The following is a 53,954-nucleotide window of genomic DNA, read 5'->3' on the forward strand; positions in this document are numbered from 1 at the left end:
CCTATTAGAATATATAAATCTGGACCAATATAATCAGAATAATTAACTGTTGACCAATAAAATCAGAATAATTAACTATATTGCTCATTACTACCAGATTGGTTTACACTACACAAGATCAATAGGCCCACTGCACGAGGGTTAATCTCAATGTATAACTATGAACCAAATGCTACATAATTTTCTGTGTGCTCTATGGATTTATTTGAAAGTAGCATCCTTGTTTGATGGCACTTGCGCAGTTGATTGTGGAGTAAATACACGACGCACGATAGACGTGCATATTAAACATTGGGTGTGGCTTCGATCTCAGGGCCTCTCCCATTTAGGAATATTAAACAGCGACTCATGTATTGCACCCGCCCCCTCTTCCCCTGAACTTGCTGTAAAGTCTGGGACAGTCATTCGGACACAGACGTCGCTTTCTTAGCTCGTGGGTATTGTTGTATCAGAGGCGATCAGAAACATATAAAGAAAAAGAACAATAGTCGAAAGGACAAAAGAGTGAGACAAGGGGGCAGGCCATTTTGCAGTGGAAATCTATGCTCTTTTGAAACGGTGTTGTTCTCCACTCGTGCATGTTCAAATCGGAGGAGTATATAGAGCCGTAGGTCGGCCGGACGTTTAGTTTCGCAGTGAACGGCACTATCAAACAGAAGGCATGATTTTGAGACTGAGTTCAATCTGTGTTGCCTTTTCTATTCATGTCTTCTTGCAATGCATGTGGATTAAGGTACGTGGATATTCAAGCAAACTTCTTACCTTTTGTCCATACAGTAATGCTCTAATTTTACAGTTTTCAACATGCACATTGTCAAGAACTGGTTGTGGCTTTAGGAGGATGCACTGGAAAACTTGAGCATGTTTTCATGTCGCCATCAATTTGATGTTCCAAAATAAAAATAAACAGTAACGCGTGCCTCTGTAAAATAACAGTATGGGAATTTCTTTGCAATAGTTTGTTGCAAGTTAGTGACTACAAATCACACAATTAGCTATTGTCGATATTAGCTTGTTAACTTAAACATTCGCTAACTGCAACACATCTTATCTAGCTTGTGTGTGTGTGTGTGTGTGTTGGAAACGTTCAAGCTTGCATAAATGTTGGTTGACAGTTTGAAATGAAGGTATCAAAAGGCAAGACACATTGAAATAAAAGTCATGTCGCTCTTTTTTTCCCCAAAAAAACAGGTGGCTGTGGCATCTGGACACTTCGAATTGCAAATTGTATCGATGCAGAACGTGAATGGCGAACTGCAGACTGGCGTGTGCTGCGATGGATCTCGGAATGCCGCGGATCGCAGATGCACGAGGGACGAGTGTGATACCTATTTTAAAGTGTGTCTAAAGGAGTACCAGTTGAAGGTCTCTTCGGCGGGACCATGCAGTTTCGGGACGGCTTCTACACCCGTGGTCGGAGGGAATACTTTTTCTTTGCGGAGCATGAGGAGTGACAAGTCGAGGATTGTGTTACCTTTCAGCTTCGCTTGGCCGGTGAGTTCATTGCGTAGTTATGTTTGTGTAACATGTTCTTCCTCTCGGGCGCGCGAGTTTGTTGAGAACTTGAACCACTAACAGTTTGGCTCAGCCAAGCCCGATTTAGATTAATGGACAAGAATACGCAACAAAAACGATGGGCAAATGAGTAACTTTTGGATATGCCAATGCCAGCATGTCATTTGAGGCTAGCAGGCTACAAGTGCATGAGCCTCGACAAGACAGGAACGCTTTTTGGGGGGTTACATTATTCTTACAAATACAGTATATTATAGTTCAATCGGATTGGCAGAGAATATGTCAAGGTGAGGTCGTCCATAAATTTGCGCTGTCTGAATACTCATCACTAGTGTTCATGCGTCAGTTCTTGGGAATAGGCCGAAATTCAAAATGGGCAGATCCAAAGAGGTTTAATCATTTATGAAGAACTGTAGGATCGCATCATTTTACCAATGATGCGCTGCCTAAACGAGATTCATTCCACACTGTCTTTTCCTAAAGAGCGCGGCCAGTCGCCGAGCGTCAAACAATGGCTTCTGCAAGAATAGGCAATAAAACAGCTGGGTTATCTAGCCACGGCGTTTACACACAATGCGCTCTCAGGAAGCAGAGAATTCACTCAATGAACTCTATGCATTCCTCTGGTTGACTGTGTGTGTGTGGGTGTGTGTGTGGTTTTTTTAGCATGCCACATTTTTCATGACTTGAGCCATCCATTTTGATCATGTTTTGAGCAAAAACAATTATGTGGCTGTGTGAGATTATACTTTCGTTTTGAGAATTGAGAGGAAAAAGCTTGAATGAGGTATGCTAGATGTACACAGCAATTGTTTTCAAGGATTAGGCGAGAGTTATCCTAAGAACATGACAATTAAAGTGGACTGGCAATATTTCAATGCAGATAAGTTTCCCTGGCAGCATCAAAATATGTTTTGGACACAATGATGTGGCCCCCAAATGGTTTTCTTGACATGCTCCAATACCACTATGAAAAGACCTAGCTAAGAAGCCATTGTTCTATTGCATACTTCCCTTTCCATCCAATTTCTACCTAGCAATTTGGAAACATGTTTAATTACTCAAAGCTTGTTTGCCCAGAATTACCACAAAGACAAGCTCAGAGGAAACATGTAATGAAAGATTGAATGGGGAATTGGCATTTTTTTCACACTTTAATTTGTTGTCATCCAATAACCCCTGTTTTGTATGAATTGTACACTTTTAACTCATCAGCATTCAATGAAGAGGTGCCAGGTCATCAATGGGATGAAGTGATTGGATGTTTGAGGGAGTTGCTAGGTAACGAGGCCTCCCACTGGGAGAAATGGAACTGGGAGCAAGGGAGAGGGAGGAGAGCACCTGCAAGGGGGGCATAGTTGATGGAGCCAGCTTTTTTTTCCCCTCCAGACCCTTTGCTTACAGTGTTCTCCATGGCTAGACCTAATGGATGAATAATGACGTGTGTTGTAGAAGGGCGTTGTTGGATTCGTATAGATTTTCACAGAATTAGGATCTGTTTTTTAAATTATTTTTTATTATTAAAAAAAAAAAAAATCTAGGTGGATTGCAAAGAGGATATTCCTAGAAATAGGGGGCTTTTGGAACTATGCCAACATCTTGTTCTGTTTAGTTGGTGGCACAGGGCACACGTGTGGACACTTGAGATTCTTGAATATTCCCAAATATTCCATAAACTGGACAGTCAGCCAGCATCTATGCCACTACTGTATAGGGGCAGTCGACATTGCTTAAGTCACAAAGGTCTGGCCGCGTATCCTCGCCCCTGACCTTAACACAGGCAGTATAAAGGCCTCTTGTTCCCCCACCGCCCTTTGTCAACCTGGGTCTGAGCGGTTGCGCTTGACCGGGTCCAAGACATTCCATCTTTTAACCCTGCCACCCTATAGTAACTGGCGTGTTGAATGGAGCAGTCACCGTCCCCTTACTTTGAAGAAGCAGGGGCGTATTTATTAGTGCACACTGTAGCAAAACATTTAACAACGGAAAATGCGTTGCAACAAAAATGTGTTTCTTATTGGATGACTTTTGATAGCTCCCGCCCCAATTTGGCCAGTTTGCTTCTGTTGGTTCCTATTGAAGAATACACCCCAGACTTGGCTAGACGTTTTGGGCTAGGCTAGAGTGGCCCTGGGTCTGTTTTATAGGTCCACAACCCCGACCCCAAATTGGCACGGACGAACCAAAACAACCTCACTATGTGCGTCAGTCTGTTTATTGGGCCCTCGAATGGCAGCCTCTTTCCGTGGCCAAAAGTATCGCCAACAACATCTCACTTGCAGTTGTTGAACTTTCATTCCCCCTATTTTTTGTTTTTTTTACTCTTGCATGTTACACAGGCCACTGTTCTCCTCTCTTTCTTTTTAGTGCTTGGAGAGAGGAGCTCTCTACTCTCTCTCGGCCCCTGGCTCGACGGCCCTAGCCAGACAGAAGCAGTGACAGCTTATGTTAACGGCGGGGGGGCTGAACAATAGCCTCGGCCCGGCCGGGCTGGCAGCGAGGATTATGGGAGATAATGGGAGGCCAGGATGGGAATAATGTGGCTGGGGGGGAAGCAACAGGATGCAGCAGTAGACTCAGCAGTGCCGTGGTTCGTTCGGGGCTCCCAGACTAAACCGTTGTGCTGAAGTTGCCATTATTTAGAAGTTTGGCCCCTATTGCCCATCGGTCACCTTACTCTCGTAATGCCGGTAGGCCTATTATTCCACCAGCCAGCAGCCCCCAGAGCCAACGCCTAGAGAAGGATAGAGGCCAGTGGGGATAGTTGACTCTGACGGGACATAGACATAGGCCCCCCCACCCACTGTCAAACAGGGGGCTTGAGTTCAGAGTGACAACGTTGATGCTTGGATTTTTATTTTTCCTGTTAATTTAGTTTTCACTCTCACTTCTCAGGGAGAGTGAAAGGATTATTCTTAGTCTCACTGCTCTCTCGTTCTGTCTTTTCTCTCTCCAATCCATCGGTCTGCCTCCTGTTTCCCCCATCTCTTTTTCTCTCCATCCCTTTCGATCTCCCTTACTGTCGTAAAAGCCTCATCTGCCGTGGGGGGGTGGATGAACAGAGAGCGGTCCGGCAGTACAGAACTGATAAGCACACAGTGACTTATGAGGTGAGGGTAATCAGAACAGCCTGCTTGTATCTTCTCTTCATTTCATCTGTGCACATTCAGCAAAACACGTTCCGATAGAAGTTTTATTTTGAGTGTTTATGTCAAACTGGACATTGTGAGCCAACATGTATACGGGATATTTTAGGTTTCAGAAGCATTGAAAGCTAGTAAATGTCACAACACCATGGGCCGGTTTCCTGAACACCGATTTTAAGACTAGTCCTGGACCAAAAAAAAACTATTTCAATGGAGAATTTCTGTTGAATGCTTTTTAGTCTAAGACTAGTCTTAACCTGTGTGTGTGAAACTGGCCCCATATCAGTTGACCTTTGATAAAGGGCGTCTGATGGTGAATAAAGCATGACTTTTTAAAATATTTTTTTTTATCCACCAATGTGGTTTCATTCAATGTGGGCAACTATGATTTGATCTTTTCTTCCCCCAAAAAGAATAGCCTTATATCAGTATCCCTTCATAGGTAGACCAATCAGGCCACCATAGCGTGAGCCCTACTCCTACTGCTCTGCAAACACAGGCACTTACTCAACCTGCCGACTCCCTTCCTGGACGTGCCCAGGCTTGTCTGCTTATTTCACTTGCTTTTGAACTATTTTCCCACACTTATCTCCGCCTCGTGAAAGCGCTGGGCCGTGCCTCTTGTCCTAAACCAAAACTGGGTACAGAACATCTAGTTAGGCACCGTTCCAAAAATACTCAATCAAATTGCAGCAAGAATGGAGTGACGTAGGGGAGGAAGTGGGACAATGTTTGGAGAGGCACCACTAGTCTGGGGACAGAAGGGATGGTGTGCTTTGGTTTCTTACCTGGCTGCCAAAGTAACATTTACCAAAACGGTAAATAGCACTGTCGAAAGGTGGCCTGTACTAACCGAATGGGTTTGGGAGGTTTGAAATTCTTTTTCTTTGATATTTGTGAGGAAAGGACCGTTTTGAGGGGAGCTGTTTTTTATTTATTTAAGGACTGTGCTTTTAAAATGTGAAGTTAGCCAAGTGAAATTCCTCAAGCTTTGGATGGTAAAAGAAACTTGAGTTGACTTGGCTACCGCTGTTTTAGCTCGTCTCCATTTCAATGGTTATGATCATGAATCATGATATGCATAATGGCTGCACACACAGTTGGAGCTGCTGTGTGGTTTTCCCCAAATCTTGACATCATCTGGATTTCCTGTGAGTAATAACCAGTGATTAGACTGACATCCATATAAGATAGCGATCAGTGATTCAATGGAACAATGTAGCTAGCTGCTGCCGCTGCTAGGCTGTGCAGTGCTATGTGTGCCAGCGAACCAGTATCGTGTTTGTTTAAATGGGACAAAGTGGCAAGGCCATAAGCCCCAGACAAGAGGCCGGGCATGCCTCCAAGGGAGAGGGAGGCGAAAGAATGAGCGAGCGAGTGCTGTCTACCCCGAACGCCCCAACCCCCTCCCATCACCCTGTTTCCACCACCATACACTTTCCTCCCCCCTCTCATATTTTTGGAGCTTCATTGACAAGTGCTACAAGGAGTGCTCGTGTGAATGTTGGCAAGTGAGTGTCGCGAGTGGAGAGAGGCCCTCTGACTGGAGCCAAGTATGGACACACACACACTTGCATTCAGGCACGCACACACACTTATTTGCGCACACACAAATCAATATATTTTGCACCCAGATGAAAACTCATGATACTGTACACAACAGTCTCAAATGAATGAAGGCCCGCATACACACTCTGGCACACACACTCCTTCCCTCAGCCCAGCCCTCCACGGCTCTCCGCTGTCCGTTATCCGATACCGGTGAGAGCGATGGGGGCCTTAAGAGAGACAAAGAGTTTCAAAGAGGTGCCGAAATAATGGACCCCCCGTTTCCATGGCGTGCATAACACACACTGAAATGGCCTTTTTACACACACACACACAGCAGAGATCTCTATTCTAACTATTACAGCGCCCTCAAGTCACTCCACACAACTACTGACGGTGCACTGGAAGGGAAAAATAAAGGAAAGGAACCCAGGATGTTTTTAAACAATGCCAGCGGTTTGCTCTCTTTATCGCCACCCCTTGAATTCTCTATCCGAGGAGGGGGTAGGAAAGCGGTGGGTTAGTTTTGGGGTGGGTTGCTGTAAGGGAGAGTGGCTTAGCCCAACCGGATCAGAGGGCTGCTGGTGCCTCGGGGGGGGGCGTGCTCTCTCTAATCTACAACATATGGAAAACGGCCAATGGACAGACTGAGTTAAACACCACCATACCCACTCACTTGCGGCTTGTGTGTGCGCTCACGAATGGGAAGGAGTTTGGCTGTATTTACACTATTCCCTGTGACATTTACATACTCCGTTTTTATACCAGATCTAAGAACAGTTATTACCTCAAATGGACTTTCTCTCCCCCAATTCTTTATATTTCTGCTAATATGGTCTGTGCATTCAAACAGTAGGTTAAATAAGAAGTAGCCTACAGCCAACACTGTTAGCAGGAACTATGCAGAAAGGAATCTAAAAGTAAACGTGTATCAGCCAGTGGTGAAGGAGTTAACACAGCTGTGACTTGTTTTACCTGACACCTCTCTCTATCTTATCAATCTTATCTCTCTCCAGAGGTCCTATACATTGATCGTGGAGGCCTTGGACTTCAACAATGACTCTTCTACGGGCAGTGAGTATTATCCCCCACCATTATGTTACATCTCTCACTCTCTCTGCTCCATTTGGTTTCACATTACAAAAGCAACATGACCCCGTGACCTGGAAGTGGTGGTCCCAGGACAAAAATAAGGAATCTGTAATGCTGTTAGTTGCGTGTGTGTGTAAAGGGGCAGAGATGCGCGTGTTGGGTGGGGGGGGATTCATATATTGGTAAGGGACATTTAGGGGTCAGGGAAATTATACTTGTGCTTATAAAAATGTTTTTAAAGGCTTTATGCCTGATGGCAGCTGCATCCCCCCTGCATTTGAAAGGCCATTGGTTGGCATTACTGACCAACAATGGGCAGAACTATCAGGCATAACTATCAAGCATGAGTCATTCCCTCTGTCTCTTGAACTCCCCTACTATCGATATGGCTCTCTATTGCGTAACATTACAATTGTCTCATTCAGAAAACAGTGACGGTAGTATAGACTGGTAAGGGAGTGAGTGAGGAGGAGATGGAGAGAGATCACACTACAGATTGTTTGTTTTCAGCCCGACCGTTAGGCACTCAGTGGGAGTTATGGCTGTGTGTTGCATTTGGCATCCCTCAGGGAACCATTATAGTTCCAGTGTTAATTCGGCCCCAGGGTACGCTGACCCCTGTCCAGGTGTGCTTTGGCCCAGAAGGAGGGGGGGGCAGTTGTTCCACCACAGCCAAGTCTACATCGAGCATAAAACTAAGCTTTGCATTCGGGCCAATAAAGGCCAAATGCGAAGAGGTTAGTGGGAGGTTGAAGACTTTATTTTTCGAAAGCCCTCCCACCGACAAGCACACACAACAAGACAGCTAGATCAATGAAAACGTCTGCCAAGGAAGAGGGCCAAATGAGGATAGGCCAAATATTGACCGTCTCACTCAGCGTCGACAAGCAAAGTGACCTGGGTACGTGGCCAGTTAGCCTCCAATAAGCAGACTCATTAAAAGCCTATCACAGTTGTGATGTTAATGCTAGCCAAATACACTGCTATGGCTAACCTTAGTCTAGAGTTGGCGTCTCTAAATTGTGCTTGCGTAAGCTTAAATTACAAGTTACCGAGGTAACTATCATGTCGGTGCCGACTTGACTCATTGCCCCGAGCAGTATTCATCACGAAACTGAGAGGTTTAAATGTTTGGTCAAATCTCCAGGATGGTCCAGTATGGTTTTCTTGAGGTTGGCTGTATTTAAAAAATTTGCTACGTTAGCTCTATTTCTCACACCGTCAACCGTCTAGGAATTTCCTGTTTGATATGGTGGGTCACAGTTTGCTTCCAGGTCGTTTATTACATTTTTATATATATATGTATATTTATTTCGCCTAACCACAACCCCCTCGCCGTCAAACTATTCCGGGCCTCAGGTAGTGAGAGGGTGTCACCTCACCCCGACCACACTTTGCACTCCACCGGCGAAATACCACATTGTAGCTCAGGATTCTAGAACGGCCTGGAATATTACTACTATGGCCCGCAACTACAACTAACACTGCCGTAACAAAGCAGCTTTCCCTCCAAGAAAAGAGGAGTAAACAAACTCGAAGCTTACGTCTTTGTTCGTTTTCGCGCCCCCTTGTCAAAGCTCGCAGAGGCTGAATGGAATTTAAGTGGGCAGACTATTTAAAAAAAATAATAATAATTCTATAAACAAAAATTACGTTGGGGTTTGCATTCCTGCCTTTCTATATTTCTAGAACGCCAGAGGGTTTCTTCATGGAAAATGGGATTAGGAGGCAGTGCCCTAACACCGCGTGACATAGCTGCGCTGGTATGGTAGGGATGGCGTCCTCTCTCCCTCGAGCGCTGACCCCGGTGAGGTCGAGTTTGTTTGGGTGCAAGGGTAGCAGAGGGTGGCGAAGGGGGCATCACTAATGTCTGTTGGCAGCAGTAGATTTGGATGGCAATTCATGTTTGGGCATTTACCCACTGATATTGGGAGACCCTGTACTAGTAAAGACCGAGAAATGTCCCAAAGCAAGACGCTTTGTCTTGTTGAATGGGCATTCTCATCCTCATGTGTTGACATCTGTGTATATATTGTGTCTGTTTGAATGACTGCATTTATGTCTTTGCCTCACCCTTATGCCCATGTGTTTCCTACCAGTCCATCTGACTCCTTTCTCACTCTCTCTCTCTCTAATCCATTTCCCTCCATCAGGTGGAGGAGGCGAGATGATCGAGAAGGCGGTTCAGTCGGGCATGATCAACCCCAGCCGCCAGTGGCAGAGCCTGAAGCACAACGGGCCGGTGGGCCAGTTCGAGTACCAGATCCGGGTCAGCTGTGACGAGCATTACTACGGTTTCGGCTGCAACAAGTTCTGCCGTCCGCGCGACGACTTTTTTGGCCACTACAACTGCGACCACAACGGCAACAAGACCTGCCTCGAAGGGTGGTCTGGACCAGAATGCAGCACTGGTAAGAGTGGGGTTTAACCAAAGTAGTTGTCTGTAATTTTACAGCAACGTGAAGCCAAATGCTAAGGCCATTTTTTTACCACGAGGTTAGACAGTTGAACAAAGCTCAAAAGGCATTGATAAGTGACATTCATCAAAAATCAATTGGAATATATATTTTAAATTATCAAAATGTTCTATAAATAACAGTGGGCCTTTTCAAGGGCAAGTTGTGCTTTAGTGCCTTTCTGTTAGCATGCCATCATTAAGGCAAGGAAGGGAAGTCCAAAACTAGCGAAAGTGACGATGGACTGCAATTGTGTAGAGGTGAATCTGTCCAGCGAGAGAATGAACACTAGACTAAATGATATCATTTAGGGGTGGGGTCAAGCTGGCTTCTTCACCCATTGACACCAGGGCATATTGTCTTAACACAGCAGATTTTGGCCACGGCCGGCCTGGCAGGCTTGTACAAATAGTTAGCGTTGCCGTTTGGAATTTGGGCTGTTTGCAACGCACCAGCGCACCCCCTAGGCCTTAGTATCCTAGCGGGGAGCGATGGCAGAGCTCTGGGATAAGTCTTGGATTTTGTAGGATTACTGCCCCGGTTGGAGCTTAGGACATTCCCACGAGTTTGGAGATGAGATAGGGGAGGGGGAACTGTCTGACATCATCATGCTGACTCTTTGTGTTCTCTCTCTCTCTCTCTCTCTCTCGTCACTCTTACTTTTTCTTTTTTCTGTGAATTTCTTGCTGACACTCACTGTCACCCCACTTGGACTTTCTCCTTTATTTCCTCCCTCATTTTCTTTCTCTCTCTCAGCTATTTGCAGGCAAGGCTGCAGCACTGAACATGGTTCCTGTAAATTGCCCGGAGATTGCAAGTAAGCACTTATTTTTTTTTAAACATTTTTTAAAACATTTTTTTTCCGCTAGCCTAAGTTAGTAAAACGCTCACTGGAAAGTGCCAGACTCAGAATCTTGCTGCAACTTGTTGTCACAGCAACATCCTTGTACCACATGGAAATAATGCCATTGGCAGGGGGAATTCCCAACACCATGGGTTCTGCCCACTTTGGATTGGCACCAGACTCAATGGAGACGTAGTCATTTTTGGCAGTGTCTTCGTTAGATAACACTACGTTCTACACAATACTATACATCGCAATCAAAGTCACAACCCTTGATCATGATGTGGTCATTAGGCACCAAACAGAAGAAAACAGACTGAAGCAGGAAGTGACTGTTCAAAAATAAAAAAATAAAAATGTACATTGCGTGTCCTAATAAACACAACCCGATGAATCCCCCCTCCCGTTATCCAGAGCTGTGAAGGGCCCGAACCTTTGCGTGTTTTGGGAAGGGAGTGTATGTGGTGTGGGTTGGAGATTATCGCGACCCCTCTCGACCCCCTTTGCACACGTCTGCCGGGGGCCCCCAGAGTGGTGAGAGCTTAATGGTGGCAGTGGAATCTGGTCTCGAAGACCTGTCAAATTCAAAAAGGATTTCATTTTTCTTTCACCTGTCTGTTTCCCCCACCCTCTTTCACCTGTCTGGTTCCCCCACCCTCTTTCACCTGTCTGTTTCCCCACACCTCTTTCACCTGTCTGGTTCCCCACCCTCTTTCACCTGTCTGGTTCCCCCACCCTCTTTCACCTGTCTGGTTCCCCCACCCTCTTTCACCTGTCTGGTTCCCCCACCCTCTTTCACCTGTCTGGTTCCCCCACCCTCTTTCACCTGTCTGGTTCCCCCACCCTCTTTCACCTGTCTGGTTCCCCCACCCTCTTTCACCTGTCTGGTTCCCCCACCCTCTTTCACCTGTCTGGTTCCCCCACCCCTTTCACCTGTCTGGTTTTCACCTGTCTGGTTCCCCCACCCTCTTTCACCTGTCTGGTTCCCCCACCCTCTTTCACCTGTCTGGTTTCCCCCACCCTCTTTCACCTGTCTGGTTCCCTCTTTCACCTGTCTGGTTCCCCCACCCTCTTTCACCTGTCTGGTTTCCCCACCCTCTTTCACCTGTCTGGTTCCCCCACCCTCTTTCACCTGTCTGGTTCCCCCACCCTCTTTCACCTGTCTGGTTTCCCCCACCCTCTTTCACCTGTCTGGTTTCCCCCACCCTCTTTCACCTGTCTGGTTTCCCCCACCCTCTTTCACCTCCCTTCAGCGCCACGCTTTGATGTCATGTTAGTTAGCCTTTTCACCTGTCTGGTCTTTCACCTGTCAGCCAAGAAACACCTGTCTGGTTTCCCCCACCCTCTTTCACCTGTCTGGTTTGCACCCTCTTTCACCTGTCTGAGACCCTCTTTCATCTGGCATGTTGTGGAGATTCTGGAGAAGCTTCTATGTCTTTTATCTGAACTTGAATACACATCTGATTCTTAAGGAAGGCCGGAGTGGAATGGGTACTTTTGAGGGTTTCACATTTCCTCCATATTTGCTAGATTTTGCAGCTCTTTTGAATTAGGTAGGATATATATATATATATTGGGTAGCTGGGTTAATTATCCATTGCCTCAAGCAAGGGTGGGGTGGGGTGGGCTGGGCATGGATACCAGGGATGAATTATAAGGGATGGGGGTGTGTGTATATTTGATTCGCTCTGTTATGACTCATTTGAGAAGCTTTCCCCTGCTAGTTCACTGCCCAGATCATACTTTTTACTTACTCAAGGAGCAGCCTTAGCCCTGCCGAACCCATTCCTGTGTGTGTTAAAAGATTGTGATACATTGTCTGTGTTTTTAAGCGGGATAGTGTTGAGCACTGAACAAGTTTTTTTTGTTAAGCTCGGTCATCCCGGGCATAGAGTACTTATCGAGTGTGTGTGTGTGTGTGTGTGTGTGTGTGTGTGTGTCCTGCAGGTGTCTGTACGGCTGGCAGGGCGAGTACTGTGATAAGTGCATTCCTCACCCGGGCTGTGTGCACGGAACCTGCGTGGAACCGTGGCAGTGCCTCTGTGACACAAACTTTGGCGGCCAGCTCTGCGACAAAGGTAAGCATACACATGCAAGAATAGCAAATGCACAGAGGTATACTACAAAGAGTGATCATTGAGTTGGCCGGCTAACTTTGTAAACGACCAGAAATAGGCCTACTGATTTTCTGGTTCATTAAGAAAGCTAAACTTTTACGGTTTTGGTTGTTTCAATCACAACATGTCAATTTCAAGCTTATCTTAAAGAAATGTATTTATTTGGGCAAGTTAGAAGGCTAACTCATTGATCCTGCTTTGTAGTATACCCCCCCTGGTCTGTAGATATACAGCTGATAACTGGTGCCCTCACCAACGCACACTCACACTTTTCCCTCCCTGTCTTCCAGACCTGAACACATGTGGTACGTTCCAGCCCTGTTTGAACATGGGGACCTGCAGCAACACTGGACCTGACAAGTACCACTGTGCCTGTCCTGACGGCTACTCTGGTGTCAACTGCGAAAAAGGTGAGTCGCCTGACACGCACACATACGTGTACTTGCGTGTGTGTAAGTCTCTTGTAGTGTCTAGGGTCTGGTTCCACTCAATGTTTCGTCCTTATGAGAGTGAAATTGGAGTAGATAAGAATAACTTTATTGTTCCCAGAGGGAAGTTGGTCTCGGGCACTCATAGCGCAGCTGATCTACTATGCTGGAGATTTTATTTTATTCTGTCTCTCTGCTGTCTCCCACTCAATCTTTTGTATTTTGTGGTGAAGACAGAGAAAAGGGTATTTGTTTTCCCAAGACCAGTCGGTGAGATCCGAGTCATGTGGTGAGACTGGGTTGGAAGTCGAGGGGTCATAGTTCAGGGGTTGGGGGGGGTCAGTCCCGTGCTTAACCCCATCCAGGGAGGTTCCGTTCGTAGGGCGGTCTCCCGCGTCACTCCGGCCAGGAGGTGACGACCTCATTAAGGCGTCGTCAAGGGAAAAGGGAACTGGAGGAGACCCAGTAACAGAGCTAACCTTTCTATGAGGTGGGATTGTATTCTACCTTCAACAAATCTAACAGTTACCTCACATCTTCAAGTTGTTTAAATGTGTCAGTTGTTTAAATCAAGGTTGGTTTATATAAAGTTTGAGTTTTGATCATAGGAATGAGTTGTATATGTATTTTTGAGTTGAGGACGTTTCAATGAAGTTGTGTCGAATTCGCTCATTAGGATACGTAGATGGCCCTTGTTTTGTGTGGGGGTCAATGGAGACATGACTCAGCTAATTGAGGAGGAAGCTCCCTGTAGGCGTTGTCAGTCAAACACGCCCGCTCTGTGTTTGTCTAGGACAGTTGCCACCTCTGTAGCGAGGGTTTGAAAAATATTGCCGGTCATCTTGAGCGCGAGGGAGGGAGTGGAGGAAGGAGGGAGAGAACGAGGGAAAGAAGAGGGGGATTCCAGCTTCCAACCAAGCCTGAATTCTCCTTTTTTTTTTCTCTCCCAGCCAGACCCAACAACATTAAACCCCCCTCCTTTGCTCCTCTCCCCCCCTCTCTTCCTCCCCCTGCCCCTAGCCTGCTGACACCAATCAACAGTCTTCTCCCTCTCGCCTCCCCCCTCGGGGGTAGTCTCAAATGGCACCCTATTCAGTGCACTGCTTTTGACCAGGGCTAATAGGGCTCTGGTCAAACGTAGTGCATTATATAGTGAATAGGGTGCCATTTGTGATGCGGGTCAGTCTGCCTGCCAAGGAATGCAGAGCACTAATTGATTTGAGCGGAGGAATCCGTCGTGACTTGTGAGTTTGCTATTCTCTTCCCTCCTGTCTTCTCTCGTCCTCCCGCGGAGGGATGGACAATGATTTGCGTTCGGGTGGAAGTCATGGCGCGAACACTCTGCGGGTCAGTGTGCCATAACAGACGTTTTCCTGCTCGCTGGCTAGAGTTAATGCTAAGACTATAGGGCTAGGGCCCTGGGGGGCTAGTGACATGGGAGAGGGGATGTTTTTTTTAACAACGTAGACCTATTGGGGGAATGGACCCTGTCTTTCTCTCGCTTTCTCTCTGTGTATTTTATTCTTTGTCTGGCTGTCTTTTTCCTCTGAGGAAATTTCTCTTCTGTTTATTTCTCTTGCACTCAGCACTCTCCTTTATCCTTCCCTATCTCTCCCTCCCTTGTCTGTCTCACTCTCTCGCTCCTCGTCTTGCGGTGTGGTCCAGAGCTGGTTAGTGAGAGGTCAAAGGGGCTTTCCACTCCACTGGCTGTAGCCTAGCTGGGCCAGAGAGAGCCGCTGGGAACCGACAGCAGCGAGGGGGAAAACCCACCCTCCTGCAGTGTGAGAACTGAGTTTAGGAGTTTAACTCTCTCTCTCTCTCCTCTCTCTCTCTCCTCTCCCTCTCTCTCCTCTACCTGCTCCATCTACCTTTCTCTGTTCTTTGCCTTTCCCCTCTCCCTTTTACCCACTCAATCTATCTCTCTGTTTCGCTCTGTCTCTCGTTCCATAGCAGAGCATGCTTGTCTGTCGGAGCCCTGTTTTAACGGAGGGAGATGTGTGGAGACCAGTCAGGGCTTCGAGTGCCAGTGTGCCCCCGGCTGGAGTGGCCCTTCCTGCAGCATCAGTAAGTAATACATTATAGTGTGTAAATTCAATATTATACTCAGTGGGTTGACCCTTGCACATTCACCGGGCCTCTAGCACTAGAGAAGCCTGTCCTCGTTGGATTCCCCCTTCATACCAATGACATCTATTGGACGTCAGCACAAAAGCAATAATGGCATTATAATGAATCTGTTGGTTTTATGACGGCAGTCAAAAATGGTCCATTGTCAGTTATTGAACACATTATTTGTGGCCTCGCTCGTGCTTACAGCATGGTGCTCATCTTCACGCCAGTTGGACCTTATTTAGTTGTTATCCCTCGTTCTAACAGTCATCACACATCCCCCCGCTTGCTTGCAACACTTCGCACAAGTGAGTCGCTTGCAGCTGAAACAGGTTTCGTGGGTTTTATTGCGAGCTCATCTGCCCACCTGGCAGTTTCTCATTGGCTTTGCGCAATTCCTCTCGTGGAATCTTCGCTGCTGCCTCGACCCCCCCCACGTCTCTCACGTAGCCCGTGTGCTCGACTCACGATGAAGTCTCTCCTGCTCATGGGGTTCATGCACTGCTTAAACAGCACGTGTGTGTTGATGGCAGCCAAGACAAGCATGTTGTAGAACACCGTGAAAGGCCAGCGGCAAGTTCCTCCTTTCACTGTGTACAGCTGTGCCATTTTGATCCCAAAAATCCACAACCTATGGAATAGAATAAAGTAGAAAGCAGTAGGATCTTTTTCTCATAGGGAAAAACAACACGTGTGATACAGTAGAGCACAATGCGTTGTAAGTTGATTTTATATATGGCGACGCGCACAGTGGTAGAAAAAATACCCAATTCTTATACTTAAAGTCACCCAGTAAAATACTACTAGAGTAAAAGTATCAAAGTATATTTAAATATACTTAAGTATCAAAAGTACATGTTGATGCTATACATTTTTTTAAAAATGTTTATTCCTTATATTAAGCAAACCAGACGGCATGATATTAAGCTCCCGCCTCGCTTTGTTCAGGGTGCCAACCAGGCTTGTTTTCTTTGCGAGCAACTTGTTCGCCAATGACTGTGATGTGAAGAAATTGTCAGTGTTGACATTTCTCTCCTCTACCGTTTTTGAGATTATCATTTGAATAGATGAATAGAAAAGAATGGCCAGCTCTGTTCTTCATTCACAACTGGTGATTGCATAGTTCGCTTCCTCGCTCATCAACCCATTCTCCCCCATCATAATTCACTTAATAAAAAAATAATAATAATTCAGCTCTTATGTGTGAAATGAGTTTCCGTATAGTTTAGGTTCAGTTTCGAGGCAATTATCAGGGGGATTATCAACAAGGCACGGCACCTCCCAACTGTCGAGAGGAGGAGGGGATCAGGCACTACTATCGGGAGAAAGTAGCGCAACCGGGGGGGGGTGCATACAAAACATGACATACCCTCCTAAATCTGCTTATAACTCAAGTTCTTTTTGTGATTATTAATAGGGGTTAAGATTCTAACAACCACATTTTGTTATATAGACTTTATTTTGAAAAAGTCCATGACGGTGGGGACTTAAAACATTTTTTTTTTTTTAAGTTGATTATTTTGGGTCATCAAGACACCATCAGCCTTTCAACAAGCGCTAAAGACCTAATATATATATATAAAATATAAAGACCTAGCCATAGTCATGGACGTCTGATTTGTCATTCCACGTGTAGCCGTAACACACTTGTTTCCTCCCTCCAGATGTGGACGAGTGTTTCCCCAACCCCTGTGGCCACGGGGGCACCTGCCAGGACCAGGTCAACGGCTTCAAGTGCACCTGTCCCTCCCAGTGGAGCGGCAAGACCTGCCTCATTGGTCAGTCAGTCCTCTATCCCGTAACACCCTGCACCACCTCTATCATACAGCCACCTAGTTCGCTGTCATCCTCTATAATAAAAAATAAAAAACATTTACCTCCTATATCCCACAACCGAACTCCTATTGTATCCCTTTTGACACAGACACCACTGAGTACTTTTAAATCCTACAAACCTCTGCCTTCTACCTCACAACAGCCTAGTCCTCTATCCCACTACCACCTATATATCTATGCACACTACGGAGTTGATAGATTATATACTGGTACAGGGTCAAATATCTCCTCTCTCTAATGGTTAAAGTTAGTTTCCTAGATCTGTGGTTGAGGCCAACTTCTAACCACCTTGCTACAATTAGAGGATGTCCTTAGAGCACAGATCTAGAACCAGCTTACACTCTCCAAATCTGAACCTTATCCATTAGGGGGTGAAATCTCAAAACTGACCTTTAGAAAAGCTTCTAAGTGCAAATTCCTCTTCATCATACCACCCTTGACTTTTGATGGCGCTCTAGTGTGAAGATTTGGAAGCGGGCATACCAGGATGGGGGGGGGGGAAGTTCCTTCGGCATTCCATTCCATGGCTGCTTTTGGGAATCCTCAGGGCAGGGATAAAGTGGGGTTTCCTAAGCCGGGGGATCATCCTTTGAGGAATGGCAGTGTGTTTTAAAGGGCTTAGAATGAGGAGCGAGAGGATGGGTGCCACTAACTCTATTCACTACTGCCTTAATTCTCTAACTACCCCCCACTCCTTCTCACCCTTGTCTTCCCTTACACCTCCTCTCCCTCTTCCTCACCCCTTCTTAATGTGAGGAGCAAGAAGATGGGTGCCACTAACTATTCACTGCTGCCTTGATCCACTACCCTTCACTTCCCGACATATTTGTTTGTCCCCAATTGCCTTTTGCCATGGGGACAGGCTCCGAGGCGGTTTGAATGCAAACCACAGCAGACCACCAGAAAAGACCATAGAAATATAATTTCTAGAATGGGCATCCCCAAGTCAATGGGTGGGTGACGGGGGAAACCATTAAAATATCTATTCCTATGGCTGCCGACCCCTCGCAATCTCATCACAATCCCCTTTAACAGGAATGAAGGAATTACATTTGTCTTTTTCTGTCTTTCTGACCTGTTTGTTTTTATGGATTTCAGACGCCAATGAGTGCGAAGGCGACCCCTGCCTGAATGCCAACTCCTGCCGCAACCTGATTGGAGGGTACTTCTGCGAGTGCCTCCCGGGTTGGATGGGCCAGAACTGCGAAACCAGTGAGTGTTTTCAATGAAAAGGCTTGTCACTTGTTCTAATGCAGGGGTGGGCAAGTCTGGTTCCAGGAAGCAGCGGGGGATACAGGCTTTTGTTCCAGCACAGCGCTAATATGGGTAATTCAGCTAATCAACTAATCACGGTTGGCAATTGAAAGCATGATTAGTCAAAGTGTGTTCGTGCTTGTGGTAGAACAAAAGCCTGCTCACCCTGCCATTCAATCTCAAGAGTCCAAAGTTGCACACCCCTGTTCTAAAATGAAGAAATGGCACTGTCAAGTGCCAGTAGCTACTTTAAGCAACTGTTGTAGGGACAGTTTTGGATGTGAGTTCATGAGAATGACGGCTAGGACTGAGGCTGGCACAGGGTTTCTTTGAACCTGGACTAGTAGTTCTGGAGTGGTCAGTCTGAAAATAGATGACAGAAAAAATAAAATAATAATACTTATTTTTTTTTATTTTTATCTTGAGTCATTGTCTGCTTGCACAGCCGTGCAGACAATAATGTGCAGATAACATGGGCACTCAAACAATTGTGTGAAGCCCCAGTGCACGGGGCCCGCATGAATTGCACCTCCCCCCACCCGTTCTCGAACAAGTGTTATCTTGAGGAAGCTTGTCGGAAATCTTGACAAGAAAGCCTTATCAAGGCCTCGCCTCGGCGGAGCTCAAATTGTATACGTCTTATTTTAATTTATTTTATTGTTACAAATTGTTTCCGCAGATATCAATGACTGCCTGGACCAGTGTCAAAATGGGGGAAAATGCAAGGTATGTTTATTGCGTTTCTCCCAAATGGCATCTTATTCCCTATATAGTGCACTACTTTTGACCAGAACCCTATCATGGGGAATAGGGTTCCATTAGGGACACAGATGTTTTCTTATTTTTCCGTAATGTATCGGTCCTGGTCGATATACATATTCCGGACACTTCCTGGCATATTGGAGTTGTTTTTGGCTTCTTTCTCTCGCCTTCCCCTCTTTCTCCCCCTTTTTCCTTTATGGCAGGTTTAAAAATGGCAAACTGCTGAGACATGCTTTCAGAACACAGGCATGACAGAGTTGCTCAGGCAATGCTAACAAAGAGAGGGGCAGAAAGACATGAATGCTTGTGTAGGAGGGGAGAATGGGAGGGAGGGAATAGGCGGAAGGTCTTCATGACTACAATAGATCAGATTACCATAAACATTCTCGTCCCCTGCCAGGAAAAATAAATCTTTCTTAATTCTTTTCCAACCCTTTCACAATGGCTTGTTTTCCTCACCGCCCTGTTCCGTACCTCCCACACTCACCCCCAACACCCTGTTCTCTCTTTATTTTTTTCCTTTCTCTGTTTTCCTCCCCTCCCTAGGACATGGTGAATGGGTACCGTTGCGTTTGTCCGTCGGGCTTCGGCGGCGAGCACTGCGAGAAGGACGTAGACGAGTGCGCCAGTGGCCCGTGCTTGAACGGCGGCCGTTGCAAGGACGACGTCAATGGCTTCCAGTGCCTGTGCCTGCCCGGTTTCTCTGGCAACTTCTGTCAGGTGAGCAGAGATTGGCACCACACCCCCCTCACTGTGCCCAGAGCCCACCCAGAGTTGGTCCAAGTCACCTGAAACCACAACACTGATCCAGGAGCAGATATTGCTCCATCCTTGTAATGGTTTATGGTTAGAATTGGAGGTCGTATAAGCTGATCCTAGATATGTGGTTAGGGCCAACTTATCTTGAGTAAATCGTGAGTAACCACTGATCCACGGTCCGATACCGTATTTCCCCATACCTTTTTAATGGTTAAGGTTGGAGATGGGGTAATCTGATCCGAGATCGGTGGTTAGAGCCAACTTTCCTTGACTACCTCCCTCTTTCCTGGTAGCCTAGTGGTTAGAGCGTTGGACTAGTAACCGGAAGGTTGCAAGTTCAAACCCCCGAGCTGAAAAGGTACAAATCTGTCGTTCTGCCCCTGAACAGGCAGTTAACCCACTGTTCCCAGGCCGTCATTGAAAATAAGAATTTGTTCTTAACTGACTTGCCTGGTTAAATAAAGGTAAAAAATAAAAATTTAAAAGTTGCAGTCACCTCAAACCACTGATCCACGGTCCGATACCGTACTTCCCCATACCTTTTTAAAGGTTAAGGTTGGGGATGGGGTAATCTGATCCGAGATTGGTGAATCTCCTGAGTGAATCTCCTCACCATAATGTTTTCATTGATATCCTCCTCTTCAGTTGTTTCCCTCCCATTTTTTTCCCCCATTAGATTTTTTTTTTTTTTGCCACCTTTCCTTCCCCCCACTATAATCGCACCTGCGTTTCTCTCTGCGATCGTTTCTCTTTGCAACTCTAAACTGGAGCTTTGTCGCGCTTGTTAACACTTGTGAACCTTCCGTCTGGGCTAAGTCTGTCTTCTCTTTACCCGCCTCCTCCAACTCTCCACCGCTAAGCGTTTGTTTATGGTTCTTTAGCAGGTTTCCGTGGTGAAGTCCACAATGGGTTATTATGGAAAAGGTAAAATGGCAGGTATTACTTTACATGGCTTGTGTCTAAACCATTCTTTGTTTTTGTTCTTGCCTTCTCAGTTGGATATCGACTACTGCATGCCGAGCCCATGTCAAAACAGGGCCCAGTGTTTCAACCTGGCTACCGATTACTTCTGCAAATGTCCAGAAGACTACGAGGGCAAGAACTGTTCCCATTTGAGGGACCACTGTCGGACAACACCATGCAAAGGTTAATATTTGCGTTTTGGTTTAGCCTTGTGCAGTCTTTACAGTACTGTAGAAGTCTGTTTTCAGTGTTAGCCTAGGCAGTTTTGGCTAGCTTGGCTAATGCTAATGAAAGCTAATCCCAAAAATTTTAGGTCACTTGTCTCGCTTTGCTTTTTTTATAGCCAATTGTAAATCTGAGAGGGGGGCTTTTTAGCCCGCAGAGTCTGTAATCTAATCTGCTAACTCAAGGCCATTGTGCTGGGTGTGTGTCACACCATTGTGTGTGTGTGTGTGTGAAGACCTAGGGTTAGCAAGCCCGCACGGCACTAACCCGTTCTCCGCCGGGTCCCCCAGGGCCTCGTTACCATGGGAAGGGTTAAGGTTTGGTTTCATGTTTTCGAGTCGCTACTGCTGCCAGACTACTTTTTTGACAAGACACTCCCTTCAAGAACACCCCCCACGCCGCCCTCCTGCTTCTGACAAATTGCCTCTGCTTCTTAAAATGTTCCTCTCCTCCCTACTAGACTTTGTTCGTCTCTCCAAAACGCCCCAGAAGAATCTGGCAAAACTGAAGTGCTCTGTGTGTGATCTTCCTGCTGAATATACTCAATAGACCCCCTTAATTTTCTCACTCTGTGCCGTGTGTATGCACGCATTTTTGAGAGCGTAATTATGACAGTCTACGGGTTTATACCCTTGTACTTAGTTTAACTACTTTTATCTATACACACCACAGATTGAAGAAATTAGAGGGCCTTGGCATATGTTGTATCTATTGAATATTTATTTTATTGGAAGCTGTGGCACCCAAAGCGTTTGAAGGTTTATACGATGTGTGGTAATGTCAGTTCTGTGCAATGGATATCAACATTTATGTGATTGCCATATATGCACACTGTCCTGACCTCGCCCTTTCTTTCTCCCTCAGTGATTGACAGCTGCACGGTTTCCGTGGCATCCAACAGCACCCCTGGGGGCGTGCGTCTGATTTCGTCCAACGTGTGTGGGCCCCACGGGCGCTGCCGGAGCCAGGCTGGGGGCCAGTTCAGCTGCGAGTGCGAGGAGGGCTTCACCGGGACATACTGCCATGAGAGTAAGTGACTCCCCCAGTTCCACCAAGGAGTGAAGAACGGTAGATGAATGGCTGGAGGATGGCTAGGGAGGTGGATGGATGGAGCCTTTGATGGATGGTGGATGGCTAATGTGTGTATTAAGGGGTCAATGTGGGGGTGTGAGGGAGGCATAGATAGAGGGGGAAATGTGGCAGAATTGTGAGGTTGAAGTGGAGAGGGCAGATATGAGAGAGAGAGAATGTTATTGCAGGGGTGGTAGAGGATGGGATGGGCCCTTTCCGACCATAAGTACACCACAAGAATCTCCCTCCCAGTTATAAGGATCGTTCCTGTTTCTTGGCGTGGTCTGTCACGACACATGCATCCTTGGGTTCAAAGCGTGCTCTCGCTCCTTCCAAACCCGGTGACTTTGTTCTCACCAACAGTTCTTTCAGGGGAGAGTGGTGACCCCTTGACGATAATTATTAGCTCCCTGTTTGATGGATGGCTGTTTTTAGCCGCGGGCTCCCTAGCCCAGAGAGGTCAGGCAGGCTAGCCCTGGCCCTACAGTCACTGGGTTATCTAATGGAGGCCCCAGGCGAGGCCTATGCTGTCTCTCAGACACAGGCCTTGATTAATGACCCTGCTCAGCCTTCGCTAGCCTGTCAGGGGGTGGGGAAGTTGTTAAATGAAAGGGGCTCCATGCCTCCCCACCGTTAACTCTCATTCTCTTAAGCCAGGAAGTCTGCCTATTCTTGCCCGGCCTTGTCTCTCCCACGCACACACCCAACACCAAGCTCTCTGTTGTGGTTTTGGGTGACAGAAGGAGTTTTGGGAAGGGCTTTTGGTAGAAGATTACTTGACCGGAGACGACAGTCAAAATAAATGGGACACTAGGGAAGCCGCAAGGTTTGTCATGTGGAAACAATGCGAGTTGTTCACATAATTGGAAATGGTAAATGAGTCCTTGAAGGGATTTCATGGTGCACACCTTGATTGCAATGGTTTGATATTGTTTATTTTCTCAGACTTTTTTTCTTTTTTTTTTCTCTTTCACTCACTCTCAGATATAAATGACTGTGAAAGTGGCCCGTGTCAGAACGGGGGAACGTGTATTGACAAAGTCAGCCTGTACCAGTGCATCTGTGCCGAGGGCTGGGAGGGACCCAACTGTGACGACAGTAAGTACATTTTTCTTCTCAATACTGTCATGTTTGTTTTATATGAATAATGGCTTTCACTTTCTTTGAACCACCGGTGGATAATACATTGTTGTTGAAGTTAGGCAACTAAATAACTTGTATATATCACCCCACAACGTAGTACAAGTATTCAAAAAGTGAATGGTTCTTTTGTTTGTATCATTTCAAAAGTATTCATACAGTGGTACACAAGTCTATATATGTGCTTATGCATTACATGCAGGTGGAACAGTGCATTGACTATTTCATTTTATCTGACTTGCTTCTTGTTATTGAGGGGGGGTAGGGTTAGGATTTAAATGGCCTTGGAGATGCCAAACAGACAGTTAAACATGAAATTACTTTTTCTTTTTTTTGTCTCCTCAGACATTGACGACTGCAACACCAACCCATGTCGTAACCGCGGCACGTGCCGAGACCTGGTGAACGACTTCTACTGCGAGTGTAAGAACGGATGGAAGGGCAAGACATGTCACTCAAGTAAGCCCCCCTTACTACAGTATCGCACACTATTTAATTAATTTTTTCCGCCCTGGGGCGGCCATGTGAAGTGTGTTGTGGTGTGAAATATGCGTGTGGGTGGGATGTAAGCGTGTGCATGCTTGTATGTGTTCGAAAGGGTGTGTTTATGTGCATAAATAACACATACCTGAAATAATAGGTTTTAAGGCCTAATGGTTTCCTGACATTGACTATGAATAGTTGCTGACATGTAATATTTTTTGCTTCCAGGAGAGAGCCAGTGTGACGAGGCTACGTGCAACAATGGCGGAACGTGCTACGATGAAGGGGACACCTTCAAATGCATGTGTGCCGCCGGATGGGAGGGTGCCACCTGTAATATAGGTATGTAGTGTAGCCGCCAGTGCTAAATTATTGCAGCTAATGCTATTCCAACTGAGCATTCACCACAACCACTATGATTTGGTTTTCACTCAACATTTGACAGTAATGCAAGGCCCTCATTTTAAATTCCTAAAAATAGACATTTTGAGTCTGACAAAACACTTGGTTTAGATTTTCCATTGCTAAACTGTAATTGCTGAGGTAGTTGCCTCTGTTAACTAGTAGTATAGCTGAAGGCTTGGTTCAAAACTAGGCCAAAGGTTTATTTTGCCCATGTAGCATTTGCTAGTTAGCAGATAGGCTAAAGGTTGTGTTTGCCCATGTAGCATTGGGAGGCTAACAGGGTGGCTAAATGTTATGTTTGCCTGTGTAGCATTTTCCAGCTAGCTAGCATGTTGGCTAAAGGTTGTGTTTGCTTCTCCAGCTAAGAACAGCAGCTGTCTGCCTAGTCCTTGTGAGAACGGAGGCACCTGTGTAGTCAGTGGAGACTCTTTCACCTGTGTCTGCAAAGAGGGCTGGGAGGGCCTGACCTGCAACCAAAGTGAGTGACCCCAGAGTGTGTGTGTCCCCGTATGTCCTCACTAATACTAATAAATCCTTAGTAGATAATTGTAGTCTTGTGCACTATTAGTTGTTCATAACTTGATAGTGTAAAATTCACTAGAACTACCTTTTATCCTGCCGTAGTAGATAAATACAGTTTGGCCTTCGTCCTTTATGGTCCTTCTGTGGCTCAGTTGGTAGAGCATGGCGCTTGTAACGCCAGGGTAGTGGGTTCGATTCCCGGGACCACCCATACGTAGAATGTATGCACACATGACTGTAAGTCGCTTTGGATAAAAGCGTCAGCTAAATGGCATATATTATTATTATTATTATTATTATGTAATGAATGTATCGAGCTAAATCTTAACTATAGGGAAAAACATATACTTTTTATGTTTTATTTCTTAGATTAATGTTATGTGGCCTCTCAGCTAGCCACAAATTCATATTGAGTTAGTATTCTGACATGCACTCTGTGTCTAACCCAACTTTCTTTTATTTCAAATTTTACAGATTCCAACGACTGCAATCCCCACCCTTGGTAAGTCAATCCCAAACCAAATTAAGCCCAGTAAACATATCTGCCCACAGGAATGTCCTGCTGCTGATAATACACACAGACTTGCATATACACTCCGCGTCGACAAAGAGCCACAAACAACTCGCGTAACTTTGTTTGCTCAAGACTTCACAATCAGACATTTTACTTGTTCCACTTCCTCCTCTACCCAACGCCATTTTTTTTAAAGAATAATATAAATGTATCCGTTGAAGGAACTATTTTTGTGGTGAAATCATTTAATAGAGAGAATTGAGTGATGCTTATTTAGATACTTTCTAAGACATGGAATTATATTTCCCACCCATTTAGTCAATTCTTATTGGTTAAGAGCTATGACCCCTGACTCTCTCTATCCTTTTCTCTGCAGCTATAACAGTGGAACCTGTGTGGATGGAGATAACTGGTACCGGTGTGAGTGTGCCGCGGGATTTGCCGGACCAGACTGCCGGATTAGTGAGTATTAACCCTTTGCACCCCCCCATCCCCCTCACTATTCTTAAGCTGTGACAAAAGTCAGAGTTAAGTCGGGGCTAAATCAGGTTTAAGTCTTTTGGCTTTGGTGATGCTTGTAGGACAACACAATGGAGGATGAGACTTATAAGTTGGCTAGATAAGTTCACGTTGCTGTTAGCCCTTTGATCCAGTTAAAGAGAGCTCAGATGAAGTTGATCACCTGCACTAATTCCCTTGACTATTCAGAGTTAGTCCAACTGTTAACTAGCACCAAGGACTAGGAATGAAACTAGGGTATAGTTTTGAATGCATTTGTTTTTTTTATAATGAAGTTACAAAGTAGTATAATTAGCATAGTTTGATAGCATAGTTGATTAGCATAGTTTGGGGTGGCAGGTAGCCTACTGGTTAGTGTTGGACTAGTAACCGGAAGGTTGCAAGAGCAAATCCCCAAGCTGATAAGGTAAAAAAATATATATAAAAAAATCTGTCGTTCTGCCCCTGAACAAGGCCATCATTGACAATAAGAATTTGTTCTTAACTGACTTACCTAGGTAAATAAAATAAAAAATATATGTTTGTTTTTTTTAGTCTGGGGCCCTGGGAAATATCGGTCTAAGCAAAATGATTCCAAGACATCACTCAGTCTGTTAATCAGTAGGATAGATGGACCGATGCATATAGATTGATGAAGTGACAGAAATAGAGTAGTACCCTAACAGTTGCCAATCTTGTCCCATCAGACATCAACGAGTGCCAGTCGTCGCCCTGCGCGTTCGGCTCCACCTGCGTAGACGAGATCAACGGCTACCGCTGCCTGTGTCCACCAGGGAGGGCCGGCCCCAGGTGCCAAGAAGGTAAGACCTCTACCCTTCATGTGTTCCTTTGGAGCCTAGGCTCATACTGTCTTCAATAAATACATTTTCCATCATAATCATCCCTGTTGGATTCTGCCATGACAATGGACTGTATCTTAGTCAGTAACTTGGTCTGACTTTTTGTTCCTTGTGCTATAGCTCTTTAGGTGCTGTTTACCTAACTATAAACAGGACATCAGATAAACAATGTATAAGTGCATGGTACAATAGCTTTATTACCATAAACATCACAAGAACCTAAGTATTAACAAGAGTCAATGTAGGTGTAAACAGTCAACCTGAATAAAACACAATACATCTATGATTTTGGCCATCGATAGCAAATGTTTCAGGTTCAATCTTGAGAGACTAAAATGGCCACCTCTTGCTTTGCAGTTACTGTGAGACCCTGTGTTGTCAACAGTCTAGTGGCTGTGGATGGGACCAAATGGGACGACGATTGCAACACCTGCCAGTGCCACAATGGGAAGGTCACCTGTACAAAGGTACAAAACCACAGGTTTTATGACAAGCTTTTTTTCTTTGTACCATATTAAATACCCATTGTGATGTGAGCTAACTATGCAATTAATGACCACAAATTATCACCATCACTGACCACAGTTAACCACATTCCTGTCTCCCTCCAGATCTGGTGCGGTCCCAAATCCTGCCGGATCCACAGTAAAAGTCACAGCGATGGCGAGTGCCCAGTTGGTCAGACGTGTGTGCCCGTCAGGGACGAGCGCTGTTTCGTCAAGCCATGTCCCAGCCAGGGCGAGTGTTGGTCGGCCTCCCACAGTCTCCCGCCCCATGCAAAGTGCCACCCCGAGAGCAACTGTGCCAACGTCACCTTCACCTTCAACAAGGACACCATGCCACAGGTGAGTTGGTGCAAGCCACATCATAGAAACATTTTATCCAAACTTAAACTAGGAAGTAAATTTAACCAATGGCAAAACATTGTCACATCCAGTTTGGCAGTATTTCTTATACCTTGGTAAGTCTTGGAGCAGTATACAGTTTTGGATAAACTGTGATTTTGATACTTGTGAACTTATACATGGAACCTTTTGACATCTCTGTGTGTGGCAGGGCTTGACTGTTGAGCACATCTGCGGTGAGCTAAGGAGTCTGTATGTGGTGAGGAACCTCTCGTCAGAGTACTCTGTGTCCATGACATGCGAGCCATCGGCCACCACCAACAACGAGATCAATGTAGCCATTGTAAGTACCTTTTTGGCTCAAATTTTGCCCTCAATTCCGTGATTATCAAGAACAAGCAAATGGCCGTTTTGAAACACTAGTCATTTAGCAGACACTCATCCTAAGAATAACTACATTCGCACAAGGATTAATTTGTCCTGTTTCTCACAGTATACTCAATATTATTTTAATGCGATATGGAAGTTAGTTTACATTGTTATTTTACTTGTATGAAGAACAACTCTATTATTATTTATTTTTTAGTCAACGGAGGACCCCAGACGAGGCAAGGCCCCTATCAAGGAGATCACGGACAAATTCATAGACCTGGTCAGCAAGCGAAACGGAAACAGCACTATCATCACAGCCATTGTTGAAGTCCGTGTCCAGAGGAGGCAGACCCACAACCCCAATGGTGAGAGCACAGGACACAGGCAGCCATTTATTGTTTTTGCAAAGACATTGACCTTCACTGGTGGTGGGATGGTTGTATGTACCTAGGTTTGAAAAATTCCTGAATGTTTTCCAGAAATCCTGGTTGAAGGATTTGGGGAATTTTGCAGTTGAAAAGTGTTAATGGGAAGAGGGAGAATATCACATTGCTGCTGCTGTCAACTTCTGCTTAGAGTATAGTTTTTGGTATTCGAGTCTCCCTCGTTTGTTCTAGTCTTCGATAACTGACGCCTTCCCTCCCTCCATTTCTCCTTCCAGCAGACTACTTGGTCCCCCTGCTGGTGTCCGTAGTCATCGTCATCTGGCTCCTGGCTGTGGCCTCTGCGTTTATCTGGTGCCTCAAGCGGCGCCGGAAGCCCAGCACCCACACGGGTGTCAGCACCCAGTCGACGTCCCCTGCGACGACCGCCGAAGACACCAACAACGCAGTCAACAACGTGCGTGAGCAGCTCAACCAGATCAAGAACCCCATCGATAAACACGGTCCGGCCAACGGCCTACCCCCAGTTAAAGAACACCCCAACCACTATCACTACGAGGACAAGAACTCTCTTACCAATGGCAAAATTAGAACAAACAACTCAGACGTGGGTAGCCACCATTCGGATGACGAGGAGTCTGAGAAGAGGCTTCAGAAGGCTAGGTTCCCCAGGCAGACGCCGTATACTCTAGTGGACCGGGAAGAGCGGAGCCCACAGCCACTCGGCACGGCCGGCAAACACCCCAACTGGACTAACAAACAGGATAACAGAGACTTGGAGTCGACGCAGAGCTTAAACCGAATGGAATTCATTGTATAGCGCACAGCTTGGCGACCTTGGCCCGACCACTTCAACCAGTTTATCATTGTTGGAAGGTCAGCTGAGGGGCGCTCCAAAGTTGTTGATACTGTTGTCATATTTTTGAATCAAAAAGTTGTGATTTACCCTTCACAAAGAAGACAAATTTCCATGTGTTTAATTTATGTTTCGACAAGCTGGCTCACACTGGCAATAACGGTTGGCTGTGGTTTGGCTGGATTTCCGGGTGCTGCGTTTGCTTGCAGTCTTTTGCAAAACCAGTTAACTTCGAGGCAGCACTTCTGTAAATAGAGATATCGATGTACGTGTAAGAACATCTCTACGTTGTTCGGTCAGCTGCTGTCGAAGGCTTTTTGCAAGCTTTTTCCCGGTAGTCTTGTGTACGATGAATATTAATGTGGGTTTAGCCTCGTAACTGGTTTTGTAGTTGTACGCGCTTCCGCATCACCATACCACAGCAACTAACAAAAAATATAATTTATTTTTGTTTGGGGCAGGTTGAGTCTGTCAGCAGTTGCTGCCGCTATGAAGAATTTGTGTCGATGTAGAATGTTGTATAGATCTGTAAATATTTTTTTTTTTTTATTAATCATTGTTTATATTTGATTTATTAACTTAATAATCAAGAGCCTTAAAATATCATTCCTTTTATTTATATGCATTGTTTAGATTTGAAGGTTTGACAGCTTTGTAAGCTTACAACTTCCTTATTTTTGAAAATATTGTTTCAATAAATAGTCAGGTCCAAAAGTATTTGGACATTGAATATTTTTGTTTTGTACTGTGGATTTGAAGGTTAAAGTGCAGATGGTCGGTCAGCTTTAATTTGAGGATATTTTCATCGATACATTTTTTTTTTTACATGGTCTCCCCATTTCAAGGAACCAAAAGCATTTGGACAAATCCACTTATGTGTATTAAAGTAGTTAAAAGTGTAGTATTTGATCCCTTATTCCTAGCATGCAATGACTACATCAAGGCTGTGACTCTACAAACTTGTTGGATGCGGTTACAGTTTGTTTTGTTTCAGATTATTTTGTGCCCAATAGAATTGAGTGATAAGTAATGTCCCATGTGGCTCAGAGTCTGGTGCTTGTAACGCCAGAGTTGTGGTTTCGATTCCCATGGATGGACCAGCACAAAATAGTACGAAAATGTATGCACTCACTACTGTAAGTCGCTCTGGTTAAGAAAGTCTGCTAAATGAATTAAATGTTAATGTAATGTCATTTTGGAGTCACTTTTATTGTAAATAAGAATAGAATATGTTTCTGAACACTACATTAATGTGGATGCTACTATGATTACAGATAATCCTGAATGAATCGTGAATAATGATGAGTGAGAAAGTCTGAGGAACAAAGATCATACCCCAAGACATGCTGACCTTTCACCACTACCAATAATGGGAGAATAGCATCTTTCGGAAGGGTATGATTATGCCTCAAACTTTCTCACTCAATTTTGTTCATGATTCATTCACGATTTTCTGTAATCATGGTAGCATCCACATTAATGGATGGAAACACCCTCAAATTAAAGCTGACAGTCTGTAATTTAACCTCAGTCATTGTATAATTTCAAATCTAAAGTGCTGGAGTACAGAACCAAAACATCAACAAAATGTTTCACTGTCCAAATACCTTTGGACCTCCACTTTGTTTCATAAATGCCAAAAGTGTTCTTGAAAGAATAGTTTATTTTTTAACAATTTGGATGGGCATTTTTGTCCCCCCAAAAAACAACCTGTTTTTGTACGATGTCTGTTTGAAACCATTTCTATGGTAGTTTTGCCAGGACTCTTTTTTTGTAAGTACTTAAATGTAAGTGGGATGGCAGGGGAAAGGACTAAATCACATGGAGGATGATTCTGCTGCTGCAGGGTCATTTGAATCAACTAAATGTGGCAGACTCATTGCTTGCCAATGAAATACTTTTAAGGGAACAAAACTTTTTTGTTTTGTTAGCTTGACATTTGCATGTACAGCATAAAATGTGTCAATGACAGGAAAAAATTATATTCCTAGATACTTTGGGAAAGATGTACCTGTTTTTGATGTATCTGTGATTACTTTGCATATTATTTGCATATATGGTAATTAACTCTAATAAATGGTGGAATTGGTTTTGTGTGCCCTGGGTGGGTGGCGATTTCAATGGAATGGTCTGCAATGAGCAAACTCTGGTCACCGGGCCATGCAAAACGAACTCGACCAATGAGATACTTGAAGAGAGGAGGTCCAATAAGAACACTGTAGAACTGTCATGTGACACACAGCCTTTCTAGATCAGAGACCACAAGGCTGTAAACTTTTAATATAATTTTTTGTTTGCCCTTAAGATCATGACATAAGAGAAAGTATTTGTGTACATTTCACTTTAGTGTGTTAAGAACTTGAGAATTAAAAGTATTTTGGGGGGGAGCAGTTGTTCCTGGCAAGTCTTTGTTTTGTTTTGGAAAGTAATATTTATTAAAATATTTTGTACAAAAACAGATGAGTCTGTGTTTTCCATTGCTTTCTGAGGCAAAGGGTCTGTCTGGTGGCATAAGTCGGCGGGTATAGACTAGACGACATGCCGGGTGAGCCGCATTTGCTGTTGAGTGTCAAACAATGACGACTTTGTCTGAGGCTCGACCATCCCTGTCCTCTCTCACACATGTACGAACAGTCTCAGCAGACCCGTGAGAGAGTTTAAAAGGCCTGTACACAGCCCTAACCTGCGTGGGAACAAGCCTGTCTTTCACCTAAATAAACAGCATGAGACACTTGCAAATGCATTTATAGAGGAATCACTCCAAATGGAAACAAACAAGCAAGCTTTTTCCTGCCACTTAACTTTGAGATTTGTCTCTACCTATTACGCTGTGGTTGAAAAATGGGAAAGTAGCAATTGTGTGTTTTTATTTAAGCAATAAGGCACAAGGGGTTGTGGTAAATGGCCAATATACCACGGCTAAGGGCTGTTTTTTGGCGCAATGCGACGTGCCTGGACACAGCCATTAGCCGTGGTATATTGGCCATATACCGCAAACCCCCGAGGTGCCTTATTGCTATTATAAACTGGTTTCCAACGTAATTAGAGCGGAAACAAGAAATGTTTTGTCATATCCGTGGTATAAAGTCTGATATACCACAACTGTCAGCCAATCAACATTTAGGGCTCGAACCACCGAGTTTATAATTACAATTATACAAATTACACAAACTTTGTCATTGGGAGGAGAGTGATAGCCTACTTCTCATACAAAATGGAGTCTGACATGAGTGAGTTAAGGATTTTGAGATTATTTGGGGTATAAGCAGAGAATGTGGATATTTCGTCTTTTCGGGATTGCGACCTCCCCTGTTTTTATTTTGGGATGCCAAACTTGAGTTCATCATTCCCAACTCTCAAACTATGTCCTAAATGGCACGCTATTCCATATATAGTGCACTTATGTTTGTATTGACTCTGTCTACTTAGTAGTGCACTTTATAGGGAACAGGGTGCCGTTTGGGATGCACACTCTCTCCACCACTGTGGTCTCTCAGCTGACACCCAGCCAACGAATGCCAATTCCTCTCTTCCTGGTTTCTCAGCCAGTGGGAGACTCAGCAAAATGTGCTTTTATTGTCTCACTTTAAAGGGGGTGAGGTTTGTGGGTGGGTGGTTGGGTGTGTATCTGTGTCTTTGTTTATGTATATGCGTGTTTGTGTGTCTATTTATGCTGCTGGTGTATGTATGAACGGAAGCTCTATCAAAACATTCATGACACACCCTACCCTGTCTTGTCCTCGGTCCCTATAGTCCTGTATAAAACCCGAGACAACCCAATTGATCCCATGTCTGATATCGACATTGGGAAACCCATTTCATGGTTACTAGGTTATGAAATCAAAACCACTCTGTGTACTTCCCACAAGGTTGGTAGAAAGCGGATGTTTCTGGTTTTCAGACAGATTTTCAGCCCACGTGGGGACTCTGCTCAGGTGACTTTTTATGCTTGCTACATTAGGTTACACCAGGGTTTTTTTTATTTTTTAAATGTTAAACTGTGTAGAAATGAAAATGGACCTACAGTTTCTTGACTATGTCCAGCTTGCTAATAATCACCCAAATGAAAGCTAGACAGTCAGGTAGCATTGAAAAAAAATAATAATAATATGGATAGATTTTGACGAGGAAATATAACCAATTCTCAATGCGGCCCTTCGGATCTCATTGAAGACTGAATGCGTCCCCCAGGGCAAAATGAGACATCCCTGCATTTACAGAGGTAAAGTAGGTTTTATATCAGACATTCAACAGACATTCGCCGCTAGCCTATTTAAACCGAATACCTTACTGTGACATGCTTACTTACAAGCCCTTAACCAACAATGCAGTTTTAAGAAAAATAAGAGTTAAGAAAATGTTTTTACTAAATCATTTTCAGTAAAAAATAAGAGCAACAATAAAATAACGCGGCTATATACAGGGGGTACCACTACCAAGTCAACGTGCAGGGGTACAGGTTCATCGAGGGAATTGAGGTAATGTGTACATGTAGGTAGGGGTAAAGGGACTATGCGTAGATAATAAACTGCGAGTAGCAGCAGCTTCAAAAAAGTGGAGGGGGTGTCAATGCAAATAGTCCGGGTAGCCATTTTATTAGCTGTTCAGCAGTCTTATGGCTTGGGGGTAGAAGCTGTTAAAAAGCCTTTTGGACCTAGACTTGGCACTCCAGTACCGCTTGCCGTGCGGTACCAGAGAGAACAGTATATGACTAGAGTGGCTGGAGTGTTTGATCATTTTTAGAGCCTTCCTCTGACACTGCCTGGTATAGAGGTCCTGAATGGCAGGAAGCTTGGCCCCAGTGATGTGCTTGGCCCCAGTGATGTACTGGGCCGCACGCACTACCCTCTGTAGCGCCTTGCGTCGGAGGCCGAGCAGTTGCCATACCATGCGGTAATGCAGCTAGTCAGGATGCTCTCGATAGTTCAGCTTTATAACATTTTGAGTATCTGAGGTCCCATGCCAAATCTTTTCAGTCTCCTGATGGGGAATAAGCATTGTCGTGCCCTCTTCACTCTTCATGTTTTGGTGTGTTTGGACCATGATAATTTGTTGGTGATGTGGGAGGAATTTGAGGAATTTGAAGCTCTCAAGCTGCTCTACCACAGCCCCGTCGATGAGAATGGGGGCGTGCTTGGCCCTCCTTTTCCTGTAGTCCACGATCATCTCCTTTGTCTTGATCACATTGAGGGAGAGGTTGTTTTCCTGGCTTATAGGCGGTCTCATCGTTGTTGGTGAACAGGCCTACCACCGTTGTATCGTCAGCAAACTTAATGATGGTGTTGGCCATGCAGTCATGGGTGAACAGAGAGTATAGGAGGGAACTAAGCACACACCCCTGAAGGGCCCCCATGTTTGTTTGTTTTTTAATGTTTTTTGTGAATTTTACCCCCTTTTTCTCCCCAATTTCGTGGTATCCAATTGTTAGTAGATACTATCTTGTCTCATCGCTACAACTCCCGTACGGGCTCGGGAGAGACGAAGGTTGAAAGTCATGCGTCATGAATATTGACCTGTTTAAAGGCTACGGCAAGCGTGATCACACAGTTGTCCTGAACAGCTGGTGCGCTCATGCATGCTTCAGTGTTGCTTGCCTCGAAGTGTGCATAGAAGTCATTTAGCTCGTCTGGTAGGCTTGTGTCACTTGGCAGCTCGCGGATGGGCTTCCCTTTGTAGTCCGTAGTAGTTTGCAAACCCTGCCACATCCGACGGGCATCAGAGCTGGTGTAGTAAGATTGAATCTTAGTCCTGTATTTACATTTTGCCTGTTTGATGGTTCGTCAGAGGGCAGAGCGGGCTTTCTTATAAGCATCCGGTTTAGAGTCCCGCTCCTTGAAAGCGGCAGCTCTAACCTTTAGCTCAGTGTGGATGTTGCCTGTAATCCATGGCTTCTGGTTGGGGTATGTACTTCTGGTTGGGGTATGTGCGTATGGTCACTGTGGGGACCACGTCATCGATGCACTTATTGATGAAGCCGGCAACTGATGTGGTATACTCCTCAATGCCATCGGATGAGTCTCGGAACATATTCCAGTCTGTGCTAGCAAAACAGTCCTTTAGCTTAGCATCTGCATCTTCTGACCACTTCCGTATTGAGCAAGTCACTGGTACTTCCTGCTTAAATTTTTGCTTGTAAGCAGGAATCAGGAGGATAGAATTATGGTCAGATTTGCCAAATGGAGGGCGAGGGAGAGCTTTGTACCCATCTCTGTGTGTGGAGTAAAGGTGGTCTAGAGTTTTTTCCCCCTCTTGTTGCACATGTAACATGCTGGTAGAAATGAGGTTAAATGTATTTGTTTTTCTGCATTAAATTCCCCGGCCACTAGGTGCCCCGCCTCCGGATGAGCATTTTCTTGTTTGCTTATGGCTTTATTCTGCTCATTGAGTGCGGTCTAAGTGCCAGCATCAGTTTGTGGTGGTAAATAGACAGCTAAGAAAAATATAGATGAAAACTCTCTTGGTAAATAGTGTGGTCTCCAGTTTATCATGAGATTAATGTCTCAGTAGGTTGGTTTCCATTCAACTGGCAACACATTTTCATTCAAACATTCTAAAATCTGCATAAAGAAAATGTGCAAATGTTGTGTTTCCACCAAACGGACTAGTTGTATATAAAAATCAGTGCGTGATAATGTAGTGCACACAAAATGTACTTTATCGCTTAAGTTTTCATGTACCAAATACAAATCTAAAGTTCAATGTGTTTCCATCGCATTTTAAACTCTATGGATAGTTTTGTAACGAAAACTGTTAAATAGCGTTAAATAGCAAATGTGCCTATTCTGGGCTTGGTACGTGCGCTCTAGGCAACAGTTTACAGATACAGGTAGTCTACATGATGAGATTATTATGGATTAGAGTGATACTTTTTGGGGGGGTCAAAAGTCGGTCAAGCATTGATCATCAAGTCAAGAGACATGAGCATCAAGATCACCATGCACTTTCGCTTTCACCAATCTGTAGCCTAATAAACTGCATGGTTTCCCGAGTCATAGTGGGAGGCCCACACAACATTTCATTGTGTGACTCCAACTTTACTTCTATATAATGGTTATTATATCAATATTTGTGCATAAAGGAGTTTCCAGACACAAAAAGATTCTACCATGTCGAGCGAAGGAATTATCTGTCGGCATTTATGAAATTGCACTGAAACTTTTTGCTTCCATTACAGCTGTCTGATTTTTTTTTTTAAATGTTATGTATGACTTTACTCACATAAAAACTGTGGATGGAAATGTGGTTAGTGATGTGGTTAATTTAATTTAACATTTTTATTAATCTTTTAACTGCAATAACTTTCTTATTGATTGTTAAAAAAAAACTCAAATAAAATTTAAATGATGAGCAAACGCCTGGCCTACTTTTACAACCTTTGGTTTGCATAAACAGTGTTGTGTTTAATCAAATCATATCAAATACATCTAATTCTCTTATCCTCAATCCATTTTTCATGGCTTGTCAAAGAAACATCAAAACAAGTGCAAATTATTGTAAAAATGTCCAGCCTACTTTTACAACCTTTGATTTACATAAGTTTCGTTTTTATTTGAGAAATGCATTTAAATCTCTTGTTTGCAAAAAAAAAGCATAAATTGTCATAGAAACATCCAAACAAGTGGTTTGATAGAAATAATCAAATCATATAAAATTGCCTCTAAATCTCTTATCTGCAAAAAACATTTCATGGATTGTCATAGAAACATCAAAAATAAATCCAAATTATTCAAACCCTCAATGGAACTGAAGCACGTAATCATCCGCCTCAAAGGCCCTTATAGCAATTGCACTTTCACGCCAGCGAACTAAAACATTGGCTTGTGAATGATCCTTTGTAGTAATCAGAGGAATGGAAATTGTTGTCAACGTTTAAATAGGCTAATGGTGAAAGTCAGCTGAATGTCTGGTCTGTTTTACCTCGGTGGGTTACCGTTTGTGAGGAGCAAATGCTGTTGTGGCTGTATTACCAACCTGGTCTCAGAGCATTTCGTATTATTCTGTATGTAAATCCGAGACCCTCATGTAGTATGATAGTTTACATTTTGTATTGTATGTAATCATTTGTGGATGTCCATCACCCATTTCATATGATATGTAACTTATTACAATTGTGATTATATATTACGAAATTGCGAAACGTACAATGCCACGAATTGTCAAACATACTATATGTAATGTAAATAAAGGTGAAATTAAAAATATTTTTTCTTATGAATTTGCTAAATGTATAATGTATTACGAATTCTAGCTGGGTGGCTAGATGAATAACGTTAGCTAAATGGCAAAGGTTAGCTAGGTGAAGGGTTAAGGTTAGGGTTAAGTTTAGGAGTTAGGTTAAAGGGTTAAGGTTAGGGGAAGGGTTAGCTAAAAGGGTTAAGGTTAGGGGAAGGGTTAGCTAAAAGGGTTAAGGTTAGGGGAAGGGTTAGCTGAAAGGGTTCAGGTTAGGGATGGTTAGCTAACATGTAAATTGGGAAAAAGTTGTAAGTAGTTGAAAAGTTGCTAATTAGCTGAAATGCTAAAGTTGTCCTTGATGAGATTTGAACTCACAACCTTTGAGTTATATGCTTAACCCTGACCAATCACACTACTTTAGTTTTTTGTCTTATGTAACCATACCTCACCTAACATATCATACTAATTTAAGAGTTCCGGATTTGTTTTTACTATGTTACGTCTAGTCTATGAGACCAGGCTGATATTACAATACTTTAATTGTCACAGAAACCTGATTCTGGTATACTCAATTACAAGAACAAAGCTGTTAAGATGCTCGACATGGCTGGCTTGATGATAAAGTAGCTCCTTACATTTTGATAAGGACATCAAACTAAGTCACTTCTTCTTAGCAATGCTTTGGCTGAGAAAAGAGTGGGTTTGAAGTTGTTGAAGGAAAATGCCTACTCAGAAAGATACACACACAAACCGCGCCCCTCATAGAGCAGTCTGTGTTATGAAAACACAGTTGTGTGCGTGTGCATGGATTCATGTGCGCAAGTATGTGTGCACTCTTGTGCGTGTGTGGCAGTACATACTGTATGACTCAATCTGGGACAGAGTGTGTGGGAACTGCAGGAGTCGGAGAGAGGAAAGACTCATGATGTCAACTCTCCCTCAGGCTGGAACTCACCCAGAAAGAGAGGGAAGGAGAACGAGAGGGAGGAGAGAGAAAGAGAGGGAGGGAGTCATAAACAGCAGACAATGACCATCCTCGCTGCCAACAACTGCTTTCAAAGCTTCTGTCTTCCACTTAGCATTTTAAACGTGATTTCACATGGTTTCACAAACACGCCCCATATATTTTTGTAAGCGAGCATCTCTTTTCTTTGTTGGATGAATGAAGCTTGGATGTTGTGGTGTTATATTATGGTTTTGTTATGGTAAAATGTAATGTTATGATGACTTGACTGACCTACATTTCGAAGTGTGGTATTACTGGACTGTATCTCACAGTGAGGTATAAATATTTCTGAAATTGATTACTGGAATGTAATTAAAGCTCACTAAACAAATCAGTAGTAACAATTTCAAACCTGCAAAGGTATCCAAAACAGTATCAAAACAAAGGGTATGTCTGCAAAACACCACTTGAACATTGCCCCACAGTGTTGTTTGAATGATAAGTATTGTAATTAAGATAAATACTTAATTATAAACTGAGTGGTTTGAGCCCTGAATAGTGATTGGCTGACAGCTGTGGAATATCAGACCATGTATCACAGGTAGGAAAAAAATGTTTATTTTAAATGATCTAATTACATTGGTAACCTGTTTATAATAGCAATAAGTCACATCGGGGGTTTGTGATATATAGCCAATATACCACGGATAAGGGCTGTGTCCAGGCACTCCGTGTCATGTCGTGTCGTGCATAAGAAAAGCCATTAGACGTGGTATATTGGCCATATATCACACCACCTAGGGCCTTATTGCTTAAATATACTTCATGTAGTGAATTAGACCATTTTAATATGATTCAGTTGTATGATTCAGATTATAAAACCTGTTCTAAAAGTTGAATTTTCTACTGGATGTGAAATCAAAGGACATTTCGAAAAAAAGTATAAAAGAATATATGTCATCACCGTAGCACGTATTACAGCTAAATCAACAGAAAGAAAGTGAAAATACATCAGGCAGTCATGGCTCATAAGGTCTCTTTCAAGTGAAAATGAGAGCTTTGGTTAAGGAGATGAGAACCTACACGCAACATCAAAGCTATAGACTTCTGAGAATATCTTAAATGTTTGTTTATAACGTATTATACATCAAGGGGGGCCAGTGAATCTACAGTATACAGACTCAGATTAAGTTTAGTCCTGGACATTCAGAGGAGAATCTCCACTGCTTTTTCAGACCAGTATTTGTGTTAATCTGGTTTCCAGGAAACCAGCAGATATTGCAATGAGCAAGATGCAAGACTTCGCTCCCACACAGTCACACACAGTATCTGCGCATGGTTCTCTTTTCGCTTTTAGAACATGGTAGCCACACAGTTGTGGGGGGAAAAATATCCTGAAATTAAAGATAACTTAATAGAAAATGACTGAAGTAAAATATAAATTAAAATAGTGAAGTACATATACCCCCCAAAAAACGACTTAAAGATGCACTCCACAACTTTTGTATAATTTCAGCCAGTAGTTTTGAAAGTGGTGTTCACGGGTCACCATTTTTTGTGAACCATGTCATCCAATTGTGTACTACATCATCCATTTCATGTGATGTTACGAATTTAGCCATTTGTATGATATAACATGAATTTTGCAATTAGTGTGATATGTTACAAATCCAAATTGTGTGAATTTGTTGTGCTTAAGATTCCGGATTGCATCTTTAAGTAGTACTTTAAAGTATTTTTTACTGAAGTACTTTACACCACGGGACCAAAACAGCAGAGAAGTTGAGCCTCGAGCTTTTAACGCTCCTTGTTGTTGCGGAAATTGACCCACTATGCTGTTACCTTCTGCATCTACGTCATATCGCTGACTCTACCTTTAAATGTGCTTGACATTTAAATAGTCAGAAACTAACTAAATTACTATCTAAATGAGTTAAATGTCTTATTTGTGATTCCTATAGCTTTCTATAGCTGTGTGATGCCTGTTGTTGTTTGTCATTAACGTGTTTGTGGGGGGCAATATCAGCAACATACCTGCCATAGGTGGATAAGTCAAGTCTTGTCTTGGGTCATTGATTGAGTGTTTTTTTTCTAATTTGGGAGACTGAGAGGTTCTGGACCGCTTCCGACTGACTGATTTTGTCGCTCTGTGAATGTTGTAAGGTGCCGTGCCTTTTAGTGCCAAAAAAGCCCAATCTGTCTGCTCTCTACTCTCACTCTCTCAGTGGAAATGACTTTATGTGTCAGGTTTCAGGCATCACATTTGCATAGGGTGTGATGTGTCATTTTCAGGCCTTTCCACACAAGCAACTATTTCCTGTGCCTGTGAAACTCAGCTGTCTTTGGAATAGTGCGTATTAAACGGGAGAGTCTAGCAGATGCATGAAACAAATAGTAGTTTTATCTCCTTGTGATGTTCTCAGCCGGATTTAGAGCTCTCAACATGGGAAAAAAGGAAACAATTGAATAGAATTGAAACAAGACCACTTTCTCTTGGTCCCAGACAGACGGGTCTGGACAAATTTGAATAGTGTCTCTGCACCATTCAACTAGCCTGTACCCCCGCACACTGACTCGGTACCGGCGCCCCCTGTATATAGCCTTGTTATTGTTATTCTTATTGTGTTACTTTTTATTTTAGTCTACTTGGTACATTTTTTATTCTTCTTGAACTGCACTGTTGGTTAAGGGCTTGTAAGTAAACATTTCACAGTAAAGTCTACACTTGTTGTATTCTTCTCATGTGACAAATAAAGTTTGATTTGATTTGTTTAGGAGAAAATTCTCTGTCGTCAGTTATATGGAATAGTGATATTGTATTGTAATTTAGTATGATCATGTTTATTTTACAGTTATAAGGTGACATCTTATAGTAAATTGTTTATAATTGTATTGTTGCTGTATTTAGAAAGCATTTCAGTAATTTCAAGCCCTATTGCTCACTTTTTGTTAAATATATATTTTTTTAAATATTTTAAATATTGTATGATTATTCATATATATTTTTTTTTAAATATTTGTACCATGTCCTCAAAAATGAGTACACCTCAGCAATGTATAACTATGTTTAGCAGAAAGGTGAGTTCCTGACCTTTCTAAAACTATGTAACATTACCAGTTATTGTTTATGGCCATCTTATGAAAAAGTATTACGTTTGAGTAAGTCTATTTAAGTGGAAATCTACATTTTGCCCTATCATTCAAGAGGTAACCTCTGACCTGCATGATGTCAATCCACTCCTTCTTTCACAGTCTCAATTAATCTTTTAGCAAGTCGTCTCTCCTCACCACCTCCTCAACCATATTGGAGGAGAAGGTCCAAGGACCCTCCCCTTGAAACTTCTCCTCCAATATGTTTTGAGAAGGAGTTGAGGAGAGAGAATGTGACGCATTGAGGAAAGATTCATTGAGAGGAGACAGTTTCACCTTAGAGTTACCTTACATTCAGTGCATTCAGAAAGTGTTCATACCCCTTGACTTATTCCGCATTGTGTTGTGTTACAGCCTGAATTCAAAATTGATGTAATTTTTCTTCTTACCCATCTACACACAAATACCCCTTAATGACAAAGTGAAAACATGTTTTTAGAAATGTTTGCAAATTTATCAAAAATTAAATAAAGAAATATACATAAGTATTCACACTCCTGAGTCAATACATTGTGAAAGCATCTTTGGCAGCAATAACAGTTGTGAGTCTTTCTGGGTAAGTCTCTAAGAGCTTTCCACACCTGGATTATGCAACATTTGCCCATTATTCTTTTCAAAATTCTTCAAGCTCTCTCAAAATGGTTGTTGATCATTGCTAGACAACCATGTTCACCATAGATTTTCAAGTAGATTTAAGTCAAAACTGTAACTCAGCCACAAGATTTGGTATTTTAGGTTATTGTCCTGCTGAAAGGTGAATCTCCCAGTGTCTTGTGGAAAGCAGACTGAACCAGGTTTTCCTCTAGGATTTTGCCTGTGCTTAGCTTGTTAAAGCTATGAGTATTTATAACGTCTTAAAACAGTGTTTATAAAACCGTTAACATTCCTGTAACACTTAACTTAAAAGGATCATTGAACTAAAACACATCATCACAGTTTTTGCTCTGCAGTAAACGTGACTGATGACATGCACCCTTTGGAATAATGAACAAAAAACAAAAATATTGTTTTTGAGTGAACTATCCTTTTAAAGCCTGCAGGTGAAATGTATTATGATGCGTTATAATGTAGAGTTATAATTGCCATGAAGATGTATGACCCCCTTATAAGGTCTGATAACCATCCCATAATTAAACTTCTTATTATGTAAACATCCTGACACGGAACTTGGTGATGGAACACTTTTTCTCAAAACCCCTATCCAATGAAGGCTAACCACACAGGTTGCTAAGACACAGGAAATCCTGGTACATACATAGATTTTGAGACCGCACCCTGTTCAAGGTGATAATTGACCGTACCCTGCAGGAGGAAGACTCTAAGGAACGTTAGAGGAGTGTATATTAGCAACGTTAGCAATGTGTTGAATGAAAACGTAACCTTGGAATGGGTGGAGGTATTTCAAATTAATCTAGGCGTAAGAAGACTACAACAGAAATAAGTCTTTGTGTTTTATCCTCAATAATTTTGATGCATTTTTGCTTCCTGCTGGAGCAGTTTTATATACACTCAGTGGCCAGTTTATTAGGTACACCCATCTAGTACCGGGTCGGACCCCGTTTGCCTCCAGAAAAGCAGGAATTATTCTGGGAATGGATTCTACAAGGTTTGGCGTTTAAACGTTACTCAATTGGTATCAAGGGACCTAATGTGTGCCAGGAAAACATTCCCCACACCATTACACCACCGCCACCAGCCTATACCTTTGACACCAGGCAGTATGGGCCCAAGTCCTGACTCTGCCATCATCATGACGCAATAGGAACCGTGATTTGGACCAGGCAATGTTTTTCCACTCCTCAATTGTCTAGTGTTGGTGATCACGTGCCCAAAGGAGCCGCTTCTTCTTGTTTTTAGCTGATAGGAGTGGAACCCGGTGTGGTCGTCTGCTGTAATAGCCCATCCGTGACAAGGACTGATGAGTGGTGCATTCCAGGATGCCGTTCTGCACACCACTGTTGCACTGCGCCGTTGTTTGCCTGTTATCTTGCACGATTCTTGCCATTCTCCTTCAACCTCTCATCAAAGCGCTGTTCTCGCCCACAGGACTGCCTCTGACTGGATATTTTTTTGTCTCAACATTCTCTGTAAACTCTAGACACTGTTGTGCATGAAAAGCCAAGGAGGCGGGCCGTTTCTGAGATACTGGAACCGGCACGCCTGGCACCGACGATCATACCACGCTCAAAATCGGTTAGGTCACTCATTTTGCCCGTTCTAACGTTCAATCGAACAGTAACTGAATGCCTCGATGCCTGTCTGCCTGTTTTACAGTATATAACAAGCCATGGCCACGTGACTCAGAGTCTGTAGGAGCGAACCATTTTCGTGAACGGGGTGGTGTACCTAATAACTGGCCACTGAGTCTATATTTTTAATTGTCAAATATATCGAGTCAAAAGTCTCTGAGAATCCTAAATAATGAATCATTCCCAAGTCATTCCGAGTCCTGTTTTTTCCCGAGAACACCGCCCGCCAGGTGTGGCAGGATTCGTAATGTCATCATCTGCATCTATTACTTCCATTTAAGGAGCTCCTGGGGCATTTACTGGAAGAAGATCACACACACACTGACACACACTGACACACCCAACCACGTCTGCAGTCTCAGACACCCACCTACACACGCCTTAGTTGGACACATACACACAGACACAGACAATTAGACAAACATGCAAGTGCACGCACACATTTCAAGACATACACACACACACACACACACCATTTCCCATGTATCCGTCATGGCACAGCTGTTAGTATAATGCTTTACCTGCCATTACAAGTATATGGGTGTAACCTGTGTGAGCAGACAAAAGGCTGGGAACCTATCTGAGATACGTTTCTCTGTTTGGTTGCTAGAAATATAATATGCACAGAATAATTGAATAATGTAAGATTAATTTATCTAACCCCAACAGGTATAATGCACAATGATACAATCATAATGCATTGTAAGACTTGTCATAAGCATGTATGAACAACTTTACCGTGTCGATAAGGAGTAGCAGATAGTGTAGCATATAACACTATGGACTGGTTTCCCAGACACAGATTAAGCCTGCCAGAGAACCTGAGGGGGGCCGAAACTGTGGACATTTGAAAAGAGATCTTAAAACACACCTTTGTAGCGTTGCATTTCCTTAGCGTGCTTTTTAGTCATTCAGTTTTTATTGTTATTCTTTTCTTTTTTCTCTCTTTTGTTTGTTGTGTAGTAAATATTTCAGTGTTTATTTTCATTGTTTCTATTTGGGTTTTTTTCCGTTTTATTCGTTTTTCTGTGACGCCCATTGTGTTGCATTCCATGTCTGAAATGTACTGTATAAACAAAGCTTGATTTGATTTAGCCCCTGACTATAAAAGGGTGCTCAATGGCTAATCTCCAGTGAAAGTTGGGTTTGAACTGCAAATGTAAAGTCCCGACATGAACTGGAATCATGCATTGATGCCAGCAGGATATTTGCACGTAAATTCAAGTAACAGTCCTTGTCTTCATCCCAACTTCCCAAGTCAAAGATTCCACTCCTAACAACTACCATATGTCGCTCGCTGTACTCTGGACCTGTCCAGTTGTGTGGTCCGTCACTCTAAAATGAAAGGACCAACCTGCTCGTTGAGTCACCCAAACCAGGTTCATACAAGTTTGTGTGTGTGTGTGTGTGTGTGTGTGTGTGTGTGTGTGTGTGTGTGTGTGTGTGTGTGTGTGTGTGTGTGTGTGTGTGTGTGTGTGTGTGTGTGTGTGTGTGTGTGTGTGTGTGTGTGTGTGTGTGTGTGTGTGTGTGTGTGTTGTGTGTGTGTGTTTGTGTGTGTGTATGTGTATCTGCCTGACTAGGTGCTACTGCTGAGTGAAAACGGCTCAAAACTATTGCTTTCTACTGCACTTTCTCTACTCTGGTAGAGTCTGGTTGTATGTAAACAGTATGGTGTGACACCACCAGGCACTTCTGTGGTCATCTGCCCAGGGCCTCGGGCCGCTAAACCTAGAGCTAAGTCTCGCAGAATTCTGGGAAATGTAGTTGGCGTGGCCACCAAGCCACTGCATGCATAATATAGCCCAGTCATCATACTATACTCATAAGCAGTGTTGACATTTAACTGCAATAAAAACGTTGAAGCATGCTAAGAATTTGTGGTACTGAGTTTAGTCGTGGGAGGGATATGTTCAGTTTACATACTATAAGCAGCTTTTATGAAGTCTTGGATGCATATGCTTTTCATTTTCTTTCGCAAAACAGCTGAAGGGGGGGTTCTCCCAGGGAGCCATACAAGCTAGAACCACCACTGCATGGCATGGTATGACATGACATGGTTTGGTTTGGTCTGAGGTATTGTGTGGTAAAGTATGGTTCAACTTTGCTGTCTCTGAACACGAGGTAAAAATAACTTGAATAGGAGGTATCCATTTCCCTTCTCTGACCACCCCAACAGCTATGCTAGATCCCCCTGCTACAGGGAATGATTACTTCTGGAAGTGGGGGTGGTTTGTGTGTGTCTGAGTGTGTGTGTGTGTGTGTGTGTGTGTGTGTGTGTGTGTGTGTGTGTGTGTGTGTGTGTGTGTGTGTGTGTGTGTGTGTGTGTGTGTGTGTGTGTGTGTGTGTGTGTGTGTGTGTGTGTATGGGTGTGCAAAGTAAACACTTGTGTGAGTGTGTGTCTGGTGGCATTTTGTAAACAAGACTCTATCCAAACAGCTCCAGGTCGTGGGGCTGGGGCGAGCCCCAATGCTGGGCAGTGTGGAAATGAGTTAAATGACCTTGGGGAACCACGGTAGAGGAGGGGGAGGAGGCTAAAGTGATTCAAAGCCAATACTTTTGACCATTAGCAGCAAAAGCAGTATTGTCACGGTGGAGTTGCTCTTTCCTCGATTTCCACGCTCTGCTCTCTCCCTCCCCGCATTTTGAAATCTAATCCTCTGGCAAGACCTGAAGAGCCTGTCGATATCGAATTATCCAAATTGGAAAATGTGCTCCGATTGTAACGGAACGTTAGTGTTCCAACTGCGTGAGACTAATATCTTCATCTGATTTGAATTGAGAGAAGAATTTGTTCGGGGGGGGTGCATACTTGAATGTCATTAGCTTGTTTTGTGTGTTTTTCTTTCTTTTCGACCAAATAAAATGAACTCGCTCATGTTGTTGCTGTTGCACTGGGGATCAAGAGCTGTGTTTGCAATTGACATGGAGGGCTTTCAATATGAGCCTTAGATTAAAAAGAAAGAGCAAATGTAAGAGGGCACTGAAATTCCTGGTACTTATGTACTTCTTAAGTTGTTTTATCACCTATTTCACATTAGCTCTATAAACACTTCCTCACTTTAATACTTTAACACTTGAACCCTTACATTCAACTCTGCAAACCTCTCTTTCTCTCTGTCTATTGTAAACCTATCGAGGACCGCTTGTTATTTTCCACCAGGGGTTCCAGCCAAGGGAATGGCTTAAGCCCTCACAAGACTGCCAAGCTGGGAGTCAGCAGTGCCGCACCGTGCTGTGCTGAATACTGGGGCTGCTCTGAGGGGAAAGCCGTCTCCCACGGATATTAGTGACCATTCATCCAGGAGCCTGGGAAAGTGGCTGCGAGTCGTGCCTCTATCAGGGACCAGCCGAGGGCCCTGGCAGGTGTTCCACTCCCCAGTCCCAAGCAGTGATCCCCCACCCCCACCCCCCATTGGCACCTGGTGACTAGTCCCAAGCCTTTGGCGCTGGTCAGTCAGATGATCAGTCCTTGCAAAGGATGGTTAGGTCAGGTGTTGCTACCTGGTCTTGTTAAAAAGTATTTTTTTTTGCAAGGTAGTTGGCCAAGTAGCTCACCAGGGTTGTATTCATGAGTTTGCACGGTAGCAAAACAGTTTGCAGTAAAAAACGAAACAAGATTTTCTTATTGAACAAATGTAGGTAGGTCCCTCCCTGTTTCAGCCATTTGGTTCCTTGAGTTTTTTTTGCTGCTTTTCTACTTTCAAACATGAGTACACACTCTTTTCACGCCATTTCGCCCGGTGGCCTGTGGCCACCACCACGGTGGGTGTAGATTTTCAGCGTGCATATGGGTGCGCACAGTGTTGAGAACAAGCCAAGCACACAACTGCTAAACCATAGAGTACAGGTTGGCTAAAACCTAACTACTGTAATGGATGTTACTGTTTCATCAGGGAGCCACAAAGATGAAGTAAACCAATGTAATCGTTGAATTTACATTATGTTTGCTATTTCATGCAGTCACAGAATAGAAGGAATCTAAACATAAATTATTTTGTATTCGAACTTCACATTGGGTAGAGTTCAGAGATATTATTCACGCAAAGTATTGAAACTGGGTGTATAAGCATGCCTCCAGGATAATATGGTTTTTAATGAAGCCAGCAACGTAATTCATTCATCTCACTGATTGACAGTATATAGGTATTATTGCATGTTGACTAACCAATCATATAAAAATGAGATTAAATCTCGTCATGATCAGTTTCATACATTTTATTCAGTTCAATTGAGTAGATTGGCTTCATAGCGGCATTGGCGTTGTTGGTTGGGGAAACTGGTCCAGACAGTTTTTAGTTCAAATAAAGCAAAATTATGGACTAATGTGAAAGTGCAATTGTAAACTATTAAGTATAAACCCACCACCCATTCATGAATGTGGTCTCAGGCGGTGGGTTCGGCAGGATAACGTGGCAGTCCTTGCACTTTGAAACATTTACATTTAAGTCATTTAGCAGACGCTCTTATCCAGAGCGACTTACAAACACACGCCCATCGTGACGTATAGCACCGCCCTCCGGGCAAAGTGAGAAGGGTGTGTCCCTTCAAGCATGGTGAGTGATTGCCCGTCTGGTGTTCAACCTTCCCAAGTTCTCTCACGTCACCCCGCTCCTCCGCTCTCTCCACTGGCTTCCAGTTGAAGCTCGCATCCGCTACAAGACCATGGTGCTTGCCTACGGAGCTGTGAGGGGAACGGCACCTCAGTACCTCCAGGCTCTGATCAGGCCCTACACCCAAACAAGGGCACTGCGTTCATCCACCTCTGGCCTGCTCGCCTCCCTACCACTGAGGAAGTACAGTTCCCGCTCAGCCCAGTCAAAACTGTTCGCTGCTCTGGCCCCCCAATGGTGGAACAAACTCCCTCACGACGCCAGGACAGCGGAGTCAATCACCACCTTCCGGAGACACCTGAAACCCCACCTCTTTAAGGAATACCTAGGATAGGATAAGTAATCCTTCTCACCCCCCCCTTTAAGATTTAGATGCACTATTGTAAAGTGACTGTTCCACTGGATGTCATAAGGTGAATGCACCAATTTGTAAGTCGCTCTGGATAAGAGCGTCTGCTAAATGACTTAAATGTAATGTAAATGTAATGATTGCCAGTAAAGGACTCCGTGGAAGGGGTGGGCGTAGCTCTCTGGTCAGGGCTGAAGTCAAGCCCGGACTTTCTGCCCATTTAATCATCTACCCTTACCGTCTCTCACCCTTACCGTCTCTCACCCTCACCGTCTCTCACCCTCACCCTCCTCACCCTTTCTCATCCTCTTTCTCACTCTTGAACAGGGTTAAGTGAGATCCATTTCAACCCATTTAATGCAAGACATTAATACACTAATTGAAAATGGCCCATAACTTTAAGAATAGGATTTATGCTTAACAATAAGATGTATTCCTCACAATAATATTTTTGAACAATAAGGTTTTATTTCTCAGTTCAAACATGTTGAATTTCAATTAATTTGCTCTATTGACTCAGTTCGAATGGAATTGACCGCAACCGAGCTCTTAGGCCCTGAAAGTTCTGCTTCCCATATAGATAAGTCGTGATAATAATTGAGGTGAGTGGAAACGTATGCATGTACTGCTGGTGCACTATGGTCATTGAGCTTCTGCTCGCTTTTCTAAATCCATGGGAAGTCTAAGTTTTACATACCAGAGGAAAACCTTTACACGGTCTCGGGGAGTTTTAGAGAGTCAGTGGGTCCATCAGCTTGGATTGGACAGACACATCTCTGGCTTTCTTGTCAGTACTTTTTCGTTTTGCCCCTTTAGGGTATCACATTGATATCCATGATATCAACACAAAGTCAGTCACCTCTAGCCTGAATTATGCTTTATGTACAAAATGTGCATATTGTACGGCATCCATATTAGGTAGTTGTCAGACAAAACTCTGATGACTCACAACTTCCTAATATGGATGCTGTAGTATTGTGTTTTCCCCTTTCTCTATGGCCCAGCAGGATTTTCTCTGCTGATAAAATATGAATTCAAAGTATTGGATCCAGAATGACTTCCTTGTGCAAAACATGCCGTAAAAGAAATTAAAATGCAACTCTGCTAAAGGGGACCGTGATCATTAATAATTTTAATAATTGTCTAGACTGCTACAGACAACTAATAATTGCATCATAGCCACTAATTACACCAAATCATTAAGCATTTTTGCACATCCACTTTTGCATGGATCCCTAGTCGTCAATCAACAGTGGGAAAAAATAGTCCCTTCTCAATTTGCCATGTCATGTCGAATTAGCTACACAAATAGACAAAAATGAGGCTTTGGAGATATATACCATGGCAGAGACCATGTAATGGGACCCAAATCCTTGGAAATAACACATCTGGAATGGTGTGTGTGTGAGAGAGAGAGAGAGAGAGAGAGAGAGAGAGAGAGAGAGAGAGAGAGAGAGAGAGAGAGAGAGAGAGAGAGAGAGAGAGAGAGAGAGAGAGAGAGAGAGAGAGAGAGAGAGAGAGAGAGAGAGAGAGAGAGAGAGAGAGAGAGAGAGAGAGAGAGAGAGAGAGAGAGAGAGAGAGAGAGAGAGAGAGAGAGAGAGAGAGAGGCAGACAGACAGGCAGACAGGCAGACAGACAGACAGACAGACAGACAGACAGACAGAGAGAGAGTTTGTTGGGATGTGTGTGTGGTTCGTGCGTTTTTTTTGTGTGTGTGTGTATGCCTGCTATACTATAATCACCAGCAGCAACCACACAGAGCTCAGTCTCCCTCTATGGAATTCATTCACTCCCATCACAGCGTTTAAACAAACAGCGGACACTTGTGAAAAAGACCAGTCAAAACAATGGCCCATACATCCGCGTGAGCCCGCAGGGTTCCCCTACCCATGTTGTAGATTGAGCTTCATATTATAAGATTTAGCTAATTGTTACGACGTTCATAATGCCCGTGATATGTTCAGGGCGGTTGTACAAAATGTGACGGGAAATAGCTAATGTAGCCTACGCATCAATGCTACAACTCTGAGGGATGGGATTTGAACTCTAACTCAACACAATATTTACTCACTTTAAACACAAAATGGCAACTGTAGCCTTCGGGTCAAATCACATTGACATAACATGCATACCGATCAGAATACACATAATACATAGAGATCGGACTAGGACACTTGTCGATTGTTGGAGGCACAGATTAAACCTAGTCTTAAGAATAATGCTCAAAGGAGATTTTCCATTGAACGTGCCTTTTAGTCCAGGACTAGGCTCAATCTGTGTCCTTTAGTCCTAAGTGTTTGACTGAGTCATATCTTTCGCTGTCTGCCACTGTTGTCCGGTCTCTCTCTGTCTAATGCTATTCATGCCAACAGTAGACAAGAACTCAACACCAGCAAGCTGCCCCCAGGCCATCAATAAAATGCTTTCACCATGTTTCCCTCCCTCCCTCCAAACTTTCTTTCTCTCTCATCTCTTTTTGTCTCCCTTTTTCATGTGTGTGTGCTTGCCCTCACGCACGCACAGGCATACACACACAGTGTAAAGTTTCTTCAACCTCAGCTCTGCCCCTTGCTGATTTTATCCCTGATAACAGGAAATGGGGCTTAAATGACAATCTCTGAAAAGGCACACACACACATACACACACACACATTATAGCCTCAAGGCTGCTGAGTGGAACTGCCATGTGTCTCTGCTGCGAGTCTGCAACAAAGTGGCTTTTTGATTGGATGGGAATTAAGTCTTGTGTCCTGTAATCTAAAAACAAAATGATGCTAATGACAATGGAACCTCGCTTCCTGTTCCTCTCTCTACTTATCACAATGGGGGTCTTGTTAAACGATGACCTAGACCTAGACTTACTAATGAGTCTCCAGCCAATTTTTTGGGCTGGTCTCCCGTTATCTCTTTCTTTGAATGGGTCGGTGCCAGACAGTGTTTCTCAATTCCAGACAGTCCTGGGGGCGTACAGACAGGACCGCACAGTTTTTCCCCCCAGCTCTAATACAACTAGATGATTCAACTAGGTGATCATCCAGCTCTTGGCTAAATGATGTGTGTTAGTATTGGGCTGGAACAAAAATGATCCTGTCACCATGTGGATACCTGCACAGACATGACCTCTCTCTCGAACCTGTCTATCGGTTGTCTGCTCTGTCAGAGCAAGCAACAGTTTTAGCGTATGCATGCTTTTTTGGGGGGGATCAAATCCTGATAGTTAGGTCACCCAAGTTCAGATTAATTCCAGAGTTAAAGGAAATTCCAGTTCAATTCCTGTCTGTGGATTTTGACATGGAATGTCTCCATAAGAATATTATGTACTTCAATTCACTGTATAACTGGAGTTAAACAGTGACCCCGATTCAAACAATAGCCAGTCAATACTATTTATTTGCTACATAATTATAAAGGCAATGGAATGTATAAATGCAGAAAAAACACACGTATGAAACTCAACCTCAAAGTCTATCACATTCATAGATTCTCACTTTGGAAAAAAATTGAAAACTTTCAAGCAGTTAGCGACTCTCCTCCCCCCATCCCGGTGATGGTATCTTCCTACCTAACTCCATTCAGATAACCAGCTGGTGTCTTTAGTCTATTCCCCTGGGGGTGGAACCTGAAGATGCACCAGTTTACAGGGTTCCCACACTATCAGACAATGAGGGGTGACCTGCCACGGGTTAGTGACGCGCATGACCCCCACAGACAACAAAGACACACCACACAACACACCACACAGGAATAAGTGGCAAGGATAAGAGAGTGAGACGTAAATGATAGGAGCGAGATTATTTCCTACCACTAAGCAGGCAGGGCTGTGATACTCTTCAATTACCACTTTGTATATAGTTTATGCACTCTTTCTCTGTCTATATTCTCTCCTCTATTCATTTCACTTTTATCCTCTCTCTCTCTTTCTGTCTGTTTTGCTCTTTGAATCTCTCTGTTGCCTCCCCCCATCTCGCTCAATCGTTCATCTTTATCGCACGACCTGTCCCTCCATCTTCCATAGTTACACTTTCTCTATGTCCCTCTCCTTTCCCAGTTACATATCTCAATATGATGTATTTTTTGGTAGCGTTAGCTAAAGCTAGTTGGCTGAACTGGCACCAGAACACATTTGTATTATGGCTCTTTCTTGTCTCTCTGCAGCAGGCATATAGGGAGAAATATATTTGGAACATCAAATCGCAAGAAAATCACAGTATCGAATTTCAACACATAGAGAATCATGTGAATCGCAATACATATAATATCAGCACCTAAGTATTGTGATAATATTGTATCGTGATGTTCCTGGCAATTCCCAGCCCTACAAGAAACCCCTCCTCTAAACCAACAATTCCGCCATTAAAAAGGCAAAAAGAAAGAAATTAAGAAAGGAGATGGGATCAGGTGATTTGTCTTCTCTTTCAAGGATGAATAGTTGCTTCCCACTCTCTGCAGACTTCTCACTGCAAAATATAATATTTCTGGGAAACTTTGCATCACGAGTCTAGTAAAATGATAATAGCTGATTTTCTGATGATTCACCGATGGCAATGGCTTTCTTAGGTTTTTGTCTTTTCGAGAATAGGTGTAGCTGTGGCAAAATAACCTATTAGATTTAAGATTGATCTACTCTAAATTATGAGGGCATTTACATTGGTGGAAGACTTTCTTGGTGCGGCCAAACGCCTTATAGTTAACCCCTTGACATTTGACTGGTTAGTATGAATGATGACTGTATTTTGGACTGGAATCCACCGTGGGAACAAATGTGAGAGTAGGCAGATTTCCCCAGAAAGACACTTGTCAAGACACTTTTACCAGGCTAAAGGCACAGATAAGAGCACAGGAGGTTGGTGGCACCTTAACTGGGAAGGTCGGGCTTGTGGTAATGGCTGGAGCGGCATTTGTGGAATGGTATCAAATACATCCCATTCCATTTGCTCCATTCCAGACATTCTTATAAGCAGTCCTCCACTCAGTAGCCTCCACTGGTTAATACTAATCAAATTAATGACATGTGCTTCCAAGTCTTCAAAACAACAAAAAGGCTAAATTCTACAATTTAGGGGACGTTTGCACCAAGTTTGGCTAATTTGCCAACCTCCTGTAAACAAAGATGCAAAGAGAGCCCCTGAACAGTCTTGTCACATGCCAATGAAAGGAACAGCGCCATCTTGTGGAAGACCAAGTCTCTCCTGCAAGACCATGCACACCCACACAGACCACTGTCTCGTCTTGAAACTTCTTACACACATTAATTTTCATTAAGACACGCCAGAACAAGGTCAAGCCCCTCTCCGAAAAGCACCCAGATGCAATGTTGAGTAAGTGGTTTTATTTCAAATATTCCACTGGAATTGCATTTAAAAAATGAACTGTCTATGTAATGCGATACGTGGCGAACCTTGTTAGACACAGAATCTCATGGGTGGGTCATGGATATAAGAGCTATTTGGCCATACGGCTGGGTGGTAAATCAAC

At 43.6% G+C, this 53,954-nt stretch overlaps 1 protein-coding gene and 1 long non-coding RNA gene across 4 annotated transcripts; one reads left to right on the top strand and one right to left on the bottom strand.

Moving 5' to 3' along the window:
* The first annotated feature begins 372 nt into the window (after window positions 1-372).
* Window positions 373-31,461, top strand: LOC118389130 (protein jagged-1b-like). Of its 3 annotated transcripts, none has more exons than XM_035778915.2 (26): window positions 373-733; window positions 1,192-1,494; window positions 7,226-7,283; window positions 9,455-9,712; window positions 10,514-10,574; window positions 12,549-12,679; window positions 13,009-13,128; window positions 15,097-15,210; window positions 16,920-17,033; window positions 18,190-18,303; window positions 19,025-19,071; window positions 19,654-19,827; window positions 20,862-21,012; window positions 21,919-22,083; window positions 23,110-23,223; window positions 23,611-23,724; window positions 23,977-24,090; window positions 24,515-24,631; window positions 25,150-25,177; window positions 25,566-25,651; window positions 26,395-26,508; window positions 26,905-27,014; window positions 27,159-27,392; window positions 27,604-27,735; window positions 27,979-28,129; window positions 28,426-31,461. In XM_035778915.2, the coding sequence occupies exons 1-26, from the start codon at window positions 662-664 to the stop codon at window positions 28,965-28,967; spliced, it is 3,738 nt and encodes a 1,245-aa protein (XP_035634808.2). In that variant the 5' UTR covers window positions 373-661; the 3' UTR covers window positions 28,968-31,461. The 3 variants fall into 3 exon arrangements, with proteins under 3 accessions (XP_035634808.2, XP_052383396.1, XP_052383397.1); XM_052527436.1 differs by having other exon boundaries at window positions 28,429-31,461; XM_052527437.1 differs by having other exon boundaries at window positions 15,100-15,210.
* On the bottom strand, window positions 11,325-11,694 carry LOC127932275 (uncharacterized). Its single transcript, XR_008144687.1, has 3 exons — window positions 11,653-11,694; window positions 11,550-11,603; window positions 11,325-11,508 (listed from the first exon to the last, which is right to left on the bottom strand). It is a non-coding gene; the product is annotated as an uncharacterized LOC127932275 (long non-coding RNA).
* Window positions 31,462-53,954: the final 22,493 nt, after the last annotated feature.

Source organism: Oncorhynchus keta, chromosome 10 (assembly GCF_023373465.1).
Source record: "Oncorhynchus keta strain PuntledgeMale-10-30-2019 chromosome 10, Oket_V2, whole genome shotgun sequence".
NCBI classification, from domain to species: domain Eukaryota; kingdom Metazoa; phylum Chordata; class Actinopteri; order Salmoniformes; family Salmonidae; genus Oncorhynchus; species Oncorhynchus keta.

Excerpts from the sequence above, each read along its gene's own strand:
- LOC118389130 (XM_035778915.2), top strand. The coding sequence starts at position 662 with ATGATTTTGAGACTGAGTTCAATCTGTGTTGCCTTTTCTATTCATGTC. Across the intron at positions 25,652-26,394 it reads CGGACCAGACTGCCGGATTA|ACATCAACGAGTGCCAGTCG; the intron begins GTGAGTATTAAC and ends TTGTCCCATCAG. Across the intron at positions 26,509-26,904 it reads CGGCCCCAGGTGCCAAGAAG|TTACTGTGAGACCCTGTGTT; the intron begins GTAAGACCTCTA and ends CTTGCTTTGCAG.